This window comes from Ursus maritimus (genome assembly GCF_017311325.1).
Source record: "Ursus maritimus isolate PB19 chromosome X unlocalized genomic scaffold, ASM1731132v1 scaffold_X1, whole genome shotgun sequence".
Lineage (NCBI taxonomy): Eukaryota > Metazoa > Chordata > Mammalia > Carnivora > Ursidae > Ursus > Ursus maritimus.
This window is the reverse complement of record NW_024423319.1, coordinates 30,613,015-30,684,200: the sequence shown is the minus strand read 5'-3', so window position 1 is coordinate 30,684,200 and position 71,186 is coordinate 30,613,015. Positions and strand designations below refer to the sequence as shown.

Genomic DNA, 71,186 nt, shown 5'->3' with positions numbered 1-71,186 from the left:
CCAAATAGAAAAACTAAGACAAAGAAAATGCAGCTCTTCCCTGCCCCAACCTGGAGCCTCTCCTGAGGGAATTTCGGCCAGGCGTCGCCATGTCTTTCCACCCAACTTGCTTTCTGAGGGAGCTGCTGTCACAGCAGGCCTGGCGGGGTGCTGTCCTGGGAGATGGCTTCCCTCCCTTGAGGCTCTGAGCTTTCAGTGACCTATTTAAAGACAGAGAAACCAGTTTGGGGTTTGGGACTCTCCGGGTGCCACTCACAGGGAGCTCCCCAGGGCCTTCCTAGGCACCTCTCACTGCTTCTCCTCAGTGGTGACCGCTGAGGGTGGGGTAGGGAGGGCACTTTTCTTCTTACCTGGCCCTGAAATCCCAGAGTGTCCTTAGAAACTCACTCAGAGACTGAAGAGAACAAGCCAGGGCCTTTCTGGAAGGCAGGCTGAGGGAGGGATAGCCGTCCCGTGCACACACACACACACACACACACCCCCGCAATCTGGATGCTTTCCCCAAGGGTCCCTTCTCCCCATGGCCACCACCACCAGGTCTCTGAGAAGACTGAAATGGGAAAACGGACAAGCTGCCCCGGGAGGGGAGCACCGGAAGCCATGGGCTTGGATTCATTCACCCATTCGCAGGTTGCCAACTTGGAAAGCAGAGAGGCGGCTGGGAAGGTTTGAATTGGGGAGTCGCAGGGGTGGGGCTGCAGGGAGGATGTGGGAGCAAGCAGGGTCCCCGGGGAGGGGGGTGGCCCTGCTCCTGCCCTCAGGTTGCTCTCCGTCTGGGACCAGGGGCCAGAGCTCCCAGGGAAGGCTCGAGACAGGAGGTATGCAAGCTCAGGCCAGCCAGTCTTGGCTTCCGGGCAACTCGAGGGATGTTTCTGGCAGCCTGCCTAACCATTCATTTGTTCATTCATTCATTCACTCATTAACCATTCCCTCACTTCATAATATTCATGAAGTACCCGTTCTGCGTTGGGCACTGGAGGGACAGTGGTGGGCAGGGCAGGCTTTGTGCCTTCTGGAGCTTACAGCCTGAGGGGGTCCGAGGGGGTGGGAGGCCCCTTTAGATAGGGTAGTTGAAAGAGGCCTCTCATTATCATGAGGCCACACCCTCCTTCTTCAAGATCTGCAGATGCTTTCCAGTCAGGGCTGCCAAACCTGAAATCGCAGTGTCCTGTAGAAACTGCCAACAGTTTGCAGACATATAAGACTCAAAAATGGGTCCCTAGCACCTCATAAAAACCTTCTCCCTTCGCAGGGCCTCTCACCCGTAGAGGAAGGTTTGAAGAGGGAGGAAAGAGGCAGGCGAGGCTGCGGTGGGGTCCCTTGAACAGCCGGCCAGGGGCGTGGAGCCGAGTGTCCCTCAGTAATCTCCTCCCCCAAAGAGCTCTGAAAGGCCCTCCCTGTCTTTTAAAGTCACAGCAACTCAGGGCCGGTCGGTTCTACTTCCCCGCATTCACGGACTCAACAAGGAGCCGTTGCTCAGCCACGGCCATGGCCACGGCCATGGCCATGGCCATGGAGATCGTACACTCCTCTGGAGGCTGGCGATCCAAGGGTCAACCAGACAGCCCCGGGCTCTCGGGGAGCTTCCAGTCCGACCAATGGACGCGACAGGGATGAATTCATTTCATGAATAATGCATCAATTACAGTTCTGCTAAATACTGTGAAAGAGACCAAGAGGAAGTCCCTCGTTCAAGGCAGGGCTCAGGGAAGACTTTCCTGAGGAGGTGCAACTCCAAGGATGAACAGGATTTGGCCGGGCCGAGAGGCAGGAGAGGAGGAAGAGCTGTCTTACAGAGGACATGGCAAGGGGGAGCCCGGAGGCCACGTGGCGGGGTCCTTTCAATGAACACAAAGCAGGCCAGGGCTGGAGGCTGAGCGAAGTCAGGAGAGAGAGGCTCCATATGAGTTCTGGGGGGCGCCTGGGTGGCTCATTCGGTGAAGGGTCTGCCTTCGGCTCAAGTCATGATCTCAGGGTCCTGGGATCAAGCCCCGCCTCAGGCTCCCTGCTCAGCGGGGAGTCTGCTTCTCCCTCTCCCTCTGCCCCTCCAGACCACTCCTGCTGTCTCCCACTCTCTCTTTAAAGAATTTGTGTGAGTTCTGGGAGATAAGCAAGGAGGGACCAGACAGGCGGGACCTCATGGCCCCGGGAGGCATACAGGTTGCAGCCTAAGAACTTTGAGGAGCCACCGAAGGGCTTCCGCCGGGGACAGAATCAGGTTGGCACTGGCTTTGGGGGGGCAGGCAAGCGTGCAAATGGGGAGACAGTCATTCACATGGGAGATGAAGACAGAAACCTTGATCTGTGTGGAGGGGGGCAGATGGAGGCCAGTGGAAGAGTCTGGACACATTTAGGAAGTGAGATCAATAGGACATTTTGGTGGATTGGCTGCGGAGCTTCGGGGAAGGGAGGGTTTGTTCCCATTGTCCAGAGTGGCAGGTGAGAACACATAAGAGAAAATCTCCAGAACCAAGGGCTTGAGAGAGTTCTCAAACAAGATACCAAAGGACCACTCATAAATAAGAAAACAAATCAAATTATGAATACACGCAATGACTTGGGTGGCCATCAAGGGCATCATGCTGTGGGGGGAAAGCCAACCTCTAAAGCCTACCTACTGTACGATTCCATTTATATAACATTGTGGAAGTGACAGAACGACAGAGAATGGAGAACAGATTTCGTAGTTTCCAGGGGTGAGGGATGGCGGGCGAGTGTGACCACAGAAAGTCTGCATCTTGGTCGCGGTGGTGGTGGTTACACACGCGGTAAAATGACATAGAACTACAAACACACAGCGTCCCGGGGCCGATCTCCCGGTTTGATACTGTATTACAGTAACGTAAGATCTAGCCACTGGGGCAAACTAGGCAAAGAATACGTGAGCGCTTTCTATGCTATCTTCTCAACTTCCTGTCCAGACTTTTTCAAAAATGTTTTTAAACTAGGCGGGAAAAAAGAGACAAAACACAGTGTGTGGCGTGTAGAAAACATTTGATGAAACGTAGCTACTATTAAAACCAGATGTTGCCCCCCCCCCCACGGTTTTCAAGGAACTCTAGCTCAGGCCTGTGGGGGAAACAACAAGGCCTGTGGCTATGGTGACATTCTGAGTCGGGGTGGGCGGGGAGACTTACGCTGTGTTGAATAGAGGGGACAGAAGCAGGACAGAGCAGATAAAGGAATCCACAAGGGCTTTTTTTTTTTTTAAATCAAAAATACAAATTAGGTGAATTAGAAGTTGAGATTACAGAAGGGATCCCCCTAAAGGTCTTTGAAAGACTAGCCTGCATTTATGAATTTATTTACGGGTTGTTAACTCTTTAAGGAAAGTCTGAGGAGCGAAGGTCAGGGAAATCTTAGCAGGGAATCTTGGAAGTCCCATTGCCAAGTTTCTTCTTGAAGAACTCTTCCTGACCAAAACTCACTTTTGTGTGTGTGTGTAGAGTAGGCTGGGATCCGGGGGGCACTAACATGAGTCTTTCCCATCCAGATCTTTCCCATCCACTGGTTGGTACTTACTTCCCCCTTAGAGTTTCATTCTTTCAGCTTTAGACCAGACTCCCTGTTACAACCTTAATTGTGGCTCAGAGTGGATTTTGATGAGAGGAGACTAGGGCAGCTCTCGGCTGAGGGAGGAAGGGAACAGAGCATATGGGTAAGAAGGGAGAGAAGTCCTCCTTTCAGGGCCTTTGTGGACAACTCATCTGGTTCAGGGCACACTCCTCGCCCCTCTTATTCGGTGCTGACAGCTCAGTTGAGCAGAGCGGAGCAAGCAGGCTGTTGCTGATGATGACGATGGTGACGACAAGGGGAGCTACCAAGTTTTAAGTACCTACTATGTGCCAGCAGCCATCCATACATTTTCTCTCACTTTCACAACAAATCTCACGAAAAGGGTGCTATTTTTAACCTCTCTTTAAAGGCGTAGAAACAGCTTCAGTGAGGCCAAGAGGCTTGGTACAACCAGGTTAGGAACCCAGGTCTTGTCTGGCCCTAAAGGACTGCCTTGAAAGAGACTGTAATGGGGCAGACCTCCTCCAATGGAGAGGTCAGGGAAGGCTTCTAGAGGAATTGTCCAAAGGACTGTTCTCCAGACGCTGCCTCCACCCTCGGGAGCCAATCAGCACACACTGACCCGTAGCTGTTGGCCTCCATTTCCCTGGTGACAGTCTGTAAGATGGAGACCCACTAACGAGTCAGGGGATGATGGGGACCCCAATTTGGTCACAAGTTTGGTTTGACATGTCCTGCTCCATCAACCTGGGTATCCCCCAAAGTTCAACCAGAAACCTAAGTGGCCTAAAATCTGAATGGTACCATTTCGGGGTGCCTACCCCTCCCCTCATTTGCTAAACGGGAACTGCCATCCTTCCTTTAGGGTAGGGCTTCCTTTCTCCTGTGTGGGGTAGGGACCAGCTGGGTCCCCTCAGCGGCCAAAACGCAATCCACCCCCCCGCCCCCTGCCCCTCACCCCAGAAGGACCACATGCTGTGGTGTTCTCACAGTGAATCTCAAGTAGGAAGCAACTCTTGATGCACGTGAGCTAAAGCCAGGTGGGCAAGTTGGGAGGGAGAAAGAAGCCCATGGGATGCGGGCAGAGCTAAGAAGGATGCTGGTGGTGTGCTCCTGAAGGCCCTGACTTTGTGAATGTTCCAGAGGGCAAGCTCAGTGTTCTCTGAAGTAACCAGATAGGAGGCTTAAGGTCTTTATGCAAAGAAAACCAATAAATGAAAAGCAGGGCCCTGACGAAATGACTGCTGGGAAGAACACTAAGTTAGTCGTAGTTGAGTCCGGTAAGGGACTGTGGATAAGTATACGTATATATGTGTGTGTGTGATATATGATTAATGTAATATATAGACTAGAATACGCTGTAATATACTGAGAAAGAGAAGAGCATCTCCTGCCATCCAGGAGCTGGCCTGGCCGTGTCAGTTAGGCCCTGGCGTGGCGGGCCGCTGGCCCTGCACTCACAGCAAGGCCTCGGTGTCCTGTCCAACAGAAACAATTCCACAAACAGCAACATCAAACAAGGCCACCGTGTGATGGACCACGGCCAAAGCGAGACCACTCCTTAATCATGTCTGAACGCAGACAAAACATGACTGGTGTCCAAACCACAGAAATGACCAAACATCCCCCTCTCCTGGCAGATACGGGGGCCGCTGCTCCTTTACCTGTTCTAGCTCTTGTCTGCCCTTCTTCAAGATGAGATTTTTTTGAAATAGCCAGTTACAGCATGGCCCTGCTTCCTAGTAGGATTCGATCTAGAGCAAGCCGTGGCTTCCTTAGACCCTCCCGAAGTCACAGAACCCAAGCCCGACTCCTATGAGTGCTTTCTAGCACCCTCTTCTTGAGATGGCCAAGGTTCCCGTAGTGTGCATTATCCCCCACTGCTGGAGAGCATTGAGAGTATGTGTGGGGTGTGTGTGTGTGTGTGTGTGTGTGTGTGTGTGTCAGTGCACATGCACTCACTAATTAAAAATATATCAGTGGAGGTGCGCCTGGGTGGCTCAGTCTGTTAAGCGTCTGCCTTCGACTCGGGCCATGATCCCAGGGTCCTGGGATGGAGCCCCGCATCCGGCTCCCTGCTCAGCAGGAACTCTGTTTCTCCCTCTGCCCCTCACCCCACTTGTGCTCTCTCTCCCTAATAAATAAAATATTTAAATATATATATTTAAATTATATATATATATACATATGTATATGCACCAATGTAGATGTAAATATATCTCATAGACATATAATTTTTGCCTACATGATCTGGTCTTAGTTTTAAACTCTTCACTTAACATTAAAATGGGATCTTGGTTGGACATCTGAAAAACCAAACAAAATCTCATTAATTGAAAGAGCCATAATTCACATTAGGAGTATAGGTCGCAGAACTTTACCCTTGCCCTAACTATAAAAAAAGGAGTAAGCTATGAAAATTAATCATCGGAATAAAAATGGCTTCAGAAGCAGCATCATTTGCATGTTAATTATGTGCTAATTACTTTACCTTATCTATTCATTAACAAAAGTCAAGGGCAGGGGTACCTGGCTCATTCGACAGAGCAGGTGACTCTTGATCTTGGGTTCATGAAATTGAGCCCCATGTTGGGTGGAAAGATTACTTAAAAAATTTTTAAATTAAAAGTATTTTTAAAAAGTCAAGGGAACCTCCACTTAGTTTTATCCTGTTCTGCCTTAGTTGGAGTTACTGTTTTACTTGAAAAGACCTTCTTTGTAAAGAGTCTGTGAATGGGACTCTCCTAGGGGGCCTTTACCTACTAATTATTCAGAAACTCTGAGACCAACTACCCATTGCATACCCTCAGGGTTGTCCAGTTCCTTCCTGGGGCAAAGGCACATGAGTCCATTTGGTTATTCAGGCCATTTTGGCAGACAAGTAATTTGATATCTCTTTCACATTCTGGGCAGTTCTGAGCCCCATGTCTCATGCCTCTCTAATCCGGGGTTTCTCAACCTAGAATTATTGACATGGGGGCTGGATAGTTGTCTGGGGGTGGAGGGAGACTGTCCTGTGCATTACAGGATGGTTCCCCATATCCTTGCCCCCTTCCCACCAGCGGCCAGTAGCACACCTCCCCACAAGCCCCATGTAAAGATCGAAATGATCCCAGACTTTGGCGAATGGCCCCGAGCTGCGAAATCCTCTGGTTGAGAATCACTGTTCTAAGATCACAGTTTTGCTACCCGGCTTGCACTTACCTCTTTAGCCTCACCTCCCCATTCACTTAAAACAGATAGTGGACGGTCATCTGGAGCCTTGCCCGAGGCTTATTGCTGCCTCCACCCAGGCGAAAGGACCACACAAAACTAAGGCACAACTGGGATGAGGCTCAGAACAAACTCGTAATCAGCCAGCCCCCTGAAATGGAGGAGGGTTTCCAGGTGTCTATCTGTCATTAGGCCCTTGGCCTTGGAGGAATTTCCAGAGGTTCCCATTGCTTAGTTCCCTTTGCCCGACAGTTGTCTGAGGGACCTCTTGCCTCCCCGCTAAGTGCTAAGTGCTGGGCACCTACTCTGTGCTGGCCCTACCCTGGGTTAAAGAGATGGCTAACGGGCACTGGGTGGCTCTGTAGGTGAAGCATCTACCTTCGGCTCAGGTCATGATCCTGGGGTTCTGGGATCAAGCCCCACATTGGGCTCCCTGCTCAGCGGGGGGTCTGCTTCTCCCTCTACCTCTACCTCTTCCACTCCCCCTGCTGGTGCTCTCTCATGTGTGCTCTCTCTCAAATAAATTAATAAAAACTTCTTTAAAAAGAGAGAGAGATAGTTAAGGTGGACAAGTAACAGACAATCCCAAAGCAGTTTGACCAAGGGTCTGAGAGAGGAAAGCCCAAGGAGACCGTGGGATCCCCAAGAAGGGCACCTGCCCCAGCCTGGGAGGTCAGAGAAGGGGTCCCAGAGAAGGTGACATGTGAGATAAGTTATGAAAAAAGAATGGGAATTTGCAAGGCAAAGCCTAGGCTAGGCTAGGCTGGGCTAGGCTAAGGCCAGAGAGGAGACCGGAACAGAGGGATGGGGTAGCATGGTCTGCATTTGGAAGATAGTGGTAACTCCAAGTTGTTGACCATTTCCCCAGCTTTAACAGTGAAGAGAGAAAAGATGAGAACAGAGTGGTAAGCAAGGACCTACTAATGAAGGGCCCTGCATGCCAAGCTAAGAAAGGCATTCTTTATCCTGAAGGGTTGTAGATCTTGAAACATCCCCAGAAACACTGGAGGGCAGGGAAGGATGATTTCCTGCTTCTGTTCCCAAAGATGCTGATTCACTTGGGGCCCAGCCATCTCTATTTTCTTCTTTAGACTTTTAATATGGTGGATTACATTGATTGTCTTTCTTTTTCTTTCTTTCTTTCTTTCTTTTTTTTTTTTTTTTTTTTTTTAGAGAGAGAGAGTGTGTGTGAGTTGGGGAAGGGGCAGAGGGAGAGAGAGAAACTCAAGCAGGCTCCATGCTCAGTACGGAGCCCTACACAGGGCTCAATCTCATGACCCTGAGATTATGACCTGAGCTGAAACCAAGAGTCAGATGCTTAATGACTGAGCCACCCAGACGCCCCTGATGTTCAAAGATAGAATCTGCCTGACATTAAATTATAGGATAACCCCACTTGGTTGTGGCATATTATTCTTTTTATATGTTGCTGAATTCTATTTGCCAATACATTGTCGAGGATTTCTGAATCTATATTCATGAGGGATATTGGTCTGTACTTACTGATGTTTGGACCATCTTCGTCTGGTTTTGGTGTCAGGCTGATGTTGGCCTCATACAATAAGTTGAGAAGCACTCCTTCCTCTTCTATTTTCTGAAAGAAATTATGTAGAACTGGTGTTATTCTTTTGAATGTTCGCTAGAATTCACCAATGAAGCCATCTGGACCTGTTCTTTTCCTCGGAGAGTGTTTTGAATTACTCATTCAATCTCTTTATAATTATAGAACTATTCAGGTTATCCAGTTCTTCTTGGCTGAGTTTTAATAGTCTGTGATTTTCAAGGAATTTCAAGGAACATTTCATCTGAATTGTCAAATTTCTGTGCAGAGTTGCTGGACGTGTTCCCTAATTTTTCCTTTGATGTCTGCAGTGTCTGTATTGATATCCCTGATTTCATTCCAGATATTAGTAATGTGTGTCTTCTTTCTTTTTCTTTGTCAATCTTCCTAGAGGTCTATCATTTTCATTGATCTTTTCAAAGAAACTGATTTTGGATTTCATTTTTTTTAAAGATTTTATTTATTTATTTATGTGACAGAGGGAGACAGCCAGCGAGAGAGGGAACACAAGCAGGGGGAGTGGGAGAGGAAGAAGCAGGCTCCTAGCGCAGAAGCCTGATGTGGGGCTCGATCCCAGAATGCCGGGATCACGCCCTGAGCCGAAGGCAGACGCTTAACGACTGCGCCACCCAGGAGCCCCAAGATTTTGGATTTCATTGCCTTTTTTCTTTTTCTTTTCTTTTTCTGTTTTCAATTGCATTGATTTCTGGTCTTTAGTATTTCCTGGTTTCTGCTTGCTTTAGGTTTATTTTGCTCTTCTTTTTGTAGTTTCTTGAGGTGAAAGATGAGATTATTGATTTGAGACCTTCCTTCTTTTCTTACATAAGCATTTAATGCTCTCAGTTTCCCACTCAGCACTGCTTCAGCTGCACCCCACAAATTTTGATATGTTGTACCTTCATTTTCATTCAGTTCAACATATTTTCTCACTTCCCTTGAATCTTCCTCTTTGACTCGTGGATTGTTTAGAAATCTGTTGTTGAGTTTCCAAGTATTTAGAGATTTCCCTCATATCCTTCTGTTATTGATTTCTAGTTTGATTCCATTGTAGTCAGAGAACATATTCTGTATGATTTCAATGCTTTTAAATTTATTGAGGTTTGTTTTATAACCCAGGATATGGCCCCTTTTGGTGAATGTTCTTTGTACACTTGAAAAAAATGTGTATTTGGCTGGAGTGGATGGAGTGTTCTAGAAATTGTCAGTTAGATCTAGTTGGTGGGTAATGTTATTGAGTTCTTCTCCACCCTTGCTGATTTTGTCTCAGACACCCACATTTTTAACTAGATTTGGGGAAAATAAGTGCAGCCCTCACATGAAACCCACTGCTCTGGGGACTAAAAAGGGAATGGTGAAAACCTGATTTAAAGGGCAACAGGTGGGATGCCTGGGTGGTTCAGTTGGTTAAGCATCCCACTCATGGTTTTGACTCAGGTCATGATCTCATGGGTCATGACATAGATCCCTGTGTGGGGCTCCACGTTCAGTGGGGAGCCTGCTTGAAGATTTTCTCCCTCTGCTCCTCCCCGCCCTTGCACGTGCACTTGCTCTCTCTCTCTCTCTCGCAAATAAATAAATAAATCTTTTAAAAATTTTTTTAAAAATAAAATAAAATAAATAAAAGGCACCAGACAAAAGGACTCCCTGACCCAAGTCTTTCCCACTCAGGTGCAGAATATGAGGGTTTTCACTGACCTAAAGTTCCATGTTCCCTGGGACAAAGCACTAGAGATCAGATACATTTAGCTGATTAATTATTTTCCGCCCTCAGAGTGGGATGTTGAGATTGGCTGGCCTGCAAGAGAATTTTGATTGGGACTGCACTGGTAAGGGCTACAATTTTGTCCTAGCATTTTCTTTGCTCCAGCCCCAAGGAGCACACTGCCCTTACCTCTTGTCCAAGCATGAGCCCCACAGCCCCCAGTCCCACACTCCCTGTTGCAGTTTTCTCCAGGAACAGTGAGGTGTGGATGAAGGTGTAAGGAATTGGGAGGTACGTGGAGAACCCCAAGTTTTAGCCAGATTTCCCCAGTCCTCCTCTCCCATACTCCCAAAGAACGACTGGAGCACAGATTTGGACTCCCAAAGGGGCCAAGTACAGGAAGAGGAGGGGGACACCAGAAGAGAAAGCAGTCAAAGGTAGTGGTTCTTAACTATCAAGGGGTCCCAGAGTCTTTTGAGAATTTGATAAAGTTTTGGACTTTATCCCAGTTTTTAAAAAATGCCCTTAGGATGGGGTCACAGTTATGCCCTCAGTTTTGGGGTGTTTGCAACTCCCTGAGGAGTATTCCTTGTGCCCTATCCTAAGAAATTCTGTTTTAAAGAAAGTGGCAACCTATATGTCCTTCTTCCCCTTCAGATGGCAGAAAGCCTCCTTTGTCCCCCCAAAGCATCCCTTCCATCTTCTTGAGTGGCCAAGATTTCTTATTGTTATATCCAATGGCAAAAGACAATAAGCAGAATCTTAAGGGACCCCGAATAGCCAAAACAATCTTGGAAAAGAAAAACAAAAACTGGAAGACACAGTTCTTGATTTCAAAACTTATTACAAAGCTATGGTCATTAAAACAGCATGGCACTGGCCTAAAGACAGATATGTAAACCAATGGAATAGAAGAGAAAGTTCAGAAATAAACCCTTACATACGAGGTCAAATTATTTTTGGTAAGGGTGCCAAAACCATTCAATAGGGGAAAGAATTGACTTTTTCAACAAATGGTGCTGGGAAACTGGTTACCCACATGCAAAAGAATGAGGTTGGACCCTTACCTAATAGCATATACAAAAATTAATTCAAAACAGATCAAGGACCTAAATGTAAGACCTAAAATAAAACTCTTAGAAGAAAACACAGGACAAAAGCTTTATGACATTGGATTTGGCAATGACTTCTTGGATATGACACCAAACACAGTAGTAACAACAACAAAAAATGAGTAAATTGGATTTCATGAAAATTTTAAAATACTGTACATCAAAAGACATGATCAGCAGAGTAAAAAGGAAGCCCCCAAAATGGGAGAAAATATTTGCAAATCATGTATCTGGTAAGAGATTAATATCCAGAATATATAGAGAACTCCTAAAACTCAAAAGCAGCAAAGCCATTCAAAAATGGCAAGGGGCACCTGCCTGGCTCAGTTGGTGGAATGCGCAACTCTGGATCTCGGGGTTGTGAGTTTGAGCCCCCCCATGGGTTAAGGAGCCTACTTTAAAAAGGGGGCAAAGGACTTGACTAGCCATTTCTCCAAAGAAGACATACAAATGACCAAAAAGTACATGAAAAGATGCTCAACATCACGCATCATGAGAAAAATGAAAATCAAAACCACAATGAGGTACCACCTCACATCCATTAGGATAACTACTACCAAAAAACAAAACAAAAGCCAGAAAACAAATTTTGGCAAGGATGTGGAGAAACTGCAACCCTTGTGCATGGTTGGTGGGAACATGAAATGGTGTGGCTGCGGTGGCCAACAGTATGGCAGTGCCCCCCCAAAATTAAAAATAGAACTACCATAAGATCCAGCAATTCTACTTCTAGTATAGACCCAAACGAATCAAAAGCAGGGTCTTGAAGAGATATTTGTACACCCATGTTCATAGGAGCATTTCTCATAATAACTAAAATGTGAAAGCACCCCAAGTGACCATTGATGGGTGAGTGAATAAGAAAAATGCAGTGTGTCCACACAATGGAATGTTATTCAGACTGAAAAAGAAATTCTGCGCTATGCTACGACATGGACGAAGGACATCATGCTAAGTGAAATAAGCCAGTCATAAAAAAGACAAAGACTTCATGATTCCATTTATATGAGGTACTTAGAGTAATCACATTCATAAAGTCAGAAAGTAGAATGGTGGTGGCCAGGGCCTGCAGGGAGGGGAGAATGGGAAGTAATTGTTGAATGGGTATGGAGTTTCAGTTTTAAGAGATGAAAAGGGTTCTGTGGGTGGATGGTGGGGATGATCGCGCAACGATGTCAATGTATTTAACACCACTGAACTTTAAAATAGTTAAGGTGATACATTTTATGGTAAATGTATTTAACCACAATTTTTGAAAGATTTTATTTATTTAGAGAGGGAGAGAGAGAGCAAGGGCGAGGGGGGAAAGGGAGAGAGAGAATCTCAAGCAGACTTCACACCCAGCATAGAGCCGGATGTGGGGCTGGATCCCATGACCCCAAGATCATGACCTGAGCCAAAATCAAGACTTGGAAGCTTAGCCACCCAGGTGCCACAATTTTTTTAAAAAAGACAACAGGCAGAGACAGTAAAGCCATAGCACTAGCTACTCACCTAGACCTTGATCCCCAAAGATGACTGTTCCTTAGTCTCATGTCCTTCAGCCCACACTGGATCTCATTGCTTCATGCTTCCAGTCCCTAGGCAGTTGGGCTGTTTCCAGGACACGAACATCACTCATCTTCTGGGTATCACGATGTCCAGAGACAGACTGTGATGACCAGGCTCTCTTTTCTGACTTCAGATTTGTGCAAAATCAGATATAAGGAGTAAGTACGAAGGTGAAAGGGTGTTGCAGACTTGAACTTGGTTGCAACACTGTGGGAACTTAGAAAATGTACAAGTATATAGGGCTTGGGGGGCAAGGGGAGAAAAAGAGGGTTTGATGAATCCCTGTTCAAGTAGCTTCTATTTACCCCGTGGGTGCCACAGAGTGGGCCCTGAGATCAAAATGCATGTTGCATCATTTTATGATGTCACTTACTTTATAGTCGTTAACTGATCTATCTCAGTCTTTCTCAACCGAGAACATCCTTTGATTGCTTCATCAGGCCAGGGGAATACAAAATTTGACTTGGTTCTCCTGCTCTACCTCCTCTGCCAGCCTGATGAGTATTTTCTCTGGAACATTCCCAGGACAGTAGCTAAGTGACACAGAGAGCCTCGTCTGCATTGATCTCTTCCCTTTACTGTGTCCACATCACCCGTAACTACTGTCCCAGACATGAGGCTTCTCCTGCTCCAGCCCAGACAAATTTTAACAGTTGTACCCAGGCAGCTCTAGCTCCCGGGGCTAGTAATGACCCCTGGAGGTAAGAGAGGAATCCATCTTCCTGCAGATTCACCGGCTATGAATCTGATTCCTGCCCATGTATGTGTATTTCTACCACATGCTGACTTCCGTGCTCCGATGGCTCCGAAGGATGAGCCAAGACCGTGGTCAAACCAGGGGAAGCAGTTGGATACTGTGGTGCCCTGCAAAGTTAGGGATGCACTCCTTGCACCTTAGGGTACTGGCCTCAGACCCTGGAGCCAGATGAGGCTCAATGGGCTCCATTTCGCAGAGCAGTCAATGAAGCCATCTCAGGACAAGAGCTGAAAACCATACCGTCCTCCATCTCACTCAGCTGAGCAGGGTTTTGTTTGAAAAAATGTTTCCTCTTCATTTACTTTTGAAATTGCCCGGGTATTTCCATGGCTCAAAACTCCCCGTGTACAAAAAGGCAGTTAGGGAAAAGCCTCCTTCCCACCTCTGGTCCCCCTCAGGCTCTCTCACTGGAGACAGGCACTAAGAAGCAGTTTCTTCTGTGCCCTTCCACTGACACTTGGTTTCATTCTTTATTACTTCCTCTCCAAGTTTTAATTGGGGCTTGTTTTTTTCTTTCAGTGTTTCCACAGAAGTGCTTGATCTTCGCTTGTAATCAGAAATCATGGAACGAGTCTTCTCGAAGAGTTGCTCTATGAGACTTAACATTGCCTGGACTGCATTTTAAGCAATTGGATAGTATTCCACAAGAGCTAATACTTTGCACCCTGCTCTGGGCCCGGTGAGGGACCCCAAGATGAGTAGAGCCTTTGTCACTGCCCTGAGGGAACTTCTTTGTTAGCTGGGGACCCGAGACTACCCATCCGAAATAAATGGCTAGAGCAGATGCGGTTGCCCTGGGGATTCAGGGGCTGGCTTATGGAAGGCCTCGAATGCTGGGGGACGTGTGGCCTCAGTACTGTCAGTCTTCAGTGAGCTGGTGATTAAATGTCACCGGAGTCCGTAGATCTAGGCTCCAATGCCAGCTGTGGTGCCCCATCAGTTTCCTCCACCCCTCCAAGGCTGGTCGCTTCCTCTGTAATAGGAAGATAAGCATCTGCTACCAGAGGCCTGTGCTGGGAATAAGCAAGATGGTGAAGAGGCGGCACCCAGCGTACAATGGATACCCAGAAGTGGTTGGTCATACTTTCTCGTAGGGGAAACTACATAAAACTTGGGCTTATGGTGGGGGGTGAGTGTGTGTAGGTGTGTGTGTGTATGTGAGTGAGTGTATCTGTGTGAGTGAGTGGGGAGGGAGTGTCTGGGGGTGTGTGTGAGGGGGTGCTGTGAGAGTGTGTGTGTGAGTGGTGGTGTGTGTGTGAGTGGGGCTATTGTGAGATTGTGTGAGTGTGTGTGAGTGGGGTGGGGAGTGTTGGGGAGTGAGTGTATTGGGGTGGAGGGGTGGGGGGATGTGTAGGTGCGTGTATGGTGGAAGCTAGTAGTAGTGGCAAGTTCATGAGCTCTAAGAAGTGTGAGCAGGGAGGAGGCGGAGAGAGAGACCAGACGGGGGCATTACCCACTCGTGGAGGCTGATACTGAATCCATGGGGTTGAGCTTCCCAGTTGACCGCTAGGGTAGGAAATGGGGGGGGGCAGGAAGGGGGATCTTTGACAGTTTGTGGGCATGATCATGACATGCTGAATGTAATGTTTGACAGGATTCATACAGGAGCAGAGGTGTGGAGGCTGATGTGGAAAGAGACAAGACTAGAGACACAGAGAACAGCAAGGACAGCATCGAGGGACCAGGTTCTGAGAACGGGTGCCTTGGTGGGTGCAGAGGAAAGGGATGAGCTTCAGGTGACCATTGGGCTTCTAGCCAGGGGAACTGGGGCTATGACGCTGCCTATAAGAGAACGAGCAAGTGGGGCTCAGCTCAGAGGGGAAATAGTGGCGCATGTCAGCTGTGTCCTTGGGACAGCAAGACACCTAAGGGAAGCCAAACAGCCTACTCAAGTAGGGAGCTTGATTCTGCTTCCTATAAATGGAACAAACGCCACTGAAAAGGTTGCATTCTTACCCCTAGGGAATACTGAGATAGGGCAGATCGCAAGGGGCCAGTTCCCTGGTTTTCTGAGCCTCCCATGTTTTCAACAACGACCAAAAAATCTACCTAAAAGGAGAGAGGGAGAAGCAGAATGTGGCTTTAGATCTTGACTTGAGATTAGGGACTGTCTGGATTGTTATGCCAATGAGGATGGACGGGATGCTTTGGCCATCGACCTGTATCTTGGGGTTGTGTTCCTTTGTACTGCCCCGTAACAGAGGTTCTGGGCAGCTCAATTTGCCTAATAGTGTGAGCCAGGTGAGGGACAGACTCAGGGCTGCACCCTGAGGGGCTGTGGGGTTAGATTTGGAAGGTCTCGGCTACACCATACTGCCCAGTAAGCACCTGCTCTGGGGTCAATACCAGGATTCCACCATCCCATGTCTCCCTGGACTGGGGGAGAGATGACCCTCAGGATAACAACTTTTCAGGTCTTCATTACTCTGGGTACATTCCTAACTCCCCTGTCATGACCCGAGTAGCATCTTAGCCTGTGCTTGTTGCTGAGATGATGTAGACAAAAGTGCTCAGAGGCTAATATAAAGGGTTCATTACTGGGGTATGACATAGAAATCAGAGGGGCCATGTACTGTCTGATTCCATTCGTATGAAATGTCCAGAATAGTCAAGTCCATAGAAATGGAAAGCAGATTAGTGGTTGCCAGGGGCGGGGTGGGGAGGGGAGGAGGAGAAAGGGAAGGGTGACTGCTACGGGTACAGGATTTCCCTCTGGAGTGATGGAATGTTCCAGAATTAGATAGTGCTGCTAGCCGAATAACTCTGTGAATATTCTAAAACACCACTGAATGATACACTTCAAAGGAATGAACTTTATGGTTTGTGAATTCCATCTCAATAAAGCTGTTATTTAAGAAAATGATCAAGTAGATTTCTGCATTCATGTCTCATGTGAAACCCACAAATATGTTTACACACTGAGGGGTACCTGCATTTTCACCGACACATTGCAATTTTTAAAAATGTATTACTGAAGTAGAGTTGACATACAGTGTTATATTAGTTTCTGGTGTATGACATAGTGATTCCACAATTCTATACGTTACTACATGCTCACCACGCTAGTGTAGTCCCCACAGTCACCATAGCACATTACCACAATATTATTGACTATATTCCCTGTACTGCAGTTTTCATCTCCATGACTTGTTTATTTTATAATTGGAAGACTGTACGTCTTAATCTCCTTCACTTATTGCTCATAAGAGTTGGTATGACTATTAATACTCTGCAATTGCGTTTATGTTACCTAAATTGTCCTTTGCTAAAACTCAGAAACCCCAGGGATGAGGTAAAGGTAAGTCGGTGGAGGGCTGTTTTCTCTGATGATGAGACTACTGGGTTAAAAAAAAAAAAGGCCTATACAAAACCCACCCAAACAAAACCAAAAGTCCAACAATCCCCATGAAAGTGATTAGTGTTTATGTTTCAGACAACCTATGCTTTCATTGGCCTTGGCAGTACTGTGGAGGAATCTTGACATCAGAATGAACTGTGCTCATCCCTTTCTCCGGGAGTCTAGGCATGAATGTGTCTTCCCTCAACATCTGGCTGACATTTGATTCCCCTCCTCATTTTGAATGTGCTGTTGTGGGTGTTTTCAATGCACGGTCCCACACACATCCTCATCCACACTGCAATGAATACTTCCCCTTAGAACTATATGAAACTCAGTTCAACAAATGTTTATTGAGTGCCCACCATGCACGAGGCACCATAAGAAGAGCAAGATGGCTCCTCAGGCTATCTTCTCCCCCTGGCTGCTTCATCACTCTCCAAAGCTGTGCTTATGGGTGCCAAATACTCCAGAGAGAAGGGAAAGGTGTGATGAACACATGCCCAAATTCACCCTCCTTTTGTCCCAGGCTAGCTCTGCTGCTGGGTCAGGTGGAGAGCCCTGAAACGTCTCTGTGGGATAGTTCATGGTCACGGTTGGCCACTCTCATGACTTGATTTTAATTTATAGACAGGAGACGTGACTGGCCAATCACTTTGACACTGCTGTCAATGCTGGGGTCTGCCCCAAGAGCCCAAAGTACCAACGCAGGGCTGTATGTGCACAGCCTCGGGGCCCTAGGCATGGCGCTGTCACAAAGTCAATGTGCGGCCTTGGTAAAATCACGCCCCTCCCCCCTTTCTGGTACATTTCCTTTGTAAAATGAGGGAGAGGAGTGTGACGAATTGTTATCTAAGGGTCTTTCCAGCTTGGCCATTTTATGCTTTATAGGACTATAGCTAATGAGGTGTATCAGCTTAGAGCAGCCAGGAGGGGGTTAATGCTGAGACCAGTATTGAGAATCAGTGGGATGCTTCCAGAGGCCAAGAAAAACGGGGCAGGAAGCAAGAAGGTGTGGCTGGTTCAGTTTCAAGTTTATATAGGCTGATTTCCACGGAGAAAGAAGCCAGTGATTTGAAGGGTATTTATGTTTGCCCCGGATCAAGAAGCAAGCCAAGGGAAATGGGGGTTATTTTGGTGACGGGTTAGGAGCTTTTCTGAAGTTCAATAATGGTTGAAATAACTTCAGGAGGATGGACCTTAGAAGTTGTCTCCGTCTAGGAGTGTCGGGAACAGAGAGACTCCTTTGCCCCCATCAAATAGCTCTTTTCCCAGTTTACCATTACAAAACCAAACCAAACAAAACAAAAAGCCCACACACAATCAATAGATCTCAATAATTGGGTTTACATGAAGGAGGGATGGGGCTTACCGTGTACCAGGCTCTGCTGAGAACTTTATTTCCATCCAATAGCTCAATTTATTCTCCCGACAATGCTATGAGGTAGCGGCTATCACTATGCTTGTTCTGCAGATGGGGAAACTGAGGCACCTCACCGGCGCTCAACACTCTTCCAGGAACTATGGGTGATACCAAGCAGTAGAGGTGTGGGACAGCACCTTCCCTAACATCTACAGCAGTTCGGTTAATAAAAATTCTGTCAATTGTCTAGGATAAAGTCACTGAAAGGATTTGCAAGAGCTGAAGAAGATCAGAGATGGTTTGCTAGTGATGTTTTCATCTTCTAGCTTGAAGACAAATTTCCCATTTTTATACTATACCAGAACAAAGAAAACTATACTTGTCTCTCCCAGTTTTGGTAAGAGATTGAATGTGCTTTTAACAGTTTTATTGTGCTTCCTACAATGACCATGTTTCACCTTCTGGAAAGCAGAAGGGTGGCATGTGACCTCCTGTGTCCACGTCTCCCCGACGCCAGGCTTTGCATTGTGAAAGGAAGAATTTTGCTTTGCAAAATGAAGAAATGGAAGGCTCTTCCCTGGGAGAGAGGACATTTATTTTCAAAAATGGAAGGAAGAAGACAAGTCAACACCACCCAGCCTCCCGCATTTCCTGACCAGGCCTTGGCCCCAAGCAGGGTCAAGTGCAGACTGTCCATTCCTCAAACACATCGTGTTCTTTCTACTTCCGTACCTTTGGGCAGACTGTTCTCGAGGCTTCTCATTCTCTTCCCCTTCTCCACAAATTCCAAATTCAGACGAGATATAGCTCAAATACTGTCGCTGGGTCTTGTGAACCCCACTGCCCAGGCACCCTGCTCCCCCACTTCCAGCAGATTGGATTTCTTTCCCTTTACCCTGTGCACCAAGAAGGATCAGTGCAACATGGCCAACTCCCCAGCTAGGCCCATCTCTTGAACTTTGTCCCCTCCCCAAACACACACACAGCACACAAGCGTGTGCACGTCTCACAGAGCACAGTAGACGGTTGTGGTTAAGTGGGTGAACTCAGGAACCAAGCAGCTTGAGTTTGAGACCCAGGTTTGCCCCTCACTAAATGAATGACCTTGGGAAAGTAACTGACTCACTCTGTGACTCGGTCATGTCCTCTATAAAATGGGAATAATAATGGTACTTCTCTCATAGAATCATTTAAAGGATTAAGTGTGAACATATATGTAAAGTGCACAGCTCAGTAATTGCTCAGTCAGTGGTACTTAGTATACAATCGCACAAGAGCTGGCGTATGAAGGATGCCAAGTACATATGTGAGTGTCGGAGTGGTTCACACAATCAAACCTTAGGGGCTTGAATTAGGGAGAAGTCAGGGACAGCTGGGTTACGCAGGGAAGCTGCTTCTCCTGACTTCAGTATTCTCTCTCACTGCACCCAGTTCTTTTTTTAAGATCTATTTATTTATTTGAGAGAGAGAGAGAGCAAGCAGGCATACGGGGGCAGGGACAGAGAGGGAGAGAGAGAATCTCAAGTAGATTCCCCGCTGAGCATGGAGCCTGACGTGGGGCTCGATCCCACGACCCCAAGATCATGACCTGAGCCGAAATCAAGCATCTGCCTTCGGCTCAGGGCGTGATCCCAGAGCCTGCTTCTTCCTCTCCTGCTCCTCCTGCTTGTGTTCCCTCTCTCCCTGGCTGTGTTTCTGTCAAATAAATAAATAAAATCTTTAAAAAAAAAACAGCATATAAAGAGGGAAGTGAAGACAAATCTTTTCTACTTCCAGTGTTTCCTTGGTCCAGAAGCTGAACCTCAAACTATCTATATAGTTTTTTGTTTCACTGAAAACTGACTTTTCTTTATAAAAAATGCAGACCTAGAGTAGGAGTAGCCTGAGTGACAAGGGGAGGTTTTTAATTATTGATTAATATCTCTTGACTTGGTATCGGTCTGTTCAACTTTTCTGTTTCTTCTTGAGTCAATTTGGTAATATGTGTGTTTCTGGGAATGTGTCCATTTCATCTGGATTATCTGGTTTATTATTGTACGTTTCCCTGCGGCTTTAAGTCTTTTGTAAATATCATTTTTGATAGCTGCACAATATTCTATTGCATGGCCGTCCCATGATTTATTTAACCACACTCCTAATGGTTCTCCTCAGGTTATTCCCAGGGCTGAAACGAATGTCTTTGTACAAAAATCGCTGTCTGTAGTACTATTTCCTTAAAATAAATTCCTAGACATGGAATTCCCAGGACAAAAGACAGCTCTTGAAGCATCTGGGCCAAATTGCTATCCAGAAAGGCCAGACCAATTTGTTTCACTCATCAGCACATGAGAGTGCTTTATAATGTTGGGACTTATGATTTTTAGAACATCTTTGCTGATTTGATGGGTGAAAGAGGCTGCCTTAGTTTCAGCTGTCATTTTGCAATTTCGAGTGATGTCAAAGTTTGATACTATTCCATTACACATTTGTATTTCTTCATATGTGATTCATCCATTCAGTTCTTTGTCCATTTGTCTTTTGCTCGTTTAGTGTCTTTACTATTTTTTAAAAAATTTTAAGTGTATTTATTTAAGTAATCTTTACACCCAACATGGGGCTCAAACTCACGATCCAAGATCAAGAATTGCACGCTCTTCCGACTGAACCAGCCAGGCGCCCCAGTGTCTTTCCTATTGAGGTACATCATCTCTTTATCAATTGTCTTCAATAGTTATTGCAAGAATTTTCAGGGGTAGGGGGCTTGCCTTTTGTTCATGCTGTTTCTTAATGTCCAGAAGGCTTCGCTTTTATGTAAACATACTAATCAATTTCTCCCTTAATGATCTCTTCTAACATATCTGCCTAGAAAGCACTTCCCCATCCAGGAATCAGATGGATAATCTCATTTTTCTCCTTTTACAATTTTGTTTTTTATACACGCAAAATTTAGTTCAGTGAGGATGTGATTATTTTTCCCAAATCGCAAATCATTCTACCACTGTTTATTCAATAACCTTTCCCTTTCCCACGGATTTGTGATCTTTCCTTTACCTTAAAAATTCCTGTGTATTTATGTATACATATGTACATATGCACATATTTTTATTTTGTTTATTTTCTAGGCTGCCTATTCTGTTTCATTGATTTATCTCATCTTGCATCACTACTACACTATCTTCTGTTTCTCAAAACAAGTATTTGTTCTGTACAAGGTCCACTATACATCAGACATTCTTCTCCTCTTGCTTACACAGTAAACAAGTGCACGCCAGCCCTTTGGCTCAGGTCTGCAGGGCTTCCCTGGAGAAGGGTGTCAAGCCTCTTAAATTCAGGATGTCTTTCTCTGATGCTGCCTCCTGAGAGCACTGAAAAGTTTCAGGCTCCAGGGGGTACAAGCCAGGCCCTGCTGTGTGGATGTGAACGGGTCCAGGCACAGAGCTCCGTGCCTTGGTGAGGAACAGCTTTATTCCCTGGGACAGCACAGAATTTTGTCCAATGGCTCAGTGCAAAATCAAGCCCATGGGAAAGAATCATATGACTGAGCAAGATGTCCCCAAACACCCAGGCTCCCACTCCCAAGGTAGGACCAAAGACCGGTGCCAAGAGGGGCTGAGAGGCAGCATGGGCATTTCTGAGAAACTCAGTCCTATGGGCCTATTTCTCTAGGTTTTGTTTTTGTTTTTTTTTTTTTGAAGATTTTATTTATTTATTTGACAGAGAGAGAGAGACAGCCAGGGAGAGAGAGAACACAAGCAGGGGGAGTGGGAGAGGAAGAAGCAGGCTCCTAGCGCAGAAGCCTGATGTGGGACTCGATCCCAGAATGCCGGGATCACGCCCTGAGCCGAAGGCAGACGCTCAACGACTGAGCCACCCAGGTGCCCCCCTATTTCTCTAGGTTTTATCTTGTTCTGGAACTATCATGCTGTTTTAAATGCTGTGGTTTTGTAATATATTTTGATAGCATTACTTCTCTGATTCAAAGGTTCTTTTTTTATATATAATAATTTTTATTATGTTATGTTTGTCACCATACCGTATATCTGTAGTTTTTGATGTAGTGTTCCATGATTCATTATTTGCATATAACACCCAGTGCTCCATGCAATACATGCCTTCCTTAATACCCATCACCAGCCTATCCCATTCCCCCACCCCCCTCCCCTCTGAAGCCCTCAGTTTGTTTCCCAGAGTCCACAGTTTCTCATGGTTCATTCCCACTTCTCTTTACCCCCTTCATTCTTCCCTTCCTTCTCCTACCGATCTTCCTATTTCTTATGTTCCATAAATGAGTGAAACCATATGATAGTTGTCTTTCTCTGCTTGACTTATTTCACTTAGCATAATCTCCTCCAGTGCCGTCCATGTTGCTGCAAATGTTGAGAACTCGTTCTTTCTGATGGCTGAGTAATATTCCATTGTATAGATGGACCACATCTTCTTTATCCAGTCATCTGTTGAAGGGCATCTCGGCTCCTTCCACAATTGAGCTATTAGGTTCTTAGCTCATTATATTGGTTACTCTTCCAGATAAATACGACCCTCATTTTGTCAGGAAGGTTGGCTCCTTCCTGGAGCCCACCTAAGTTACACCATTTGGGGGCAGCGTAATTCACCAAGTGCTTGGATCATCAGACAACACCCTCATAATGAGCAATGCAAGAGCTGAAATGAACCAGGCTCCAGTTACGCCCTTAGATGTCATGCCATCTCTAGCTTGTAGAGCGAGGGTGTTTTGGCCACCCTTGCCTGAAAAGCTGAACGGAAAAGGAATGGCTTACCATGCCAACTAGTTTCAAAGTCTATTTTTCCCTCTCTTCAAAGCGGAGTGACTCCCTCAAGTGGCAAGTATTATTTTTATTTAATTTACTTCTTTGGTAACATGATGGAATTACATTTACAAATGCTCCTGGACTTGTCCCTGTCTGTGGAACACGAACGAGTGACTTAGCCTCTCTGGGCCTCAGTTCCCTCATCTGTAAAATGGCGATGATGATCTCATTATGCAAAATGCCTGGCCCGGAACCTGGCTCAAAGTAAGCGATTGGTCAATGGCAGCTATAGCAGAATTATGAAGGTAGTAAAGCGTATGATGTAAGTTGACAGGCTCTGGGGCCAGACTTCTTGAGTTCAAATCTTATCCTCATCACTAACTAATTTTTCTGATCTTAGATGGGTTACCTAACCTGTACATGCCTTCGTTCCTTCTTCTGCAAAATATGGGTAATCAAAGTACCTGCTTCATTGGTTGGTAGGAATGAGTTTGTGCTATAAAACAGAAGTTTCCAGTACATATTAGGCACTCAATTAACATTAGCTCTTCCTGTTGCCGGTGCCCTTGGGGGTGGAGAGTCTTCAACCTGGTTATTCGGGCACGTGCCACCAGGACTATGTTACCTCATAGCACCATCTAGTGCTTGTTTGGGGAAATTCCAAATCTATCCTTCAAGCGACAATCATTTTGTTGGGAGTATACCTTTTTTTTTTTTTTAAGATTTTTTTATTTATTTATTTGACAGAGAGAGAGACAGCCAGGGAGAGAGGGAACACAAGCAGGGGGAGTGGGAGAGGAAGAAGCAGGCTCCCAGCGGAGGGATGTGGGGCTGGATCCCAGAACGCCGGGATCATGCCCTGAGCCAAAGGCAGACGTTTAACGACTGAGCCACTCAGGCGCCCCCCACTTTTTTTTTTAAGTAGGTTCCTTGCCCAGCGTGGAGCCCAACCCAGGGCTTGAACTCACAACCCTGAGATCAAGACCTGAGCTGAAATCAAGAGTCAGAGACTTAACTGACTGAGACACCCCGGTGTCCCTCTTTTATATATATATATAAGTTGTGACAATATTTTATTTATTGTTTTTAAGTTGTGACAATATTTTACTTATTGTTTTTAAAGTAAGCTCTATGCCCAACGTGGGGCTTGAACTCACGACCTGGAGATCAAGAGATGCGTGCCTCACCGACTGAGCCAGCCGGGCGCCTCGGGAGAATATCTTTTAGAAAGTAATAAGAACCATTTTTAGGGATACAAAATTTTTTTTGGAAATATCTTATCATGATTTCAACTTTTCTCTGGTCTCTCTGGGCTCATATTTATACAACAGTCAATGTTCTTGATTATAAACAACAGAAACGGACTCGGGCTGAATTAAGCAGATTTTTGAGCATTTCACAGAATCAACCAGAAGGCAGGTGAACCAGCCTAGGGAAAGGGCTAGGAAGCAAGTGAAGCTGAGCAGGAGTGGGTGCCCAGTGAAGGTCCTGCCATAGGACTGGCCTGGTTAGTATGTCACTACTGGCAGAGGCTCCGTCTAACCTTTCTAGACATCACCACCAGAAATCACTGCTGCCTCTGGACTCCACTGGCTGCTAGGGCCTCTGCTAGATGCAGGCTCCGTGAATGAATTCAAACCCGGCCACTTGCTGTGTAAGTCTCTCAAGATCCAAAGTCTTTGGTGAGACCCCGGGTCCCCTAGTGGTGCCTAACTGCCCAGGGCGTGTGAAGACACACTATGCGCTTCCCTTGGTGTTTCATGGTAGGAGGTGAGGCCTTGCCTTCCTGACTCACAGTGAAGGATTGCCTCAAAAAAGAACGTTTCGGAGCATCTGGCTGGCTCAGTCGGTAGAGGTCGGGGTTGTAAGTTCGAACCCCACGTTGGGTGTAGAGATTACGTAAAAATTTTTTTAAATCTTTAAAAAAAAAAAAAGAAGGTTCAGATATCCACCTCAGGGAGGGCTACCAGATAAAATACAGGACACCCAGTTAAGTGCAAATTTCAGGGGGGAAATGAATGGTTTTTTTTTAAAGATTTTATTTTTAAGTCATCTCTACACCCAACATGGGGCTCGAACTCACAACCCCGAGATCAAGAGTCACGTGCTCTATTGACTGAGCCAGCCAGGTGCCCCTGAATGTTGTTTCTTTTAGTATAAGAATGTGAACATTGCATGGAGCATACTTAAAGCAAAAACTTGAAAAGACTATCATGCCTGGTATAGGTGAGGAAGGCACAGGGAGACAAGAATTCTCACACACAGCCGGTTTTACTAGTTAAAGTGTATTAGTCAGGGGTCTCCAGGGAAACAGAACCAGTAGGAGAACTATATAAAAGGAGATTTATTATAGGAATTGGCTCACACAATTATGGAGGCTGAAGACCCACAGTCTGCCATCTGCAAGCTGGAAACCCAGGAGACCCAGAAGTGTAATCCCAGGCGGAGTCCAAAGGCTTGAGAACCCAGAGCACTGACGGTGTAAATCCCAGTCCAAGGGCAGGAAGAGACCCGTGCCACGGATTCAAATACTGATCTCATCTAGAAACACCCTCACAGACACACCCAGAAATAATGTTTCATCTGGGTACCTCACGGGAATGCAAGCTGGGCAGCCACTGTGGAAAACAGTACGGAGAGTCCTCAAAAAGTTAAAAATAGAGCTACTCTATGATCCAGTAATGGCATTACTGGGTGTTTACCCCCAAAATACAAAACACTAATTCAAATGGATACGAGCACCCCTATATTTACTGCAGCATTATCTACAATAGCTAAATTATGGAAGCAACTCAAGTGTCCATCCATAGAGGAATGGATAAAGAAGATGAGGTGTACATACATATACAATGGAATAGTGTGCAGCCATAAAAAGGAACGAAATCTTGTCATGGATGGAGCTAGAGGGTATTACGCTAAGCGAAATAAGTCAGAGAAAGACAAATACCATATGATGTCACTCATATGTGGAATTTAAGAAACAAAACAAACAAGCAAAGGGGGGAAAAAGAGAGACAAACTGAGAAACAGACTCTTAACTCTAGAGAACAAACAGATGGTCACCAGAGGGGAGGGGGGTGGGGGATGGAAGAAACAGGTGCTGGGGATTGAGAGTACACTCATCTTGGGGCGCCTGGGTGACTCAGTCGGTTAAGCATCTACCTTCGGCTCAGGTCATGATCCCAGGGTCTTGGGATGGAGCCCCACATCGGGCTCTCTGCTCAGCGGGGACCCTGATTCTCCCTCTCCCTCTTCCTGCCATGCCCCCTGCTTGTGCGCTCTCTCTCTCTGTCAAATAAGTAAAAAATCTTAAAAAAAAAAAAGAATTGTTGAATCACTACATTGTACACCTGAAATTAATATAAAGCTGTATGTTTTTTGTGGGGGTTTTTTGGGTTTTTTTTAAGATTTTATTTCTTTATTTGACAGAGAGAGAGACAGCCAGCGAGAGAGGGAACACAAGCAGGGGGAGTGGGAGAGGAAGAAGCAGGCTCCCAGTGGAGGAGCCTGATGTGGGGCTCGATCCCAGGACTCTGGGATCATGCCCTGAGCTGAAGGCAGACGCTTAACAACTGAGCCACCCAGGCACCCCTATGATGCTGTATGTTAACTGTACTGGAATTAAAATAAAACATTTAATTAAAAAAGAGAAAAAATTCTGGACACCTCGTGGCCCTGTCAGATTCACCCATAAAAATCAACCATCACACCAAATGCATTAAAAATATTCACAACCTCTGTTTGCAATGACGTGGATGGAACTAGAGGGTATTATGCTGAGCGAAATAAGTCAATCAGAGAAAGACAATTATATAATCTCACTGATATGTGGAATTAAGAAACAAAACTTTAAGAAACAAAACAAAAGAGGATCAATCATGGGGAAGAGAGGAAAAAATAAAACAAGATGAAACCAGAGAGGGAGACAAACCATAAGAGACTCTCAATCATAGGAAACAAACTGAGGGCTGCTGGAGGGGAGGGGGGTGGAGAGATGGGGTAACTGGGTGATGGACATTAAGGAGGGCATGTGATGGAATGAGGACTGGGTATTACATAAGACTGTTGAATCATAGACCTGTACCTCTGAATCCAATAATTCATCATACGTTAATTAATTGAATTAAAATTTAAAAATTTTTTAAAAATATTCACAACCTCTGACCCAATAATTCTATTTTTAGAAATCATTATAGCCTTTGACCTAGGAGTTGCATTTTAAGGAGTTTGTCCTAAGGAAATAATCAGAAATAAGCAATAACTTGTATACATAACACTCGTTGCAGTTATCATTCGTTTAAAAAAATGGAAATAAGCTTAAATATGCAAACAAGGGGACGATTAAGTTGTGGTTGGTTAATGCACGTGATGGTGTTGTGCAGTCTTTAAAATGATATTTATGAAGAATTTTAGATATAGCTAAAATTGCTCAAGTAGAGAGGATGGTATTAACATGGGGGATAAACAGCCGTGGGCACAAAGATCTTGAGAATATGTTTTGCGTGCAAAAGAAACTGACAAAGGAAATGTTCGCAGAGAAAAGCAGGGCAGATAACCGCATGTACAACTCACTACCTGTATCATCTTTGGCAACTTACTGAACCTCAATCTCAGTTTACTTGCCTGTAAAATGGGGATAATATACCAACAGAACGTAGAATAGTGCCTTGCGCATACAAAGTGTTATGTATTAGCTGGTTGTGTGTGTGTGTGTGTGTGTGTGTGTGTGTGTTGCACACGCGCATTTGAGGAGAGAGAGAGAAGTGGTGGTCAAGAGACAGTTGCAGTAATGGTGGCCACCCAACTCCACGTTCCTCTATCTCAGCCTCCCGGGATTGCAGCTATGGTGATATGTTCTTGACCATCCTGATAGAAGCTTCCAGATGGCCCACTTCCCTAACTGGGGCAGAGGTCACGGCACCCCTGATGGACCTATTTAGTGGTAGAGCCCTGGGAGTCATTCTTGAAGTCTTGCTCCTCCAGTTCTCCCAGTGATTTTGTCAACACTTAATTCCTGGTATTAAGTTCCTTTTTCAAAAGTACTAAACAATTTCTGTTTCTTACCACTGAACACTAATACAGGGATGAAATAAAAAGGTCTGTTTGGGAGACACAAAATGCTAACGCCTTTTGACATCGGGTGTGTCTAATCATACACAGGAGTCTGAAATCAAGGCATAGGTCAAGGGTAAGTAGTTTAAATATATGAGTCATAAGCATATGAATAACATTTTAAGCCATAAGAACAGATGAACTCACTTAGCTAGAGAGTGAGAACAGATGCTGGCCCGGGACATGCTCGGGGCCCCCCAACACTTAAAAGTCTGATAAAAGAGGTAATAATGGGGTGCCTGGGTGGCTCAGTCAGTGAAGTGTCTGCCTTCAGCTCAGGTCCTGATCTCAGGGTCCTGGGATCAAGCCCCACATCGAGGGCTCCCTGCTCAGCGGGGAGTCTGCTTCTCCTTCTCCCTCTGCCCCTCCCCCCCCCCCGCTTGTGCTCCTCACTCTCGCTCTCAAATAAATAAATTAAATATTTTTTAAAAAGAGGTAAGAATGGGAAACCAAGCTGCGAAGGAGTAGCCCGTGAGAAAAGGGAAAAAAAAAAAAAAACACTGGAATATGTATCCCAGAAACCCCGTAAGGAAATGAACTCAAGGTGCACTGATGAACTGCTCAAATGCTGTTGAGAAACAAAGACAGGGTTACAAAAATGTCCCTGGGATTGGGAACATAGACAAAAATGTTCCTGAAGGAGTGATGGAGGCAGGGGAAGGGAGGCGGGGCAAAGGCCCACGGAGCAAGTAGAGAGGGACTCAAGGATGCAGAGACAGTACGGGCAGATAGACAAGCCTTCTGAGACGTATGGAGATAAAGGAAGCAGATAAAAGGAGCAGCAGCTAGAAGGAAGAGCTGGGGCCAAGGGGGGTGGGTCACGTTAAAAGAGGAGAAACACTAGAGCATGTCTACTGCACACTGGTATGATCAAGCAGACAGGATGATATTAATATGCAGGAGAGAGGACAGATAACTGGGCGCCAAGGTCTTGACGGTACACCAGGCAAATGGATGCAGAGCCCAAGGAGGACGCCATTGACAGGAGGAAGGAAGTTCTCTGCATTGCAGCAAGAAGGAAAACAGAGAACACAGACACACACAGAGGGTGGTGGGTTTGGTGGCGGGAAGATAAGGGTGTTTCCACCTAATTGCTTCTATTTTCCTAATGAAATAAAGTGCAAGGTCATCGGTTGTGAATGAAAGCAGAGAGGCAATACTGGAGGTCTGCAAAGCAGGGGGGTGGTATGATAACGCGTGAGAGAGGGAGGGAGGGAGCACTGTGACAGTGTGGTATCATTGTTGGACAGCATTGTCCATTAGTGAATTATGCTCAAAAAGTTTCAGGTGCGTCCTTCCCCTTCCCCTGTTCCCAGGTCACCACTGATGGGTTTTCTGTCACCATAGATTAGATTGCATTTTTTGGAGATTTATATCAATGGAATCGTGTATCATGTACACCTTTTTGTCCCTAAATCTAAATCTTCTTGATGCTACTAGAAATGGCATCTTTTTCATTTCAATTTTGATTGTTCATTGCTATTATCTAGAACTAAAATTGATACTTCTGTGTCTACCTTATATCCTTCAACCTTGCTAAACTCATTCATTAGTTCTAGTAGCTTCTTTGTAGAATCCATTGGATTTCCTGTATAAATGAGCATGGAATCCATGAAAAAAAGCTTTACTTCTTTTCCAAAAACAAATTTTTTTTTTTCAAGTGAGACCAGCCAGTAGGGTACTGCGCTTCCTGCTACCATTGTCGGTGGTTTATGTGTAGTTAGGAAATAGGGGGACAGTTGGGTTTCACCAGGGTTAGGTTTTGAAAAGTTCTAGTGTTGTGACCAAGAGGGAGGGTGGCCAGTGGAGGGTAGACAGAAAACCTGGTTGGAGTTGAAGACCATCAAGGAGGTAGGAGGCCAGGGTATGGGATGGGTCGTCCATGTGGATGTTAAAGTCACCAAGAATGATGAACTTGAGGGGGACAACTGAGTCTGGAGGAAAAGGCTCCCTCAGTAAAATGTGTACATCTCCTGTTCTGGGCTTCTAGAGGGCGGAAGGGCATAGATCCCAGACACTCTGGGACTCTGCCCCCCTCTCTAATATGTGCTCAGAATTGGGGGATCCAGCACTAGCCAGGGCTGGCCCACACACCACTCCTTCCACCCCAAAAGGCCACCACTCTCAGACAACCCAGCCGCAGGCTCTCCCTAACCTGGGCTCTATGGAAACCAAGCCCTCTTCACTCTCCTCAGGCAATTCAAGTACAGACTGCCTTGTCACCAGCCCTGGCCCCCCTTTGTGGCAAGATTGAGCAGCGGAGAGAAAAATCAATTTTATTTAGCAAAGCCACAGTTAATGAGATTATCCTGCCCTGCACACAAATAAAAGAAGGAATAATTTCCGAATTTTAACCCTAGATATTTCCAGGTGGAATAGTGGGATCACACATACATACCTGCTGAGGTATGGAGTGTGTGTGCGTGTGCGTGTGCGTGTGTGTGTGTGTGTGTGTGTGTTTACACACAAGCAAAAGGAGATAGGGAAAAATTTATCTTGGTACTCTACACCTGCCACTTGTTTGATGATTGCTCCCATTTTATTTAAGTCTCTTGTCCCAGGGCTACTCACGGCCCCATATTTTCCCTATGCTAAACAAGGATGCCTCTGTGTGCCCTGTGACACAGAATTCTGTTTCCGACCCTATTCACAGGTCCTCTTTTATGTGACAACGGGTAAGAATGGGTTAATAGGATTAAAAACAACCCTACTGTTGCTTTAGCAAGCCACTGAGTTTCCTAGGCAACATAATGCCTGTATTTCTCCTGTTTCTTCCTGTCTCTAAAAGCCCCTATGGAGGGAATGGAGAAAATATTAACCTTGGCCAGCACTCAAGTCCCTGCTCTTCCCCTCCCCCTCCCTCCTCGACTCCCCCACCAACTGACCTTGCCCTCCTACTTCATGGAAAACACTGAGGCTATCAGGTGTAAATTCCCTCAACCTTGAGGTCCCCACATCTCTCCCTCCCCTCTTAAAGGACAAGGCACATCCCTGTGCCTGTCCTTTTGATTTCAAGGTCTCCTGTCTCACTTCCTGCCCCACAATTGGTGAATATCCCCCCTCCTGTATTTTCAGCCTCTGCGCATCGGCTGGCCATGGGCGCTGCTGGCCTAAGTCTATTACGCTTTAGGGAAAACAAATCAAACCAAGAAATCCAACTTCCCCCGTCTTCCATCCCGCTCCCTGCAGGCAAGCTTCTAAAGCGTATTATTTGAGAGTGAGATCTCCCCGACCCTCATAGCCCACCCACCCCTGAGGCCACTGGAACCGGGCTTCCTCCCTCCTGAAGCAACACTAAAAGGACTCTGGCTGAGGTGACCTGGGGTTTGTTAATGGCCTTGGCCAATTTACTCCTTAGTCTGCTTCCTTGCTGGCTCAGCAGTGCTCAACGTTGTGAACCTCTCCTCTTTTTGCTTCGGTGGGACCGCATTCTCCCAGTTGTTCTTCTCAATCTCTTTCGTGGGTTCCTCTTTCTCTACCTATCCTTACGGTGGTAATCTTCCCCCACATTCGATCCTGGTCCTCTTTTTCTCTCCACAACCGGCTAACCCCCTATAGATGCCCGGCAAGTAATATGGATGCGTAATGGGAGGATGGTGGGTGCATGACAGGGGAGTATGGCTGCAATTCACAAAGAAATATGCCTTCCCTACCCCCCCCCCCGCTTTTTTTAAGAAACAGTAACCCTCAGGGCACCTAGGTGGCTCAGTAGGTTAAGTGGCTGCCTTCAGCTCAGGTCCTGATCCCAGGGTCCTGGGATGACCCCCCCCCAACTCCGTGGGGCTCCCTGCTCAGCGGGGAGTCTGCTTCTCCCTCTCCCTCTGCACCTCCCCCCCGCCCACCCCCTGCTTGTGCTCTCTCTTTCTCTCTGACAAATAAATAAAATCTTTTTTTTAAAAAGGAAACAACCCTCTTCTCTTCATTTTTGATAGAGTCATGAGTACAAAAACATTTGATTCTCTTCTTCACTATTAATAGAAACACAGCAACTATGATAAAAGACAACTGGTATTTGGTCTCAACGTGGGGGGGCAATACAGAAAGGAAAAGTGCAGGCAAGCTGCCAGTCAGCTCCGACCGTCTCACTCTTCACAAGAAGTCGGAAATACGGGTTTACGTAAAAATCTTTTGGTGTTTATATTTAATATTTTTAAATGTTTCCATTTAGTATTTTAAAAATTAACATAAGGTGAAGGTCAAATAAACGTGCATCCGAGACAGCTCTAATCACCAGGGCCAACAGGTTTCAACCTGGGTTTAGCACAGTGTACAATGAGCCTTAGCGAGACCTCTGCTCTCCAGTCTCCCTGGTGATCCCCTCACCGGCTGGTTTCTCCTCTCTTTATCTCTCCATTGCAGACCTCTAGCCTGAGCTCCAAGCCCAAATATCCAACTGGACTCATTGCTGGATGTCTCCACCAAGATATTCCTAATGCCTGTGCTTTTTATTATTTTATTTATTTATTTATTTATTTATTTATTTATTTATTTATTTTTAAAGATTTTATTTATTTATGTGACAGAGACAGCCAGCAAGAGAGGGAACACAGCAGGGGAGAGGGAGAGGAAGACGCAAGCTCCCAGCGGAGGAGCCCAATGTGGGACTCGATCCCGATTCCGGAACGCCGGGATCACGCCCTGAGCCAAAGGCAGACGCTTAACGACTGCGCTACCCAGGCGCCCCAATGCCTGTGCTTTTTAAACGTTAAAGCACACGTGACTCATGTGGGCGTCTTGTTAAAATTGGAAACTCGGATTCAGTAGTTCTGGGCCACCGCCAGAGATGGGGCATTTCTTTCTTCCTTTTTTTTTTTTTTTTTAAGATTTTATTCATTTATTTGAGAGAGAGCACAAGGGAGAGTGAGGGAGCACGAGCAGGGGTGCGGGGGGTACGGGGGTGGGGAAAGGGCAGAGGGAGAAGGTGAACAGCCTCCCCCCCAGCTGAGCAGGGAGCCCAACGATGCAGGGCTTGATCCCAGGACCCCAGGATCATGACCTGCGCGGAAGGCAGATGCTTCCCTGACTGAGCCCCCCAGGCGCCCCAAAGATGGGACATTTCTAACAAGCTCCCAGGTGATGCGTACCCTGCTGGTCCATGAATCACCCTTTAAGACACAACCCCCGTCTGAATGCAAGGTCCCTTCTGCAAGTTTGCTCTTTCCCCTGTATCCCCCCTCCTTGGATGACACACCATCTCCCCACTCCTCCCAAGAAAGGGCTTGGGGCAAAAATTCGCTGTGGAGGGAATGGGAGAAGTAGAGGAGGGGTCCCAAGCCAACTAGACACAGCTCTTCAAAATCCGAATAATCAGCTTGAACTCAATGAGAGAGCCTGTACTTGCCGTAATGCGTAAGGGGCTCACATGGAGATACATACCTCAGCCCCAGCTTCCACCGTGGAAGTTAGGAGATGCTCTGCTACTAGATGAAAAAAATGTCACTTGTGTCAGGGAGAATTCTATTAGGCTACCAGTTTAAATGAGCAAGAGTTCACGTATATTAGAGAAATCGCCTCGTGCCTTACAAAGGCAAAATAAGTTTTGTAGACCCCCTTCTCTGTAGAGGTCATCCGCTCACTATCAAGGCTCTAGAACTCGGTAAGCACAATGGGGGGCGGGGGCGGACAAGACAGGCTTCAATATGAGAATTGGCCGAAACGCATTTCCTGAGGGAAGCAATTCTGATTCTTCTGGTTAAGTGTTCTCTTGATCTTCAACCTCAATGAAACCCAGTCCATTCCTAAGATCACTCTGGAAACGCATCAGTCTGATGCATAAACCCCTTTTTGGTAGCTTTAATTAAAACACATCTTTTGAAAAATGCATACAGTCAATACTTTTCAAGTCCTAATACATGAAACACATAAGCCGGCAGTCTCCCCGGGACAGTCTGAGGCTTACTTTTGCACCAACAAGTTAGGAAGTTCCCTTGACTCCCAAGTTTGCCTTTAGAGATGAGAACTTAACACAGAAAGCAAAGTCAGCTGTCAAACAGCTACCAATTTAGAGCAAAGCTGTACAACATAGCAAAACCCCATTTATTACATTGTATCTTCTGTAAACTTACAAATGTTTAAATAGTAACTCCAGGCCCCAATGTAGACCATGAATCTACTATCAATTTTTTTTTTAATTTTTCCATTTTCCTAGAAGAAGTGTGGTGTTTTGGGGCTGATAGATCAACATTAGAGATCAAATCTGTTACCACGGAACGCAACCTGGTAACATAAAATCGTTCTGGTAACCTGACACGTGGCCAAGATTCTAAGACTGTAGAATTAAAGGCTTTCTTTTGGATTCTGTCCCTTAATAGGAAAACCATGAAAAGGCTTCCAGCTCAGTAGAGACCTCGACCAAAGCATGGTGGGGGTGCCTGGCTGGCTTAGCCCATGGAGCTAGGAACTCTTGATCTTGGGGTCGTGAGTTCAAGCCCCACCTTGAGTGCAGAGATTTCTTGAAAAAAATTAAAAAGCATGGTAAAAGTGGGCAGCTTTGCAGAACCTGGGTAATGCCCGACAAATTCAACAGGCCGCAGGAGTGAGTTTTCATGATGGGGCTCTCGCCAATCACTGGTTTGGGGCCAGTTTTGCATAGCCTCCACCCCCCCCCACCCCCTGCATCATTGTCCTGCTGATACTCATCTCCTACCTAGTCCCCAGATCGCCCATGGCCATACTGCTTGTCCTCCTTAAAGCCTGGGTCCCAGTCTGTGCAAATGATCCGGTCACCCAGACGAGTTCCATGTCTGTACCCCACAGCATTTTCTGCACCTGCTCTTGAATGGGACTCCACAAAGCAGAACCCACATGCTGTTCTCTTCATCTTATCCGGGCCCGTCACGATTTTCTTTATGCCGCCACTTTTGCTGAAGAATTCATAGATGTGTCCTTCAGTGGTGTAAAAGGGAAGGTTTCCGGCATCGAACCTACAGCTCTTTTTTAGTAATTTTTCCTGTTCTTCATTGTCACCCCGGAAGGGTGGGTCCTGGTACTGGCTCAGCTCCACGTTGGAGTCACTGCGCAGTGCACCTTCGGAAGGTCGCTGGGCATAGTGCAGACAGGTGGACGGGGACACCGCCACCCCGGAAACCACAAGGCGCCCACGGCGGTGGCAGAAGCGCAGTTGTCATTAACTATTATGTATATTTCCTTCATGTCTTGTCTGCCCATGTATGTTTCACGCAGTGGGTTTCCATATTCAAATCAATTCAAGTCCACAAATATTTATTGAGCACCTGCTATGCATCAGCCACTATTCTAAGTACAAGGGATACGGTAGGGAAGGAAATAAAATTTCTCTTCTTGTGTGGCTCACATTCAAGTTGAAGGAGATAACCAAAAAGTGAATAAAGGGTATTGTATATTAGGAAGCAGTAAATGCGATGGAGAAAAATAAAGCCAAGAAGGGGGATGGAGAGGTGGGGGGGGAGATGTTTAAAAATTTGAAAGCAGTGAAGGAATGATCCGTGAGGATATTAGGGCAAGAACATTCCAGCAAAAGGAATCACAAGTACAGAGTCCCTGAACTGGAAACATGCCTGGTTGTTCCAGGGCCAGCAAGAACATGACTGGGGCTGGAAATTGAGTAACCAGGGAAGGAATTGGGAAATGAGGTGCTAACGTCCTAAAGGTAAGGGTAGGGTGGGTGGTGTGAATCCTGTGGGGCCTTGCAAGCTGCTGTAAGGACTTTGGGTTTGTTGTTGTTGTTTTTTAAAGATTTTATTTATTTGACAGAGACAGCCAGCGAGAGAGGGAACACAAGCAGGGGGAGTGGGAGAGGAAGAAGCAGGCTCATAGCGGAGGAGCCCGATGTGGGGCTCGATCCCAGGACCCTGGGATCAGGCCCTGAGCCGAAGGCAGACGCTTAACGGCTACGCCACCCAGGCGCCCCAAGGACTTTGGGTTTTTACTCTGAGTGAGATGGTGAGCATCTTTGAACACTTAGGTGGTTTCCAGTTTTTGCTACCATCTATCATGCTTTGTGATTTTTCTTTTCTGTTTTTTTTTTAAGATTTTATTTATTTGAGAGAGAGAGATCGAGAGAGAGCATGAGCAGGGAGGAGAGAGAGAGGCAGACTCCCCAGCTGAGCAAGGAGCCCAATGCAGGGCTCTATCCCAGGACCCGGAGACCATGACCTGAGCCGAAGGCAGATGCTTAACCGACTGAGCCACCCAGACACCCCTGTGATTTTTCTATACAAATCTCTGTTTGCATCTCTGAGCACTTCCCTAAGAAAAAGTTCTAGAGGTTAAATTCCTTGGTCATAGGTTAGGAATAATTTGAGGCTCTTGTTGCATATTGCCAAAAGGGCTTTCTAGAAAGTCTATATTCACTTAAAATATAATTTAGTTCAACAATATTGAGTGCCTGCTACTTTCTTGAGGCAGTCATGGTCTAGGGGCTTGAAATACACCGGTGAACAAAATGACTCTTTCATTCTAGCAATTTCACTCTTGCCAGCATTGTGTCAGAGTGCTTGCCTTGGCTGTATGCTTGCCAACACCAAGTATTACCATTCTTAAAAAGCTTCAAGAAACAAAAGGCAAAAGAGAATGCTCCAATAATCTGAGTGATGAAAAGTGGTATGTTGTTATTTATGTTCTTCTGGATTTGATTACTAGTGAAGTTGAATTACTTCCCACACATTTTCTAGCTAATCAGCCAATTGTCCTATTTTTCTTTAAAAGCTTTTGAAAACTTTTGAAAATAATTTAAAGGAGGCAGGAAGTTTGGCAACATCAACAGACTTAATATATATCTTGGGAAATAAGTAGTCCTCGGGTCAAGTACAAGCTTTAGAAATTGATCTGAAGCCAAAGAGCACATATAATGCAACTCTCATGTTCTGGAGAAGGCTTGTTAGTCAAGAGCTCCCTTCTGATTTCCACAGAATTTGAGAACTCTGGACAAGACCTTTCCAGCAACTATAAGCCAGAATGGCAGGCTGTGATGCTTTTCCTCGACAATCTCAACATCCCAATGTTTCTTAAGAGCCCACCTTAATAACAAATCTGCTTTGAGAGCATTTATATTATCAAGTTGTATCTCTGCTTGAAGTTTTAAGTTGCACTTTTCTACCCTCTGTGTGAGGCAAGACTTCCCTCAATCTATTATCCCGGGGAATACAGAGATGTAACAGGAAGGACACTGTACTGTGATAAATGAAAATTATAAACCCACAGCCCTCCATAAAGGCATTTCCCCCACTTTTTATTACGATAAAATATAGGGGTGCCTGGGTGGCTCAGTGGATTAAGTGACTCTTGATTTCAGCTCAGATCATGATCTCAGGGTTATGGGATTGTAGCCCCACATCAGGCTCTAGGCTCAGCGGGGAGTCTGTTTGAGATTCTCTCTCTCCCTCTCTGTCTGCTCTCCACCCCCATTCTCCCAAATACAAAAAAAAAAGATAAAATATGGCGTAAGTGAGATCATGTACAGCATTGTGTAAGTTTCAGGTGTACAACACACTGATTTGATACATTTATTTGTAATACAATTGCTGTTGTAGCATTAGCTAACACCTCTGTCTCATCACGTAATTATCATTTCTTCTAGTGGTGGGCGCAATTAAGAGCTAGTCTCTTAGCAAGTTTAATGTTTAAGATACAGTTTTGTTGTCTATAATCACTGTACTGTACCTTAGCTCTTCAGGACTTATTTATCTACTAGTCGCAAGTATGTACCCTTAAACAACATCTCTACCCTTCCCCCACCCCCAGCCCTGGGTCACCACCATTCCACTGGTTTTTAGTTTTTTGAGTTAAGTGTCTGTTTTTAGATTCCACGTATATGAGATATACAGTATTGTCTTTCTGTTTCTGATATTTCCCCCACTTTCAATAGTACTTATCTTTGAGGAGAGAGAATCAGGGCTGAAGAGAAGGGCTTTAATTTACCTTTTGTGTCTTTCCATAGTTTGAATTTTATGACCTTAAACAAGTATGACTTTTAAAAAATGTCAACAAGGGTTATCTGAGTGGGAGCTAATGACTTATTCTTATTTATTACTTTGTCTCTCTCTTTATTAGAAAAAAAACCCTGGTAAACCATTTATAACTTTCCCCAGTTTTGTAAAACAAAATCTGTGTGTGTGTGTGTGTGTGTGTGTGTGTGTGTGTGTGTGTGTGTCACATAACCGCAAGTATATAAACCAAACTGCTAATGTGTGGGCCTCATTTAAAGATTGCCTGGGGAGCTGGGAGAGAGAGAATGAATATCATTTTTTCTTTTATGCACTTACATATTGTTTAAGTTTGTTACAATGAGCGCGTATTACCGTTCTACATTTTTTTCACAAAAGTAATAATAAATCATTTTTTTTTCCTCCTGAGGCTAAAAGTAACATGTGCTCATTGTGGTAAATGTAGAAAAGTACAAAGAAACTAACAATCACAACAGTTAACATTTTAGCATGTTTCCTTTAAGGCTTCCTTTTAATGCATTTTTTTTTACATAGTTGAGTTTCCATACTGCATAGTTTTGTATCCTGTTTTTCTCTCTTAAGATTAAGACATAAGCATTTTCCCATGTCATGCATGTCATAATAATATTTTGTGGTTTTGTCACATTTCAAGTGGATTAATTAGCTATTTCTTTAGCTTAACATTTAGATTGTTTCCAGTTTTCTCATATTAAAAGTGATTTTCTGGGGCGCCTGGCTGGCTCAGTGGGTAGAGCATGCAACTCTTGATCTCGAGGTTATGAGTTCGAACCCCACATTGGGCATAGAGCTTATACTTAAAAAAAAAAAAAGGTTTTCTGATAAACATTTTAGTAATGAAATCTTTGTTTGCATTTCTAAGTGTTTCCTTGGCATGGATTCCGAGAGGTCAAAGTACTGAACCAAAGAGTAGATTTCTAGAAGTGGATTAATGGACAGAAAGTATTTTTATGAATGACAAAAGATTATATCAATTTCTACTTCCAACAGTGTACTCCCATCACTCTCGAGCCAGCCTTGTAGATCATCCTTTTTTTCGTTGTATCTTTCTGACAGGAAGGTGGTAGGTGACAGCGGTATCTCCATTTTCCATTGCCAGCAAGACTGAACATTTTTCATATGCTTACTCACCATTGGTATCCCCTTTTCTGCGGACTATTTCCATCTTTGCCCATTTACTGACTAGCATCTTCTGGATTTTCTTATCAATTAAAATGAGCTCTTACAAGATATTAATCTTTTCTCTGTCATGACATGTAAATGAAAATCTATTTCACAAGTCTGTTGGTTTTTAAAAATATCTTGGCCATAGACTTTTAAAACAAAAGATTAAAATTAGAGTCTAACTATGGCCTTGGGGCCTCAGTTTAAGCCTGTTTTCCCTTGATTATATGGAAGACGTTTGACAAAAGATCTGGAAGGGCCATTTCAGCTAACCCCAAATTTAGCTCTGTGGGGAAAAAAAGTGTGGGCCCAATTTAAGGACTATTCCGCTCATACGCACTTTTAAATGATTTAAGAAGATGGGGTGAGGGCAGGGATGGAAGCAGTTGGTGCCAAAAATTTCTAGAATTCTGAGGTAAGACGCCAATTCTCTCAAATCTCTTGCGTGTTGAGAGGGGGAGTAAATTATGTGCAAGCGAACAGAACTCTTGATGGAAAAGTACTGCTCTGGGCTGCAGATGTGCGCAGGGCTTGGTTTTAATTATTTTCCCCGTTCTCTCCATCCTTTCTTCCGCTCCGCTCCGCCCCCCGCCCAGTGACAATGAAGAGGGCGGCCGGATTAGGATTCTAAAGGATAGAGACGGCCCTTCCTCTGTAAGGCCTGCTCCGGTGCAGACGGTTAGTCCTTAGCCCATCAATAGCCCAATAGCCGGTGGAAATACCCAGGAAAGGAAGGGACCAAATTTAGGATTTTCCCAAACTCCCGCTTCCGTCTGGGATACAGCACAGGGTTATTGAGACTGCCAAGGGCAGCTCGACAGACTTCAAATAAAAGAACGCTGCCAACAAAGACACTTGGGTCATTATTCTGAGCCAAGAAAAAAAAAAGGCACAACAACAGAAGGTTGCTTGCTGATGCGTTGGGACTGAGCAAATCTGCGATTGCGAAAGGGTTTAGATTTCCGAGAATGAACCCGATTTAATCGGGCGAACCGATCCGTCTCCCCCCAGATATTGGGAGAGTTGTCAGGCAGGGGCCTGTGCACTGACTGGAGCCACACAGCCTCTGGCGGAGAGGATTGGAGAAGGGTCGTTAAGGAGAGTAAAAGGGAGTTCCCAAGGTGGAAATGGGTAGTCTGGGCCTCCAAGGTGGAAAGAGGAGCTCGAGGAGTGAGTTTCCTTCCTGTCCCCCAAGAGAGCCTCGCGGTCCCAGGGGGATGGGCGGGGAAAGGTGACGCTTCAGAATGGAAGGCGAGGGAGAAGCTGAAGCAAGAGAAATGGAGTCGTGTGTGGCGCGCATCAGGTGGCCGAGCGGGCCTCGGCCAGAGCTCTGCAAAGCCGGGGATCTCGGAGCGGGTCGGGGTGCAAGGAGCCGGCGACGGTGCGGAGGAGGGCTGCGCGCCGCGTCGCACTCAGCTAGAGGCTGCCGCGGGGATGGCGGGAGGCTGGGGCCGCGGCCTCGCAGGTAGGGTCGTGGGGGGGCCGCTCCCACCGCCGCAGGGGAGGCGGGATCCGGCCGGGGGGAGGGGAGGGGAGGGGAGCGACCGTCCGGAGGCCAGGTGGGGGGCCCGGCGCCCTGGCAGCCGCGGAGGAGGCGGGGCCGGGAGGCTCCTCCCTCCTCGGCCCCGCCCCGCCCCGCCTCCTCCGCCGGCTAGTCAGTGTCCGCGGAGCCCCGCGCGCCACTAGCTCGCTGAGAGGGAGGAGAAAGCAGCCAGTTCCGGAGCCCTCCCTAGCCCGGCCCAACCTTTGCTCCAGAGATCATGGCTGCCGAGGATGTGGCGGCGACTGCCGCCGACCCGAGCGAGCTGGAGGGTGGCGGGCTGCTGCACGAGATTTTCACGTCGCCGCTCAACCTGCTGCTGCTCGGCCTCTGCGTCTTCCTGCTGTACAAGATCGTGCGCGGGGACCAGCCGGCGGCCAGCGGCGATAGCGACGACGACGAGCCGCCCCCGCTGCCCCGCCTTAAGCGGCGCGACTTCACCCCTGCCGAGCTGCGGCGCTTCGACGGCGTCCAGGACCCGCGCATACTCATGGCCATCAACGGCAAGGTCTTCGACGTGACCAAAGGCCGCAAGTTCTACGGGCCCGGTAACGGCGGCCGCCCAGGGGACGCGGAGACAAAAGAAGGGGCCCGGCCCGGGGCTGGGTCCGGGGGAGGCGAGGGGGGAGCGGGGCGCCCCCGAGGGGAGGAATGGCGGCTCCCCGGCGGTCGTGGCAGGGCGGCTCCCCGGCTGCAGCGGGCGAGGGGCGCTCTAGAAAGGCTGCGGCCGGTGGGGGACGCCGCCAGCGCCGGGATAGGGGTGGGGGTGCGGGGAGAAGGCTGGAGCGCCCGGGCCGGGGGGTCTGGGGGGGTGGGCGAGCTCACCGGCCTGGAAGGGGGGGCACGGCCGCGCGCAGTGTTAAGGGGGCTTCGAGGGCATGGGGTTTGGGGGTTCCTGGAAGGAGGGGCGGTGTCGGGCTGGAGAAGGGAAACGTGGGTGTCTCGAGGGAAGCGGGGGGGGGACAGCGGAGGGGGGAGGTCCAGCCTGGGAGAAGACGCGAAGGCAGCGGCGGCCGGGAGCGGCCGCGGTGACCGTGAAGGTGTGGGGGCAGCAGAGCGGAGGTGGGATGAGCGGCAGGTAACCGCCGAGTGCGGGCGGGCGGGTGATGTGTGAGTGCGTAGTCCGTGCCTGTGGCTTGCCAGGCGCGAGCGTGCATGCGCGCGCGCACCCGGAATGTGGCATGTGTCAGGTATGTTTGTGGCATGTGTTTGGTATGTGTGTGCGCGTGCTGTGTGTGGCCCACCGAAAAGCTGGAAGGTGAACGAAGAGGCGGGGGTGGGAGGGAGCTGATGGGGGGCGGAAGGAGGCTGAGCGTAACGGACAATGGGAACGTGGCGAGATGAGAAGGTAATACAGCATTTTAGTCTATAGCGGGAGAGAAAAGACTAGAAGCCAAAAAAAAAAAATTAAAAATGGAGGGAGGGAGAAGTGGGAGGATCCTGGGAAACAAAAGGGGTAGGGCTGTGAGGGCTGCTGGGTGTGGGGATTTCAGGAAAAGCCAACCAGAGGGGAAATGAGGGTGGATGACTGCTGAGCCGTTGGAGGGGGGCAGGCTTGGAGGGCCTTAGGGATGAGGCTTTCTAAGCCCGGTTGCGGATCAGAATCACCTGATGCGCTTGAGGAAAAACACCGATTCCCGGCTTAATCGCAGCCACTGTGGAGGAGGCTCTGGGGGGGGGAGGTCCAGCAATCTGCATTTTAAGCGGCTCCCCCAGGCGCATTTGAGAGGCCTCCAGGTTTAGAAAATCGTGCCCTGTAGAATATTCTGGAGAGGGGGAGGAAGAGATTTTAGCTCCTCTCATATGGGCTTCTAAAAACAGGGAGCTCAGGGAGTGTGTCCACATTGAGGGCCCTCTTCCTCACTAGTCTGGAGAGAGGGAAGAGGATAGAAGGCGGAGATCTCCGTCGTCTCCACTCCTGCTTTGTTTTACTGGCCCAGCCCAACTAATCAAAATCAGATGGGTTAAGGTTCGTCAGGAACTGGTCCCCTTAGCGGTTTTTCCTGGTGGCTGATTTAGAAGACCTACTTTCTGTAGGCCATGTAACTGTCCAAAGAATTTTGAGAACCACACCTTTGTTGTCACTTCCCCTGTCACTTCGACTTTACATAATCATGTAAATAGCTGTGCCTCCGGAGCTACACCATCAAGGAGTCCAACGGGTCCATGGGGCAACATCATAGGATTGTAATTTGCAAAGTCATTGAGAGGAATGCAGGCCTGTACACAGAAACACAAAACTGGGAGTCAGGCCACCTGAGTTCTAATCTTGGTTGGATTACTGACTAGCTGTGTGACCTGGTGCAAAGCATTGTTCTCTCTGGGCCTTAGTTGTCCCTCTGAAAAATGCTAAGGGTGGCCCACTGTGAGATCTCCTCAGGCTCTACCCTGCGGTATCATCCCGAGAGCCCAGGAATATGTGACATCATGTGTTCGTTCCCGTTATTGAGGAGTCTTAAAAATTACTCATTCCAGTGCCCATTATTCCACGCACAGCGCTTCTGTGGGTACTGGGAAATACAGCTGTGAGCAAGACAGACACACATCTCTGCTCATGGAGCTTACATTCTAGGGAAGATACCTTCTGGTGAATAATCTATATTCTCCAAAGACTTTTAATGCTCCCCGTGAACCATTTTTAAGTATTCTGTGACCATAATCTCTGAAGTAGCGAGGTCCAAACCAGAACAATTGGCCTATTTTCAAGTACCAGATGCTACCATGTCCCCTAGAAGTATACACAAACACACACACACACACACACACACACACGTTGTGAAAATGGTGTAATGGGCTTTTTTTTTTAACCTTCGTTAGTAGGCATGATAACATAATGAAGATCGCAAACAACCGGTTTTCTTTAGAACCTTATTTGCTTTTAAAAGTTGATCATAAATTTTGTCTAATTGTAAAAAAAAAAAAAAAAAATTCCTAGGGATTGAGGTTTCCGGTGACCAGGCCATATTGAAACTTGATCTCTTCTCATACTTGGCATAGTGGTTACCTACAAACTCTAATGTCAGAGTTGCTATCCAGTCTACCTGGGGAAGCCACACATAGTTTAAAGTACACTGGCTTCTTTTCCTTTATTTGTGCAATACTTAAATAAGCCTAAACATCTGCTTTAAGTACCTACAGAATAATTCACCACTCTTAGACAAAAGTTCAGTATAATATTATATATAATAGCATTCTGATGTTTTATATAATTATTTGGGGATATTGATTCAGTCTTTTTTTTTTATTCCATGAACGTCTCAGTATTTTGAGTCTCCGAGCTCACCAGAGTTGACGGAGCTGATCTCCTCTGCCGCCTCCTCTTTACTAACAGTAGATTATGTAACATGTGGCTAGATTTCTGGACCACTGATAGTCTTAACCAATGATTTCTGCTGCAGATGCCACACGTTTAGTACAGTCTCACAACGAGAGATCACCGTAAGATCCTTTTGACTCATTAAAACGTATCAGATACATTTCATAAGGAAATATTTTCATTTATGCCTCAGTACTTACTCCCTTAAGGAGCCATAGCTTTCACTGGTATACCCCCAAGTGCCTAGAACAGAGACACGCTGTGCGTTCCACGTCCTGAAGTTGAATTCTGACCCTTGGATTCAGTATTGTCTTGGATGATTTCCCACCACCACCACCCATCCCGCCCCAGGAGATAATCATTCGTGGCTTTTTTTATTAGCTATTTGAGAGTCACAGGAAATGGATGATAATGTATAGCATATTGATTCGTAAAAGTTCGATGACAGCGGGTCCTTCGGGATCCACCACAGAATGATGAAAGTATCAACATCACTTCTGGTTTCCAAATGGAATTTGATACTGCAAAAGGGGGGCTGTCTTTGGTGATGGGTAAGGAAGCCATTTTCTTCCTTATGAAGAAACCACAGAGAAATTGACTGTCTAATAAAGAATTGGTCTTTGGCTTTGTTTGTTTTTTAAGAGGGGCCGTACGGGGTCTTTGCTGGAAGAGATGCATCCCGGGGCCTTGCCACATTCTGCCTGGATAAGGAAGCACTGAAGGACGAGTACGATGACCTTTCTGACCTCACTCCTGCCCAGCAGGAGACCCTGAGTGACTGGGACTCTCAGTTCACTTGTAAGCATTTTTTAAAAATTGTGTCTGGGTCAAATTTCTACCAGTAATGGGGTTCGCAGCAGTACAATGGTTATTACTAAGCAGCCAGAAACTGGGGAGCATTTTGATAGGCTCCTGAATCTTGGACGGATCAAGTTCATGGCTTGAAGTAATTGCAGCAATGCTGAGTCACTTGCTCTGATGGCATCCAATTTTTAGCTAGTTCTCTATGGAAACATGGGTTTCTGTTATTTAAATCTTTGACAGGTTCGCATAGATTCCACACTAGGATTTGGTGCTTGGTGTGTAGGGGAAAGGATCTGTAGGCTACAGAGAGAGGGACTTTCAGAAGTCCTCACTAGTCAGTCTTGCTGTTTAAAAGCAGCCCACATTTCTGTTGAAGAATGGGAGACTTGTGTTCTACAAAACAGCTTCTCTTTGAATCTAATTGAGCCTAACTATAGGCCTCATCTACAAATGATGCTTATAATCTGCCCAGCAACAATGGTGTCTGCATTTTTAAAAAGAGAGAAAAAAAGGAGCTGTTTGTTTCCTGGCTTATGCTATAAGGCTGAGGTCTTTGGGAGGAGGGGGGAGTAAGCATGGGGGGAGGTTAAGTTCAGATTTCCAGAATTGAGGAATTGGCTTTTGTCAAACCCGAGTATCTAATGATCACTTTAGCAACGTTGCACTGCTAAGAATTTGACTAACCCTTCCCAGCTTTGCAACCGTATATAAAGACCATGGCCCGTGCTTAAAGATTTTTTTATTTTAAAATGTATCCTGTCTATTTGCTGTTCTCTATAGCCAGTTAAATATTACTGACTCTTTTGGCTAAACGCAACCATTTTCTTTGAAAATAACGCTGACTTCAGAGTTCTGGGTTAATTATTAGCCAGCCGTGGCCCCACCTGCAGGTCCTAAGCAGATCGAAGTATACTTTGAAGTCTAGAGGCAGGTCTTTGTATTTTCAGAACATAATTCAGCTATCTCACATCGGCCCTGATTTTTTTGGTGTCCTAAGGATGCCTTTGTAAACATAGATTCTTCTATGTGGACCCAGTGAGTTGTAATTTCGGACTTACAGAGCTCTGTCTTCTAGGGCTTGCCTGCCCCAAGGTGGCAAAAACTGTGTAAAAACGTTCCCCCCTTAAACTAAGACCAGCCCCAAATTCTGTGGTGACACTTGAGCTCCACTCAAGACGGGGAGGGGGGGTGCCCCTTAAAGCAGGTTACCCGGGCGCCACCCAGCACCTGTTTGTTCTGCGGTCCTGAGCACACCGAGGGACCTTTATAACGTGTTCAAATACGGAAGTTCCCATTGTTCCCAGCGATCATTGCACACAAAAGCATGTCTGGCTATCTGGTTAGACAGGTTGGTTACTTCTCTAATTCCCACCCACATGCAGAAAGAGGAGGCTCTCTCGGCCTCTGACACCCATAGGATTAACCCTGTGTTAGCTGGGCCGCAAGAGTGCGGCCAGCGGGATGGTGGTCTGCCGACTCTATCCCTTCTCATGTCTTTTTTCAAAAGTGTTTTAAATTTATAGTTAATCTATACGGTATGATTAGTTTCAGAGGTAGAGTTTAGTGCCTCAGCAGGTGCATATCACACCCAGTGCTCGTTCTGTCACGTGTCCTCTTTCATGCCTGTCACGCAGTGACCCCGTCCCTGCACCCCCCTCCAGCGACCCTCAATTTGTTCTCTACAGTTAAGAGTCTCTTACGGTTTGCCTCCCTGTTTTCGTCTTCTTTTATTTTTCCCGCCCTTCCCCTATGTTCCTCTGTTTTGTTTCTTAAATTCCACATATGAGATCGTATGGTATTTGTCTTTCTCCGACTGACTTATTTCACTTAGCATAATACCCTCTAGATCCATCCATGTTGCTGCAAATGGCAAGATTTCATTCTTTCTGATGGCTGGGTTTCTCGTTTGCACTCTTAAATCTGTTTTCTCCAACATCTCCCATGAGATCGCCAGTTCGGTCCATGGGAGCTCCAGTTTTAACTTCATTAACCCATGTTTCCAGTCTTCCTTTAAAGTAGCTCATACCCTGGCCTTTCCGTTCCCATGGACATCCTACCCCTGGCTCTTGTTCCTTCACACAGACATGCCCGCTGGCCTCCTGGGCAGCCCTCACCCGGTGTCCTTGCTGTAATCCACCCGGTATGCCACCACCACCCCACGTGTGCCAGAGCACTGGTTGCCTTTGTCACAAACCTTTGCCACCTACAGGATTAAGTCCAGACGCTTCAGGCTGGCTTTCCACAGCCTTCACAGTATCTTGGCCACACCGCTTCGCTTAACCTCACTCCCACTCCGTCGCTGTCAGCTGGGTCTCTCTGTTGCTCCCCACATCTGTTCCATCTCACCTGCGTGCCTTGGTACACAGCTGCCGTCATTTTCTGGAAACCCCTCTCGCCTCAAATCCTTCCACACCGTTTCCCAAAGCATAGCCTTCTTCATCAGGTGTTCAGAAATCCTTGTGACAGGGGCGCCTGGGTGGCTCAGTCCTTAAGCGTCTGCCTTCGGCTCAGGGCGTGATCCCGGAGTTCTGGGATCGAGCCCCACATCAGGCTCCTCCGCTGGGAGCCTGCTTCTTCCTCTCCCACTCCCCCTGCTTGTGTTCCCTCTCTCACTGGCTGTCTCTATCTCTGTCAAATGAATAAATAAAAATCTTAAAAAAAAAAAAAGAAATCCTTGTGACGAACTCCTCACGAGCCCCTGCTCGTCTCACCCCCTCCCGCACCCAGGCACGACTCACTTTGACCTTCCCTTGCACACTCCGTGCCCGACATCGCTACCTGTTTTGTATTTCTTGCGAACAAAACTCTTAAATCCCTGTGGGCGAGGACCGCGGGGCGAGTCCTGGGCGGCTGACGACTTTCGGGAAGCCCAGCACACTGCGTAGGCCTCCGCCGAACGCTGTCAGGTGACAGGTGGGGGTCCTCTGTGAAGCATGAGCGCGCTCATCTGTGTCTTCTTCTCTCCCTCCAGTCAAGTATCATCATGTGGGCAAACTGCTGAAGGAGGGGGAGGAGCCCACCGTGTACTCTGATGAGGAAGAACCAAAAGATGAGAACGCTCGGAAAAATGATTAAAGCATCCAGTGGAAGCATATCTATTTTTGTATTTTGCAGAATCATTTGTAACATTCCAGTCTGTCTTTAAAACATGGTGATTTCAATATTTAGAGCAGTTTCGAACTTGCTGTTAAGTTTTTGTAATTAACGTCACTAGTGACACGGAGCCAATGAACTCTCCTGTCTTCAAGTGCATGGCGTGTTTGTGTGCCACGGATCCGGACCGTGAACCGCAGTGCTGTAATCCAAATGTTAGGACTCTCCCCTTCTGTCTGTAGTTAGTGCAGGCTGCCTTTAAATTCGTTGTTTCCAGAGCGAGACAGGTAAGATGTGGGTGTTTCCCCCAAACAGGTAAAAAAAAAAAAACGTGAACTGTGCAGAAGTCCTTCTAGCCCCGAGAACAAAGGATCAGCTTCTAGCCCCCATGTCCCCAAGGTAGCAAATCCCTTATTTCTCAATTGACTTAACTGCATGATTTCTGTTTTATCTACCTCTAAAGCGAATCTGCAGTGTTCCAAAGCCGCCTTTGGTATTGATGAAAGAGAGCTGCCCAGTTTAAAAAAAAAAAAAGTCTCACAGCTGGGCTTGGTCGGGAAAAATACATTCACTGTGTTTGTAGACTGCATCATTCTTTCGTCCTCTGGACACTCAGATGCCCCCGCCAACACAGCAAGGTACACTAAGGCTTAAAACAGGATCTGAACACTCAAAAAAAAAAACTTCAGAAGAAATCCACTGGCTTGCTGAAAAACCTAAATATATGATGAAAACATAGAACTATCTCCCCCATCCCCACGTTCACGGTGGGACCACAGTGATTTCACACAGTTCGCTGTGGGGGGGACACGCGGAACAGGAGCAGGCCTCCGCTCTCCGGAGAGCCTTCACGCACACACACCCCTGAGGAATGAAGAAAGTACACATCACTAGTCAAGTGGTTTTTAAAGTGTATTCCTTAAGGTAACAGTTACTCTTCTGTTGTTACGAAACCATAGCCACTGCAAGCGTAGTAGGCCAAGCGTCTAGGTCTTTGATATTGGTCTTTTGGTTAACAATAAACTTCGCTTAAGTAGACTGTACAGTCGTATGAATTCGTAAAAGTATTATATGAACAACTAGTGAGGTTTCAAACTCTTGTAATTGTAGTTGAATAGTCCTTGTATTTTCTTGTGAACCGTGTTTAATGGTTTTACCTCAAATCAGAAAACAAAATGAAGTGCTTTGGTCAGTTAATAAAAATGGTTTTACCCAGTATAGCGTGGTGGGTTTTTAAACCTTAATCTAAGAAACCAGATTGGATCATTTTACTTTAGCTTAACATTCAGTTTCCCTTTGTGTGTGTGTATTCCAAAAGAAACCAAGGGGCAACACTTCAGAGGCCTCACACCACAAACCAAATACCAGCTTGTCCTGTTAAGAAACAGTGAATTGAGGGGCACCTGGATGGCTCAGTCGCTTAGGCCCTGCCTTCAGCTCAGGTCATGATCTCAGGGTCCTGGAATCAAGCCTGGCTCCAGGCTCCCTGCTTGACCAGGAGGCTGAGTCTCCCTCTGCCCCTCCCACCCCCCCACTCTCAAATTAGTTAATTAATTTGAAAAAAAAACTGAATTGAGATTAGCTAAACTGCCCTAATGAAAATGTACAAACTGACATTTTTAAGAAGTTAGTGAATTTATTTTTTGTGACTTGTCAAATTCTGCCTCTTTAAATCCGAACTTTCTAAACTCAAAGGCACCTCTGCCTTGAGGTCCGTAGCAAGGTTATTAAGGGCTAACTTTACTAAGGACATTAAAAGTGTCTCAGCAGGGTTGGTTCTGTTTTCAGATGCCAGCTGATCAGGAAAGCATTGGGAATCTTACATGCTAGCCAAGTTAATTCACCTCCTGTCAAAAGATCAGACTTGCATATGCGGTTCGACACAACTTCTTTCTCCGAATACTGGTGTTTTGCCATTTTAACGTTCAAATCGGCAGAGTTTTCTTAAAAGGGATGTACTCCGAGCCGGAGAGGGCTCGAAGCTTTGTGCTTTTTATGTTCCCAAACCATCGCCTGTTTCTGTGGTCTTTAAATGAGCCCTGTCCCCCACACTAGGTTTCATTCAACTAATATTCGAGTTGCCCATTTCGTGCCAAGCGCCCTGTTACACCGTGTACTTTGGGGAGGGGGTGGGAGAGAGAAGTTGGGCCACCTTGCAGCCTGAAATCTCATTCAGATGCAAAGATTAGGCTACTCCTTTTTCTGAGTTAAACGGGTTTGTCTGATGCCAAGAGGAAACCGTCCAGAGCCTGGTTCCCCGCCATTCAGAATGAAATCAACATTGTATTGATTACACGTAAAAGGATATTACAATAAGGGAGGACTTTGGTCTAAAAACTTCTCAAATCCAGCTCGCACATTCAGAAACCACATTACATAAAAGGCGCCATTTAAGATGGGGGCGTGGTGGTTACAGGCACGCAGCCAGTGGGGGCGGTGTCAGGTGAACCGCACGGGTTTGTTCCCCTGCTTTTATCCAGCTCCCCCGCAGAGGCACTGTGTTCTCAGGACTAGCACCTCTGGGTCCTAAGTGTTCTTTCCGTGGCTTCCATACCCCTCCAGATCTCTGGCTTTGCATGATGACACAGTCACCTTACCTCAGAGCGCCCAAGAGGCTAATCCAAGATCTGGAACAAGCATCCAGACTGCCCTTGCTGTTGCAGAGAGCGCTCTTTGACAACCCCACCCCCACCCCAACAAGGACCTTTTCAGCTGTAAAGTACCCAGATGGGTACTAAGGTATGGTCTTTGTTACAGAACACTCGCGGGCGGTTTGCTCTATGCTTCCCATCAAAATGCAGGTGACTCCTGACTGATCAAAGACTGACTAGTGAAGCCCCTCGTCCCTCCGAGTAGAACCGCCTGGCCCACACCCTCACTGATGTCAAGAGGTTGTAGAACTCGAACACTGCCACCAGGTGCCGAAGGGGTGAGGGGAAAGGCCACGGGTCCCTTTCGCCACATTCTAAGGTTATCGACAAAACCTTTGAGGAAGGGAGGGTCGTCTTCGGTCGAATACTGTTATTTCAGTTTATCCAAAATGAAGATAATACTGTGACCTTCAGTTGCGTGAGCTCTGACATAGTCCGTGCCCAAACATCAGCATCATGCAGGGAAAAGTTGCGTAGAAGCAATATCAAAACCGGATGGGTGTGTATAATTTCGCAGAAAATGCTGGAGATGTGTGACATCCTAGCCAGTGCGCGTGGTAAATGAACAGACTCTAGTCACCATGACCATTTTATTTTTAATGTATCTGAAAATTAAATATGTACTATTTCTCTAACAATGCAAATGACACAAAGGGTGGGCAACAGGAGTGCAAAGCAGCTTACTACAAGTAGAAACTCATCCCCCCCCCAGTGGAATTATTAGCATTTATTTAAAACATTTTAAACAGTCTGGCAACAAATAAAAATACATTTATTTGGTTCTTACTTTCAAAATTACCAGGTTATGTGGCTTTCTACCTGAGAAATTCAAACAAATTGAACAAAAAGACATTGACGGATTTTTAGTTTTCTTAAAGCGCTATCAGCAGCACATACAAGGGAAACACATGAAAACACCTATTTAAAAAGACAGAGTTTTAAGTTCAGGCCCTTACTTACTTAATAGGTCATAGAAAAAAGATATGAGAAAATACTTTTGCACCACTTAAATAACAGCACGACGAAGAAGAACAATGTTAATTAATAGAAAGTGATCACAATATTTTCGGTTCTATTTCATTCCTTACTGAGCCATTCATTCCACTGAAAAGCACAGGATAAATTGTTCTCTTCCTCATTTAAGGCCTACACACACACACACCAAAAAAAGGTTTATTCAAGTCTAAAACGCATTACCACAAGACATATAAAAATTCAAGGTTGTACAGAAAGTAAACATGAAACCAGTATTTTTACTTACTTCTAGGCCCCAGGATGGTATTTAGCAAACAAACGAAACCAGACAGAATATTAGATAGAAGTGACTTAGCACCAGTTCTATTATACCCCCGAAAATTGCACATGCTGTATTTTGCAATTTATTGTTTATGTCTGGTTACTGAGCAGCAAATTGTTTTCATGCCTAAAAATCTCTGCAAAGAAAAATTATCTAATGGCAGAAGAAATGAAGATTTGTTTTCAAAACAAGCGTAACTGCTTTCCATTACAAACCCATAATGTTCTTTGTTTCAATGGCATGAAACATGGACAAAAATAAGGAGGCAGGGTCTCATAGGAGGAGAAAAATACCTAGTTACCAAAAGTTGTCTGACAAAATACAAGCTCTTAGCACTTTAAAAGGCTACTCTGGACAACAGTACTTTGAACATTAATAGTCCTCGCTAGTCCTCAGAGGAGAAAAGGCACTCACCCCATGAGCGATTTTTCAGATGTGACAAGCCAAACCTAGTTTCGATGGCAGAGTCACTTGCTTGAAAGTGGAACTGAATACAAGAGAGCCCACAAATCATTCGTTGGTTATCGTCTCACTAATACCAAGCATGACCTGCTATGTTACATTCATTTTTGAGCTTTTGCATGAACTAGCATATCTCTATTAAATGTGATTAGAAGAGATCAATGAAACAATGTGCGGTTCTTACTTTAGGTGAATTAGAAGATCGTGTAGCCGCTTCAGATATCAGGCTGCTCAAGGGGCTGGTTCTGAGCACAGTACGTGCCTCGTCATTCAGGGCAACCACACTGACTGGCATCCTACCCTTGGCCCTACCGGCTGGTACTTTTCTACAGAATGGCAAGTTAAGACTGAAATGAATTGTGCCCTATGGAAATATTGCCTTCCGCTACTTCCGTGAAGGGAAATCTCCTTTTTCCTGCTGCAGCCAGTCTGATCTCATTGATGTCTTCCACTGCCGAGGCAGGTATAGCTTTGTTGGGGAAAAAAAAAAAAGGTCATCTACTGCCCCTGAGGTCCTAAATCCTATATAAGGCAGAATGAATCAGCCGAGCTTTCAATAGAACATGCACTGTGTTAAGATGTCTTTACGAATCTATAAAATATCTCCATTTAAAAACATATTCAAGAAGTCCAAAACCAGTAGGTAAAAAGATAAATTGCTTCTGTTAAGAGTTTACAAATCCTGCACACATACCATTTTTCCCCAGCCAGAAAACTAGGGCTTTGCCCTTGACTCCTCCTAACTCCATGGCATTATTGAGGATTGAGGAGGCACTTGTTAATGTTTTATAAAAGTCAGTTTGGGGATAGTCAGTGGCTTTTTACAAACTGATGTCACCCAACCCTGAGTGAAAGGATTACATAACCTGAAATGGAATACTGCCATGTCCTATCTTCCCAAGTGCCGTTAGTGGTGCCCTGGGATCTTTCCATATTGCCTTTTGCAAATCCCACTGGTTATTTTACTTCAATTTTCTTGCTTTCCTAGGATGGAATGACATGGGGTTCTTCCAAAAACAGCTCTGCGAATGGTCCACCAACCATTTAAGCCTCAAAGGACAATCCGAGCCCCTTTTCGTTGATTCTTTCAAGTTTTGTTTCTCAAAGGACAACTCTTTTGAGTACTATGAACATATTAATGGATTAATTTCCTTCTGGTGGGTGGTCACAAACCCTTCCAATGTCACGAAGAAGTCTATGGTGTGTCCGAGCTGTAATCTCGTCTTCTACCTGTAGTTATTTCTAGATAAAAGTCAGGAAAGTTTTGTGGCTACACCTGGCGTTCCTGACCAACTCCAAGCACGTGTAAAAAGAGCCTATTTCACTCACCGTTGTCCACTTTGAAGATAACTGACACCAAATGCTGATATTCTAACAGCTAGAGAGCCATGCAGAGGGCTGTCAACGCCTCCCAGTGTTCCTTTGCTTCCTCGCTGGCACCAGGTTTCAGCCGAACTGTAGAAAAGTCTGTCCTTGGATCAAGTCGTACAGGCACGGTGTTCCACCAGCCTTTGGAATCCGGATGTCTCTTATTTCCAAAGTTTGCCGACACACCTGCAGTCATTTATGCTTTATACTTTGGCGAGACAAACAAGGTTTTGCATTTGACCTTGCTCAAGCTTTTCAGTGCCGCTCTCTTGCTCTGTAGTTGCTAACTACATAGCTATATTTGGTTTTAAATGTTCTTCCTGCACATTTTTTGCTAAGAATGAGGGTGTTTCTGATCTAAGAGACCTTCAAAACATTTGAAAATATAGGGGACTAGCGTAGCCATTTCCAAAATAGCTTCCACAGTCCAGATGCTCCTGACTGTTATGTCTAATATAATAATTACCAGAATTCAGCACAGAATCTCTAGAATGCTCGTGTCTTTTAAACCTTCTGGCCTCCTGGTTATATTCCGACTTCCATGGAGCCTCTCTTCTTTGGGGCAAATCCCCCAAATAGAAAACATGAGCACTTTTTGATGGTGCTGTTGGCACATGAGCAGGCCTGTAGTTCGCTTGCTGGCCACATGGGCTATCGCCGAACCTCCTTTTCTTCCTCGCGATGTGGCCTAACAGACTGCTAGGACCGGACTCGTGGTAGTAGCCGTCGTCGAACAAGTATTTGGGGGCCAGCGTTGCCCTCCTTTTGCTGGTGCTCTTCTCACCTCTAATGGAGCTGTTTTCGCCCTCGAGCCATGAACATCTCAGTTCATACTTGGCCCTCTCACCTGGTGTCCTCAGCTTGGGTTTAGAGAAGCTGTCTTCCCCATCACGGTTCCACTTTGAATACAAGGTCTGCGGACTTGACCTAATTTCTCGGTCGCTAGTGGTGATCTCGTCATCATCAAGAGATCTTTTTTCTGGGGAGCTCTCATATGTGGCCACAGACCTCTCTTTCTCTTCTTTGTTTATGCTAAGGGTTTCACTGAAGCATTCGGAATCACTACTGATCTCCTCTAAGAAATCTGTCAACTCCAAATCTAAGTCTGCGGACCTACTGGGTGAGGAAACTTGGCTTTGACTTGTGGATTTGGAATCTTTGACCTGGTAGGCTTGCGTCTTTTCCAACAGATGGCTCTTTCCATCAGCTGGGGACAGGTGATTGTCAGCTTCACTGGCTGGGTCCGTGCACTGATTTTTTAACTCCTCGGTATGTTCTTTGGCGTAATCCACTTTTCCTCTCTTTTGGGGTTTTTGTTCGGGATCCTGAGTATAAATCTCTGACGGGTAGTCATCTTCTGGAACCCGTTCTCTCGTTGCTGGGCTTTGCATTTGGCTCAGACCGGTGGAGTGATGCTTACGTTTTCTCAAATTGATTTGAAATCCATTTCCCTTAGCACGGACAGCCCTCTGCCACTGACTTGGGCTTGCTATGTGGCTTGGTTCTAGGCAGATACGGGCATACTTCGGAGTTTGATAATAGTTTAACAGGTAATCAATAAATTCATCTGTTTCATAGATCTTCTGTTTCCTGCCATGGTCTGGTTCAGATAATCGGGAAGAATTGGATTTATTAGAACTGGAGTGGTCTTCTTTCTCACGAGACTGATCTTGAATCATCGCCTTCAGCAAAGAATTCTGGTCAGAGACCAAACTGTGATTGTATCCCTCGGTCAATAATTTTCCAGTTCTCTCTTTTCTAGCTGAATATCTTATTTTTTTTCTCCCAAGGTGGTGGGAAGATTTACGTAAGTGAGCCCTAGTTCTTTTCTTCATTTTTTGTTTTCGTTTATTGTCTGACTTGGCAACCTGATATTTTGGCATTCCCTCCTGATGTTGAAGATACTGAGTGTTTAACTCTTCTTTCTTCAGACTTTCCAACGTGTTCCTTGGAGCCTGATTCACTTTGGGGCTTGCATCATCTACCCCCTGTGGGTTAAACTGTGTGGGTCCCTTTAAAGAAAAAGGTTAAAAGTCTCACATGAAAAAATTCACAGTGTAAAAATCTCAAAGAAAACTGGGCTTTCTGGTGTGGTTCTGAAGAGGTTTCTAACGTGTAAGGTAGATTCAAATTCAGAACAATATGGAACGGAGGAAAGAGGAGGCACGGGATTCCATGTCTTGGGCGAATGTGAGCCGTGCGCCATGATTCACATACCTTCAAAGCATACGAAACCTTTTTTTTTTTTTTATTTGTTCACAAACTGGTGAGGACTTACAGTTCCAAGTCTTAGGCTAGGGGCTGGGGGTAGTAAGAGGAATAAGAAATGCTCTACAGCCTTCCCAGAAGATCCTAGAATAGGAAAACACTCATGGGTGAAATGTGTTCTAAAAGGGAATCAACTGGCTTAAAAGAGAACCTGTCTCTCTGTTTGTCATCCCGCCTCCTCCCATGGGTTGCTGGTGAAGATGTCCCCGAGCTGTCCCCCCTCGCCTGCTTCAGTCAGAAGCAAGGCGGCAGGTAGAAAGTGTGGCCGTGGCAATGGGTCTGTCTGTGCTGTCGGCTCTGCACAACCACAGGGCGGGTGAAAGGTGCTGCCCACGGACCCCACCCTGCTGGGAGAGATCGCACTGTGCTCNCGCTGACACGAGCCACACCTCGGGACAGTGCCTACCCATTACCTGGGATTAGAACCTGGGGACTGCGTCATCAGTGTGAGGCCCCACCCATGGGGCCAAGAGTTAGGCACCACATACATTTAGAGAGACAAATTCTTAGAAAGGAATCACCCCTGGAGGTCATTACAGTAAATTAAGAGATTCAGCGAGACTTATTATAAATGTAAATGTGAGATTTTTCTGATCCGGATTTTCAAGGTTGGTTGTCCACACTAAAGAGAGAAAGGCTGGGAATCCAAATATCCATCAGAGTATCTGACCCTGATGCCATTCACTCCGCATATTTAAAAACACTGAAGATGCGTTTTTAAATAAACAATCTGGGAACCTTTCTGGCCTTAACTCCGGGCCATCTGCAGAGTCTGTTGTTTTTTTTTTTTTAGGAGGTCAGTAAAGTGGGGCAAAAAAACAAAAAACAAAAAAAATTGTGAAACTCCAAAATGGAAACTCCAAACAAAACAAATTGCTCTGCTGTCAGAAATTCCCTAGCAAAGAGTTTAAGACTAGACTAACAGGAGCTCGCTACGCAAAGGTCTCTGTCCAAGGCTCTTCCTTCCCATCCAAACCCACTGCAGGTGAATGGACAAGTGAAGTTACTGGAACGCTACTACCGGCCTAACATCCATGCCTTCCATCCCCTCCCCCTGGCATTAGGAGCCTCGAGGAGATTCACCAGCTATCCTGCTCTGGGTCGCACAGTCCCGGAGTTCGAGAACACAAAGTGTGGGTGTGGCAGACCGCAGGGGTGAGACACAACGGTGTCGGAGCCCTTGGGCGCCCTCCCTTGTGAAAATCCACAGTTGGGGTTACTGGAGATCGGCCTATTGAAAACAAACCCCGAGGAAGACAAAGAGTCTTCCACGGAATTGATTTTAAATGGGCCACCGCGTCAGTGTCAAAGTGCGGCTCCGAAGGACCAAGTACCTACCAAAAGCGAAGACGGATTGAGAAAGAGCCTTACTGCAGTTTTCCTCAAGAGGACCCGTAGCAACCGCAGTGCCTCCACCCGCCTCTGGGCCAGCAGGTACTTCCTGTCCTCCCACTCCTCCGAAGAGTCGGGCTCCCTGGCGCCGTCAGCGGGGGCTGGGGCCTTCGGTTTCCTGCGCCGGCGTCTGTCTCTCTCCTTTGGGCCTCGTCTCCTGACCCTGGCCTTCTTCCTCTTTTCCTGGGCTCTCCTCTCCTCCTCTTTTCTTTTTCTGGACAACGATTAAGATTCAATCATTCAGAAGGCATGGATTAAGGCATTGGCTCTCCTTCCAGCTCCTTCCCCACTGCTGGGGGGAGGATGGATCATTTCGGTTTCCCAGAATCACGCAGTGCTAACCCCAGGGTTTGACATAGACAACTGAGGGAATAAGACACCATTGGCGCATCAGTCAAAGGGGAAGGACACAAAACTGAGCTGGTCAGAAGCATGTACAGGAGAGGGTATACAGAAAGAAGGCTACAGAATTCAAAGAAGGGGCTTCTAGAAGTCCCTACTTTCTCAAACCACAAGCAGTCCAGGTTGGGGAGCTAGCCATCACAGTGGTGATTTCATTTCTCTTGAGATCAAAACTTTCCATGGAGCTGGCTTCACGGAGGCTTATAAGGGAAGTCAAGGCACTCGGAAACTCTTGTGGCTGAGAACTCATCCTTGGTACCTATCACTTAACACAGAACACTATCATAAAACATCCTGGCTTAGAAGAATATGGCCTTGGTTTACTGCTGTTTTCCAAAAAACTGAACTGTTTTGCTTGGGCCCTTATGGAACCATGGGGAAGGGGAAAGAAGGGACAATTACCTGAGTGAGGACTTAGCCAAAAGCTGGAAGATTATCTCAACTGCATGTTTAGTCTGGAAATTTGGGGGAATAGTTGCCCTGGCTGGGCTCAAACTCCGGCCGAGTTTCACAGACATGATCTCAAGCAACTGCTATCACCCCGCCAGCCAAAAAACTGAAAGGCACATGGAAGGGGACTCTCTGTCTCCTTTTTTTGAATGACTGTAATTTACAAGAAAGACTGAAAGAATAAACACGTGAGGGGAGGGGCCAAGAGGCAAAACTGGTTTTGAGAGCCCGTTTGTATCTCTTGGCAAACCTTTGGCAATCCAATAGCCCTTTCTAGGCTCAAGTCCCTAAATTAGAAAACAAGGATAAGCTCAAAGAAATAAACATGGAGGTTCCTCAAATTCACCAAAAGAACTTAAGCCAACAAGAAATAGAAGGCCAAGAAATCTATGCCTTCCTGTCGAGGGGTTGGTTTGACTGTTGACCATTTCATGGAAGAAAATCTCTCCCAAACCTAAGAAGAATTTGGTTTTTTTAATCTTAAATTAGTAGGCAAGGTATACTTTGGTAAATTGGGGGTAAACTGGTCAACTTTTTAATTTGGTGGGCTAGGATTTTCACTGTAAAAGCCGGGATCCTTTTTTTTTTTTTAATCATATCTTCCCAAATATCTTAATCTAACTCATTACTTGTTCTCCCTGAGAACTTTCTTTTTAAGTTTCTCATTTTCAATAGTCTGGCCATTTTGGTTTCGTAACAGCACAGCTGGAAGACTGTAGGCTTCTGCAGAGTTCTCTGATCTGTACCAATTCCTGCCACCCCCACCTCAATGTGACCTATCGAGTGTGGCCATTCACCCGGAAGGGGTAAACCCACACCTCAAAAGTGAAAACTCCCTCCTTGTTAACGTTGGTCTCCTCACCTTGCAGCCTCTTCCTCGTCTCTCTTTACTTTTTTCCTTTCTTCCTCCAGCTCTTGTAACTTTAGCCTTTCTTGATTTCTCCTCCTTATAGCCCCTTCGCTGAAATGCTTGGTTGTATCAAACATAACCTGCCCACAGACAATTCAGAGTTTCATTAGAAAAGTCTGCCAGCCGGCTGGGTGTGTCCCAGGCCCATGAGATGAAACCAGTATGTACAGAACAATTCAAAATTCGATAAATTCAAGATGTCCTCTCCGCATTCCCGTCCCCATACTGTTCCCCTGTTCCTTGATCACCTGCCCAACAGCCCCTTGGGTTCTAGAACTGCCTTTGGGAGAACCCTTGAGGAGCTCTCATATGGCCTTAGATGGCATTACAGTGTCATTATGGGCACAGGCTCTGAGGGATGTGAGTTTATTACCTCTGGCTTGTTATAAAGATCAACTGAGTTCAGGTATTTGAGTTGCCAGAGACAAAAATAGGCAAAAAATAATAATAATAATGTGTAGGGGGTGGAGGAAGGATTGGGGAAGCACAGATGCAAGAGAACTGACCTAATGGGATACAAGATTGGACTGTAGTGATTATTAAGCTACTTTGCAAATCCCCCGAACAAAGCAAAAGTCCAATCAAGGCACTACAAATTTGCTTGAAAATGAAAAGGAGGCAAAAACAGCCCTTTAAATGTACACAAGAATGCTAAACACCAAATTCGCGATTGTGGCCACCTTTGAGGGGAGGGAGGGGGATGGCGTCTCATCTCATGGGTGATGTGTTCTTTTTTTACGATGGGCAACGGGTACATGGGTGGCCATTATAGTATGTGTTTTATCTTTTGTCTGGCTTAATAGCTCATAATTTTAAAAGATGTATTTTAATGTAAGTAGCTTCACACACACACACACACACACACACACACTCATACATAGGAAGCTACTTAAGCTGAAAGTCCAAATGCATGCTCAAGGCTAACTGAGAGAATAAGGAGTGTTTAGTAGCATCTTTTCCTCTGCTGGATTAAGAGGTCAAAAAGGAGATGGCCAAGTATTGAGACATCGATGAGGTGGCATGGCTGGATAGGCAGCATGATCTTGGAAGGAAAGGATCCCAGTTTGTTGAGAGTATGTTCCAGCAATTTACCTGACAGACATCCTGAAAATGTAGGTTGTTGCCCCCAAGAATAACAGGGAGCAAACTGCTCTCCTGTGCTTTCAAACTGCATGGATCCTTTCTCTCAGCAACTCGTGTAATGGAACAAGCATGTGAGATAGTTCCATAAGGGCCAGAAGAATTCTTCAGTGCCCTCAAGAAGTCGGGGCTGAACCCCAGATTTATAAGAACCATCCCTTCCAAACCACGGCTGGCAGAAGAATGTCCACATCAGGATTAGTTTTCTTCCTAAACATCCGTTTATGAGTGACAACACAAATCTCTACATCAGCTATTGATCAGAGCCTAATGGGGGTCTAAGGAAATTTATTCTAGATGCTTCCTTCCAGCTTTTGCTCAGGACCACCTGAATGGTGGGAAATGAAAGAAATTCTGGCTCCTTCTTACCTTGATGTTACAGGCCAGAGCTTTCCCATCATCTCCTTTCAGCATCAGCTTCATCCCTCGAAGGGACTCCATGGCTTTCTCAAAGTCAGTTGACTCCTGGTACTGTATAAAAGCCTCGAAGGTCTGCAAGCCAAAGCTAAAACCCCCGAAGTTTCCACCAGTCATCACTTCTCTGTAGGGGTCCAGCATAGGGATGTCCACATTCTTGATCTTCCCAAAGCTTTCAAAGACCACCCGAAGGATCTCTTCACAGGGCTTCTCCCCGCTGGAACCTTTGGGCGCAAACCATTTGCAAGGCAAGCCTTCGAAATAGATAGAATCTGGGCTCTTATCCTGGTCCTGCTCTTCGGCCCCATCGCTCCCTGAGGCCTCCTTTTCCCTGGGGAAACGTTCCCACTCTCCCTGGGCATCTGTAGCCACGACTTTTAAGTCTGTCTTCAAACCATTTAGCTTGATGATCTTCCCATGTAACTTGGCCTTCAAGATCTGAACCAAACTGCGCGTTTCAGCCTCGCCCTCGAATCGGATGAAGTCCTTCGTGCTCTTGGAGAGCCGAACGGTGGTGAACTGGTCAGGGCAAATCAGGCTCTTCAGCTGGTCAAGCACTTCCCAGTTGGAGAAGGGCCTCATCGGTTCTGAGCTCTCTGGGAGCAAGACATTGATCATCAGTTTTGCTATGGGCTTGAGGTAGAGGTGCTGAGCGGCACAGAGCTCCGTTGCCTCAGAGTTATCATACACCACGGTGACCGTCATGGTAGCCCCTGGAAACCTTAGAGGGTGAAAGAGAGCATTTTCATACAGATGGAGCAAAATACGGATTTGGATTTTGAATAGTGCTAACATTCCCGGACTTCGGCTCAATATTTCAGGCAAAGTGTACTTTGGGGAGAATTGAGACGATAGCTTACATCTGTTTAATGTGTTTCAGAGCTTTCAAAGAGTTTCCATATACAGTGGACTCTTTAACAGTATGGGAGCAAGGGGTGCAAACCCCCCCACCCCTGTGCAGTCGAAAATCCGCGTAGAACTTGTGACTCCCCCAAAACGCAACTCCTGATAGCTTACTGTGGCCTGGAAGCCTTATCGATAACAGAAACAATCGAGTAACAATGTGTATGTTATATATGTGATATGCCGTATTCTTACAATGAAGTAAGCTAGAGAAAAGAAAATGTTATTAAGAAAATCATAAGGAGGGGCGCCTGGGTGGCTCAGTCCTTAAGTGGCTGCCTTCGGCCCAGGGCATGATCTCAGGGTCCTGGGATCGAGCCCCGCATCGGGCTCCCTGCTCTGCTGGGAGCCTGCTTCTTCCTCTCCCACTCCCCCAGCTTGTGTTCCCTCTCTTGCTGGCTGTCTCTCTCTGTCAAATAAATAAATAAAATCTTCAAAAAAAAAAAAAGAAAGAAAAAGACAATCATAAGGAAGGGAAAAAAATGGGGGCATCTGGCTGGCTCTGTCCGTGGAGCACGTGACTCTTGATCTCGGTGTCATGAGTTCAAACCCCACATTGGGGGGAAGAGATTACTTTTTTTAAAAAATCATAAGGGAAAATATACTTACAGTGCTGTATTTATTGGGGAAAAAAGCCACATATAAGTAAACCCATGCAGTTCAAACCCATGCTGTTCAAGGGTCAGCTATACTGTGTTTCAGCTTCCTTCACTGAAAAATAGAGATTCTAGGATTTCCAAGAGGATTCAATGAGCAAGTACGTGTGAAATCCTTAGGATCGTGCCTGGCACACAGGAAGTTCTCAATAAACACAAGCCATGATGATTATTTATTAGTGGCAATAGTCTTACTTTATCTCATCTGATTCATGAAGCAACCTGTGAGCAGGCATTCTCACGCCTGTTTTACAGATGGGGAAATTCAGACGGACTCAGGAAAATGAAATGACCTGCCCACATTGAGACCCCCAAGATTCCAAATCTCCAATCTCTTGAGTGATTGATCTCAAAGGCCGAATCCCATAAAAACTGGCTTGGGGTGCTACAGAAGTAGGAAAAGGGTGAAATACCCGTAGCACATTCATGAGCACGCCCCTGACTTATTAGCATACTACATCGTACGTGGACATACTTGCTCGGATGCCTCTAGTCTATTGCCATGAACTAAACTGAACTCTAAGTTCAAGTACAGAGGAGATAACTTCCTCTAATGAGTAACCAGATGAATTTGCCCTCTACTCTGGGACTGGAAAACCCCCCAAACATGAGTGCTTGCTGGCATTTCATAGTAACAAATTCTTTTAAGCTGCCCCAAGGTGAATAAGATCGCTAATACTGGGAATGAAGGATTTCTGCTCCTATTTGCTGACTTCAAAGAGCACTTCCCAATAAAGGAGTTCTTTCTGAAGTGTATATATTCAGAGTCCACATAACCTGAGTTTCTCACTAATGTCAACTTCAGGAAGGTTTAGACTCAAACATATATAGCTAGCTGATGGAAATTCTAACACAAAATTTACTATTAAATCTTGGTTAACTTTATAGGTACATAATTCTTTTTTTATTTTTTATCGAAACTCAATTTAGTTGATATATAGTGCATTATTAGTTTCAGGGGTAGAATTTAGTGATTCATCAGTTGCATATAATACCCATTTACAAAATAACTGTCCATAAAGGACAATCTAAATCAATTTCCTTGAGTTTGCATAAGCTGTTTTTTTAAAAGGCCTCCAAAGGCTATATCTAAGAGGCTAAGGTACTAAGAATTCTTCTAATAGCAACACTGAACTGGGATGTTATGAAAACAAGCATGTTCTCTTTCTCCAAAAACAGTATCTAAATAGCAAAATGAAGAAGAAAATCCAGTTCGTTTGCTGCAATTTGCAACCTAAGTAAGAGTCAACACTAAGCTCCTTTAGGAGAAAAATTAATTTGATATTCAACTAAGATACAGTGAACTCCAAAATTTATCTACAGGCAGTAGGCATTTGTTTATACAACCTAATTTAAAGCAACAGCTCTTTATTTCAAAAGATTTTATTTATTTATTTGAGAGAGAGAGAGCACAAGATGGGGGAGGGTCAGAGGGAGAAGCCGACTTCCTGCTGGAGGACTTGATCCTGGGACCCCGGGATCATGATCTGAGCCCAAGGCAGACGCTTAACCGATTGAGCCACCCAGGTGCTCTTAAAGCAACAGCTCTTAAAAAACATTCCAGAAAGAAATACACACAAAGTAGTTAATCACTTCAAAGTAATCAAGTTTGTCATGCTCTTCCCACTTATTCCAGTGATACTGCCTTTGTGTTAAACATTTTAGAATACTTCCTTTTGGATTGATTTCAAAGTCTGGGTTACATTCTTTAAAGTAGTCTCGATGGAGGTCAGTTTTGAAATTCTTTTCTCATGGATTTGATATTTAGAAATTATCAAAAATTACCTAGAATCAAGAATGTTGCATAAAATGGGTGACTATGAAAAACAAACTGATTTTCTTGGGCGCCTGGGTGGCTCAGTCGGTTAAGCGTCTGCCTTGAGCTCAGGTTATGATCCTGGGGTCTCAGGATCAAGTCTAGCATCAGGCTCCCCGCTTAGCAGGAAGTCTCCTTCTCCCTCTGACCTTCCCCCTCTTGTGCTTTCTCTCACTCTCTCTCAAATAAATAAATAAAATCTTTAAAAAACTGATTTTCTTAATTGGCTTATGACCACCTCCTCCTTAAAAGGAGATTCCAATAAGAGCTCTAATTCTTTCTTTTTTCATTTGTTTGTACATCGTGGGAATGAGTATAGAGCTTTGAAAGATGACAACTTTGAAGGACAACATTCATTTGAATGCCATGGTACAACAGCTGCAAAAATAATCCCAGGTCTCCACCCAGCGCCATAGCCACACTCTGCAATGTGACTTTGAGTCATCGCTCTCAAGAGATACAGTCTGTTTCCCCCCCATTTTTGAATGTGAACTGGCCTTTTTTCCCCGCCAGCCACTAGAGTGTGGCAAAAGTGACAGAGTGCCAGTTCTAGGCCTAGGTCTCAATGGCCTTTACTCTCCTGGAACCGTGCCATGAGGACACGCCCGAGTTAGCGTGCTGGAGGCTGCCAGACCACATGAAAAAGAGCCCCCTTGTGGTAGGTGAGCCATCCTAAACCAGCCAGTCCCCGGCTAACCCACCAACTGGCCCCGGACCCGTGAGCAAGCACAACAGTCCTGCCAACCTACAGACTTGAGAGAAAAAATAAACTGCCGTTGTTTAAGCCACTAAGGTTGGGGATGGTTTGTTACATGATGATAGCTAACTGATACAAACTTCTAGCTCTTAATTAGTTTCAAGATCTACAATTCCATTTAATAGTTTTTACACAAAAGAATAAAAATGATAAAAACCAATTCCTGGGAGAGTTTTGGGAAGAAAAAACACAGGTACCTTCATATCTTCCCAGAAATAATGTACATCATTTTTTTCTAGAATAATTTAGCAAACCAAAGCAAGAATCATAAAAAGGCTCATCTCCTTTGATCAAGTAACCTTCTCTAGAAACTTATCCTACAGAAATAATCAAAAAGAAGAAAAAATATAGGGCGCCTGGCTGGCTTACTAGGTAGTGTGTGTGACTCTTGATCTCAGGGTTGTGAGTTCAAGCCCCACGTTGGGCATGGAGCCTACTTTTTAAAAAAAAAATGCTCAAAGCTGCTTTTTTACAGTGTCATTTGGATACAGTTGTGTCCAAGCCATGTATGCACAGGAATAAAGTCCAGAAATTGAGTTATAACTTTTTGTAAAGTAGTTTTAATAAAAATGTTACTACTAATTTAATCAAACTTTCGATAGATGCATTTTTAGTCACTCGTTTAAAATTATAAATGGATCTTATTTCAAAATTTCTTCTACTTAAAATTAAATTCACAAAGACTACTAAAAATCATCAACTTTTTGAGATTCACTATATGCCCCATATCTCTCACAAGGGTGATTTCTACATAAGAAAACGAGTGTCTATATTTTAGCCAGATCTCTCCATTTTCCTGAAGTGTCAAAAAGGCTCTTACCAAATTTGGAGAGAAATGAGTCAAATACTATTTTATGGTGCTTGATGTACTGAATTTTTACAGTTTTCAAAAAACTGCCTATCACTTCCATCTCACAGTGAAGCAAAAATAGGCAGTAAATTCTATAGCCGAGGACAAAACTCAGATAACTACAGCAAACAGCAAGATGGTCTCAGTGAGCAAAGAATACTGAGCAGAGACCGAGGAACCGGATGATCTAAAGGGGCAGTCACTCCTCAGCTCCCGCTGCAATGACGGAAGAAGGGCCTGGGACGGCCAGATACGCCTATTACTCCAAACAGACCAAAAGTCTAGGTCCTTATGTGAAATCTGATTTTCAGATGTTGGCAATCAATTTAAACAACTTAAAAGCACTGCAGAGTGCAAATAAACATATCTGCGTGACTCACTGGCTTGCCAGTCCTTGACCTCTCTGCTCTAGAGGATCTCTTCTCAGCTGTTTCTCCAGGGGTAGGATTCTATACCTGGATTAGGAAGCATCTGAGTTATTTTCTGACTTTCCCAAGAGGACCCGATTGTTCTTAAAAATCAAAAACCCGGCCTCCATTAAAATCCCCAACACAGGGGAGCCTGGCTGGCTCAAGGCAGAGAAACATGCAACTCTTGATCTTGGGGTGATAGGTTCAAGCCCCAGGTTGGGTGTAGAGATTATATACATACATACATACATTTAAAAAAAATAAAATAAAGTAAAATCCCCAATGCAAATTCCTGTTTCCCCAAAACAATAACAACAACAAATGAAACAGTTGTTCTCATTTCTTCCCCTGTTGTTCACAGGCTTTAAAATTAAATGTTTATGAATATTTTATCTTAAAATACTCTTCCAGAATAACGAGCTAATTTTCCAATCTTATTTTTAAAAAATATTGAGACACATGTCAGTTCATAATGAACTTATGGTCCACCAAGGCACTGGAGTTTTTTGTACTGTTGCCAAGTTCACTTTTCTTCTTAAAGCTGCTAAGGGACTGAAGCTGCTACTTTTTCATCGGTCTCAGGGACCATATGATTTCTCATCTCTGTTTCTCTTTGTATTATTGATCCACTATACTGCATATCTCTTTGACTAGCCAATGACTTCCTTCTTTATAAAGTTTCAGCGGCTCTTTACAGTCTTCCTGCTGTGCATCAGTGAATACAGATAGGAGCTGACACTTGTTCCTTTCTGAAGCTTGCTTTCCCCTTGGCTTCCAGGCCAACACACTCTTCTGGCCTTCCTCTCACTTTTCCAGTTGATCCTCCTCGTCTTCTTTGTGGGTTCCTGTTCATCTACCTTTCCCTCAACTATTTGTTGTGCCTTGGTTTTTGCCTTTGGTTTTCTCTTAACTTTGGTTGTGCCTTTGGGTTTTTTTTCCTATATGTAATATGTCTTCAGCAAATAAATCATGTTTAAAATGACAGGTGTAGATGAGCTCTTCTTGGGATGAGAAAACAAAGAACCAATCCCCATGGAAAGTCAACATTTGGCAGTCACCTAGAGGAGGAGAGCTCAGCAAGACAGAAGGAGCAGCCAGGCATGTAGGAGTGAAGAAAGAGGGTTAGTCAGTGATATTGACTATTCCTAAGGGGTCAAGTAAGATGAGAATAGAAAAACAGCCACCAATTTTTTTTTAGATTTTATTTTTAAGTAATCCCTACACCCAACATGGGGCTCAAACTCACAACCCTGAGATCAAGAGCCACATGCTCTCCCAACTGAGCCAGCCAGGCACCCCAAGAAGTATCCACTGAATTTTGCAGCATAGAAGATATTGAGGGCAAAACCCAAATTATAGTAAGTTGAAGAGTTAAAAATAAGTAGAGAAGCAGAGATACTGTGTGGATTATGATTTTAAGAAATGAGCAGGGGTGCCTGGCTGGCTCAGTCAGTAGAGCATGGGACTCTTGGTCTCGAAGTTGTGAGTTCGAGCCCCACATTGGGCATAGAGCTCACTAAAAAAAAAAAAAGAAAAGAAAAGAAAAAGAAAAAAAAGAAAGAGAGAAAGGGGGAAATATAAGGAGCATGTTATAGGGTCAGTTGAGGTTTTAAGGATCAAGGGATATAATGTATGAGTAAGTGATTTGGAAATTATAACTTGCTACATATGTGTAAAGAGAAATCCAGAAAGAAGATGGCTAAGGACACAACCCTGGGGAACACCCTCATTTAGAGAGTAGAGGAAGAAGAGACTCTGAGAGGTGTTCAGCTCAAGAGACAGGTGAGCACTTCTTCTGCTCTATGTGCTGTCCTTCGGTGCTGGCATTCTAAGAAGGTATGTCTGGATTCCCTGACCTCGAGCACTTTACGGTCTGTTGCTGTGTTTCTCAAAGTATAGTCGTGTGAATCACCTACATCCGGATGGGCTTGTCTTAAATACATATTCCAAGGTCTCATCTTAGGCCAAAATCAGAATTTCGGGGGATGATGCCAAGAATTTGAATAACCTTAAACTCATGCTGGATTGTTTTAGAAATGTTTTGTTTATGAAGCCTCTTACCATAATTTATAGAACCATTCCTCTAGTGGAGGGTCTGGGTTATTTTCACTTTGTTTCTATTGTGGATGATGCCTTTATCGTAGAGACAGTATACAGTATAGGGATAAGATTGTGGGTTCCAGAACCGCACTGCCTGGGTTTAAATCCCGACTCTTATCACTTACTAGCTCTGTAATTTTGGGCAAATTGTGTAAGTCCTCTATACTTTGGTTTGCTCATTTTAGTGTAAATGTCATCACAGCATGTAATTTAACTGATGCAAAGACTAAATGAGTAAATAATTCTAACGTGCTTAAACTGGTGCCTGGCACATGGTAAGCACGTAATAAATATGGGCTATTATTATCATTAATATGTATCTTTGTGAATCTAGAGTCAAACTTCTGTTGAACTATTGCCCTAGGATAAAATTTCAGGATGGAAATACGTGGAATTTAAGGAACAAAGCAAATAAAGGAAAAAGGAGACAAACACAAAAAACAGACTCTTAAATTCAGAGAACAAACTGGTGGTTGCTGGGGGGGGTGGTGAAATAGATGAAGGGGACTGAGAGTATCCCCACGGTGATGAGCGCTGAGTCATGTATAGAATTGTTGAATCAGGGGCGCCTGGGTGGCACAGCGGTTAAGCGTCTGCCTTCGGCTCAGGGCGTGATCCCGGCGTTGTGGGATCGAGCCCCACATCAGGCTCTTCTGCTATGAGCCTGCTTCTTCCTCTCCCACTCCCCCTGCCTGTGTTCCCTCTCTCGCTGGCTGTCTCTATCTCTGTCAAATAAATAAATAAAATCTTAAAAAAAAAAAGAATTGTTGAATCATTATATTGTATACCTGAAACTAATATAACACTCTATGTTAATTATGCTTCCATAAAAAAGGATAAAAAATACTAAAATAAAAATACTGAAGCACAGGGAATATGGTCAATAAGATGGTAATAGTGTTCTTTGGTGACAACACTTATTGTGGTGAGCACTGAGTAACGTATAGAATTGGTAAATCAGTATGTTGTATACCCTGAGCTAATATAGCACTGTCTGTTAATTACACTTCAATTAAAAACTTGTATAATATATATGGGGGTGTGTGCCCAGGTGGCACAGTCAGTTAAGTGTCCGACTCTTGATTTCAGTGCTCAGGTCATGATTTCAGGGTCGTGAGATCGAGCCCCGTATTGAGCCCCGTATTGGGATCCACGCTGGGTGTGGTGTCTGCTTGAGATTCTCTCTCTCCCTCTCCCTCTGCACCACCCTCCCTCTCTAAAATATTTATATTTATATTTATATATAGGACTTAGTCTGTACCAAGAAGTAGGCTTTTTACGTACGTCATGGCTTCAATGCTACAGCAATGTCACTGGCACGTTCTGCCAGATCACTAAAAATTAACTAGAGATAGTGCCTGGCTTATAGGTGTACAGTAATTCCTGTTGTGATGCTTTTTCCTTAAGGAGACCTCAGCCACTAACAAAAAACAAAGGGAGAAGAGGAGGATTACTACCATGAAGACAGGTAGCAGGGACAGAGAGAGGAGGAAGGAGGAGAAGAGAGAGGAAGAGGCAAGAAAGAAGAAAGGAAAAAAGGGAGGGAGGGTGGAAGGACGCCGGTGATATTTATTATAGGGAAAAATGAAAAGCAAGTTACAAGACTGGGCACCTGGGTGGCTCAGTCGGTGAAGCGTCTGCCTTTGGCTCAGGTCATGATCCTGGGGTCCTGGGATCAAGTCCCACATTGGGCTCCCTGCTCAGAGGGGAGCCTGCTTCTCCCTCTGCCTCTGCCCCTTCCCCTGCTCGTGCTCAGTTTCTCTCAAATAAATAAATAAAATCGTTTTTTAAAAAAGCCCAAGTTGCAGGATAATAATGTACAATGTGATCTTGTTTTTGTAAAAGTAATATAATAAAGTAAAATATAAGTACACATACATGGGTACGCACGTGCACACACATGCCCCTCTACATATAACGTCTGCAAAGATGAACATCAAATTGTGAACACCATTTCCCCTGGGAAATCAACTGAAAGTATAAGAGAGGAACGGGCTTGCCCTTTTTACTTTGTACTCTTACAGCTTTGATTTTGGAATATTTACAATAAGTATGTGTTAATTTTGTATTTAAATTGTTTTGTGTTTTGTTTTTAGTTTTTTATTTTAAGTAGGCTCCCCATCCCACGTGGGGCTTGAACTCACGACCCTGAGATTAAGAGTCACATGTTTTACGGAATGAGCCAGCCAGGCACCCCTGTATTAAAATTGTTTATGAAAAAGAGGAAATTCGCATGGTGATAAACGATTAAAAGGAAGCAGTTCACAACTGCTGATCTAAAGTTGCCCAGAAAGGATCAAAACAGTCATAGACTAGCACCTCCCTTCCCCAGTCGGAGACACCCCTCTGTCCGCCCTCCCTGGAAAGGCCCGCAGGCATCTACCCGCACCCAGAACCTAAGTCTGTGTGGGTCATGACCGAAGCCTGAGAGATGAGAACTTCAGATAATGAGGAAGCCCTCAGCCACATTTCATAACATAGCAAACTACACGTGTATCAAAACATTTTGATGACTTTTGACTTTTGGACACAAACCTACGAAACCATCACCACAATCAAGACAGTGAAAATGCTCACCGTCCCTGAAAGTTCCCTCGTGCCCCTTCGTAATCCTTGCCCCGCCCCCAGCAACCACTCATCTGCCCGCAGAACATGTAAGTTACAACTGATTTATTCTATAGCAAAAGCACACAGATGTTTCTGGAAAATACTCATAGTTACCTCTAGTACTCAACTAACAGGTGCTTTCTTCTAAGTCAGGATAGTTTCTCAACTCCAAGTTTAAATGTGCCAATCCTTGACTCTAGTTAAAGCTGTATAGGGCCCGTGGGTGGTGGGGGGATGGGGTGACTGGGTGATGGGTATTAAGGAGGGCACGTGATGAGATGAGCACTGGGTGTGATTATGCAACTGATGAATCACTAAATTCTAGCCCTGAAACTAATAATACACTATACGTTAACTAAATTGAATTTAAATTTAAAAATCTTTTAAAAAGCTCTCTAGGGCCCTACTTTGCTCTTGAAAACGAGATCCAAAAAGGTTTATGCTTTCCCCCATATAATCCCTGTTTTTACCCCTGTTTAAACCAACCTAACATTCAAAAA

At 45.4% G+C, this 71,186-nt stretch overlaps 2 protein-coding genes across 2 annotated transcripts; one reads left to right on the top strand and one right to left on the bottom strand.

Moving 5' to 3' along the window:
- Positions 1-40,743: 40,743 nt before the first annotated feature.
- PGRMC1 (progesterone receptor membrane component 1) lies at positions 40,744-49,048 on the top strand. The gene is made up of 3 exons (XM_040628688.1): positions 40,744-41,165; positions 44,576-44,731; positions 47,709-49,048. Exons 1-3 carry the CDS (start codon positions 40,838-40,840, stop codon positions 47,810-47,812), a joined length of 588 nt encoding a protein of 195 aa, XP_040484622.1. The 5' UTR covers positions 40,744-40,837; the 3' UTR covers positions 47,813-49,048.
- A 4,928-nt stretch (positions 49,049-53,976) lies between these two features.
- On the bottom strand, positions 53,977-61,348 carry LOC103677720 (A-kinase anchor protein 17B-like). The gene is made up of 4 exons (XM_008706957.2): positions 60,540-61,348; positions 58,983-59,110; positions 57,248-57,482; positions 53,977-55,620 (listed from the first exon to the last, which is right to left on the bottom strand). The coding sequence occupies exons 1-4, from the start codon at positions 61,290-61,292 to the stop codon at positions 53,977-53,979; spliced, it is 2,760 nt and encodes a 919-aa protein (XP_008705179.2). The 5' UTR covers positions 61,293-61,348.
- Positions 61,349-71,186: the final 9,838 nt, after the last annotated feature.

Excerpts from the sequence above, each read along its gene's own strand:
- PGRMC1 (XM_040628688.1), top strand. The coding sequence starts at position 40,838 with ATGGCTGCCGAGGATGTGGCGGCGACTGCCGCCGACCCGAGCGAGCTG. Across the intron at positions 41,166-44,575 it reads CCGCAAGTTCTACGGGCCCG|AGGGGCCGTACGGGGTCTTT; the intron begins GTAACGGCGGCC and ends TTGTTTTTTAAG. Across the intron at positions 44,732-47,708 it reads CTGGGACTCTCAGTTCACTT|TCAAGTATCATCATGTGGGC; the intron begins GTAAGCATTTTT and ends CTCTCCCTCCAG.
- LOC103677720 (XM_008706957.2), bottom strand. The coding sequence starts at position 61,292 with ATGACGGTCACCGTGGTGTATGATAACTCTGAGGCAACGGAGCTCTGT. Across the intron at positions 59,111-60,539 it reads CTCTGGCCTGTAACATCAAG|GTTATGTTTGATACAACCAA; the intron begins GTAAGAAGGAGC and ends GTCTGTGGGCAG. Across the intron at positions 57,483-58,982 it reads GACGAGGAAGAGGCTGCAAG|AAAAAGAAAAGAGGAGGAGA; the intron begins GTGAGGAGACCA and ends ATCGTTGTCCAG.